We start from the raw sequence: 72,089 nt of genomic DNA on the forward strand, positions 1-72,089 counted from the left end.
TCGTGTCTACGAGGAGCCGCCGCCAAGGGGATTTAAGGAGGAACCGGCCCATTGTTAAGCCAGAGAGTCGCCACCGGCCGCCCCGTCGGTCTGGTGCGCTCTTACTGCTTTGACCAGCTATCACCAGCTAAGGGCAGCTATTACCAGCTATTACCTGCTATTCCTGCTATATCTGTACATATTTGTACATATTGCATAAAGCTTTCGTCTCCTCTTCGCCTGCTTCAAGACTCCGTCTCTCGTCCCCGGACCCCGAGTCGCAATAGTGGATGGCAGCTATGGGATTGACGAACCAGTATCTCAACAGCGGATGGCAAGCTGCGAGATACGAGGACCGAGGACGCCTGCTATACCGCTCGATGGCAGCTACCAGACCGACCGGCGTCAACCACTTTGGCCGGGTGAGTGCCCGATGTTTGCTTCTCAAGTCGCCAGACCTCTCTAGCACTGACAGATGTTAGGAGAGTATTTTGTTTGTCGGTAGGCTATGATTTGAGTGTTTTTTTTGTAGACTATGATTTATGCATCTACCCTTTTTAAACAGTGGATTTTAATTTGAACTAAGGGTAAATTTAGTGGGCAAGCAACACGAGGAACGAGATAGCGATGGAGGAATTCCAAGTTCAGGACCTCATTCAAATTTGCGAGGAGTTGGGCATTTCCGCCGGCTCCAAAAAGGCAAGGAAAGCGATTCTCGACGTGATGCGAACGGAAGACGTGACGATCGAGGAAGCTGAAGAGGCTTGGGAGATGATTGTGGAGCGAAGGCTAGAGGCAAAGGAACGCGAGAGACGTGAGAGGCGCGAGCTAGAAGCGAAAGAGCACGTAAGTCCCGAGGAAAAGGCAAGGCGAGAGAGCCGTCGACAGAATCAAACATGGATATGGCGCACAGCACGATATCATCTCCACACCTTCAGGGCGGGCGAGAATATGGTTAAATTTCTTGCTGATTTTGAAAAGGTTTGCCAGAAAGAGGGTGTCAACCGGCACCTCTGGTCCGAGCGGTTGATCCTGTTGCTTCCTCGTAGACTCTCGTGTGTTCTGGTACGCCTGCTTGATAAGGAGAAGCGGGACTACGGTGAGGCAAAGATGGCTTTGTTGAGGCATTTTGATGCTGTAAGTCAGGCCGACTGTGAAGGCCAAGATGGTAGCGACGATGCCGAGCTTGTCGAGGATAGACCAGCTATTGAGATAGCTATAAACTCAGAATGCGCAGGAAAAGCTGTGGTACCATTGGTGCACACGCTAAGTGATGAGCGCGAACACACTGTTGTTTCGCCGTCTAGAGAGGCCGCTTTGCAAACAGTGGCCGACAGTGGCCCCTTTGATCTCGATAGCAGCGATAAAATCCGGTCAGTTGAGGAGAGACCTCAGGGCGAGCCGGCTAGCGCAGATGGCGTCGGATGCAGTCATGTTCTGTCAAAGGCACAGACATCTAGTGACGGCCACGAGCCTAGCTTGGTTTTGCCGCCCGGAGCGATATCGCTGCGACGAGAGGGCAGCGTACCTACGAGTACGCGTGCCGAGACCGCGAGCCCTGTGAGCCTTGCCGAGGGCAAACGACGAAGGCGCAAGCCGAGAAAGTTGGACTTGGGCTGCGATATAAGCCGGGTCAAGCGCGCCAACCGCCAACACGTTGGCAAAAAGCGCAGTAGGGTGAACCCGAGGCTTAGGCCGCTGCTGCGATCTATAATAGGCGTGACGCGCGTCTGTAAAGGCAGGATTTCTCGGAAATTCAGACGCCGCCAATGCCGCCGGTTCACAGCGATGTCAAGCAGTTGTAAGCAGAGGAGCGAAGCGAAGCATTTGGTATGCTTCATAGTCTGCTTCAATTGCCGCTCCCTTCCTGGGACGACTGCCCAGCGGTCAAAGGGACAGCGTGCAAGCGGGTCCGTGAATGCGTCGCTGTCGCAGTATTTGGAGGCCGCGGGTCGAGAGTCGCAGGTTCTTCGGGCATATCAGCTTGGTTGTGGTGTCGCGAGTGGACAACGAGTAGAGCCGAGAATGGGCGACACGCTCGAGCGCGTCTGAAAGGGTGTGTTTGCGAACACCACGCAATTAAAGCCAAGGCATTTTGAAAGCACATTCTGTTATTTGTCTTTTAGTATTCATTTTCTGTGGGTTTTTTGCGATAAGGTTGAGTCGCGTTTGACCGTATGAAAAGGTTGCGATGCCAAGGAGAGCCCATTTTATGCTCTGGTCCTTTCTTTTCGCGAGACACCTACATTTTTTAGTTTGTTAATCGTTTTTTTTACTGAGACCTGATTGCTGAACGCTCAAGTAGAGAAAGCGTCAGTGTTTTCAAGTTTTGTTGTTTTTACGTTTACCTAGGCTAGACAAAGCCTAAATGCTTAATTTAGATTATGACTTGTTTTTGTATTGTACGCGTTAGTTGTGTCAGTGTATAATTTTGATTCACCTTTGCTTTCGTGTCAGTAGTGTGAGTTTAAGTATTTGTTTGTTTTTTTGTTAGCACCGCTTCTGTGCTTTATAAATGTGGTGCTCGTTTTGCCGAGCGCATTTTGACAGCACTAATTGGAGGGCTATTTCTTCATGCGGTGACAGTTGTCGGATTTCAATAAGCACTTTTGCGAAGTGGCGCCCAAGCGCACAGATTAGCGGCGCTCAGCCTTTGCGTCACAGCTTTCGGGGCAAAATTAAGTCATCTTCGGCAACCTTGATATTTGCCAACCTGCTTGCATTACAGTTAAGCAGTTATGAATCGCTTACAAAGCAATTCTGATTTGATTATAACCCTCACGCATGGACAATTAAAGAGAGAGAAAAAAAAGGGGGGGGGGGTCCGTATTTCGAATTTCACTCTCCAATACGTGTCTCGTGTTGTTCGGGATTTTTTTGTTGTTGTTTTGTTTTGTTTTGTTTAGCGTAGCCAGATCTCGGAAAATGCTTTGTTCAATGATTTTGGTCTGGCGGTTTGAAGAGCATTCGGAGGGTGCTTGCTTTGGCCGGAGTGCTTTGGCGTTGTTGATTCTCGGTCGTTCCAGTGGACATTATCAGGACCGAGCAACAGAAAAGACCACCGGCGGGAAAAGTGGCAGAGCCGATACTTCCAAACCATCCTAGACGTCGCTCAACCGGCGCATCCAATCTTCCGAGCTGCGTCGGACAGCTCGACCTCTGGATGCATTGTCTGGCGGCGGGGGTGCTCTTGTGCCATAGAACCTGCCATCATCGTCACCCGTCCCTCTGGGTCCTGTCGACGAGTCACCAAGGGGACGCGACGACACAATACGACAGGGGTGCGTCAGCAGCCGCCCCGTCCGGGCCCTCTCGACGAGTCGCCAGGGGGAGGCGACGACACAATACGGCGCGGGCGACGTCAGCAACCGTCCCGTCTGGCTCCTGTCTACGAGGAGCCGCCGCCAAGGGGATTTAAGAAGGAACCGGCCCATTGTTAAGCCAGAGAGTCGCCACCGGCCACCCCGTCGGTCTGGTGCGCTCTTACTGCTTTGACCAGCTATCACCAGCTAAGGGCAGCTATTACCAGCTATTACCTGCTATTCCTGCTATATCTGTACATATTTGTACATATTCTATAAAGCTTTCGTCTCCTCTTCGCCTGCATCAAGACTTTGTCTCTCGTCCCCGGACCCCGAGTCGCAATAGCGGTCGGGGTGGTTCGGGATGATTTTCTCCACCACGGACGCCGACATCCACTCCGACGAATTATTTTCTGCGACACGGGGACCTTCACGCTGTCGCGTTAATAAGGGTTTCGCTTATTTTTTCACATGGTTACAGAAGTGGTTTGAGTAACTATCGTGCTATCTCTAGGATATAAAGGTTGGCATGAGGGCAAAGAAAGAGAGAGAAAAAGAGAACAGAAAAGGCATGCCAATTACAGGCGTTGACATAGGCCTCCCTATTGAAAAATTTGTACGCGAATTGTGCGAGAAATGTGCGAGATGTATGCATATCGCACAGATTTGACGAGAAGTGTGCGATGTGCTACGCACTTTCAACGAGATATCGTAGAAAATGTGCGAGATCTGTACGCATGAGCTGCGTAGACTTCACGAAGTGTGCGAGATCTATGCGAGGTGCTACGCGAATGCATGTGCGAGATGTACGCATGTGCGAGATGTGTGCGATGTGTTGCGCCAACCTAACGAGATTCTGTACGAGGTGTGTGAGATAGCGTGTGATGTGTACGCACTGTAGTCATATGAGCAACGAGATCTTGGCCGATGACTACGAATTGCATACAAAGTGCATGCACCTAAGTCGTAGTGTATACAAAAGCTCGTGAATGACAGCAAGATTTTATGATGAATCGTTTGTAGCACATGCAAGGACATAATCAATGTGCTGTATGACGACGTCGAACCATTGTACCACATATAGCAGCATAAACTGCAGAATGAATAAGAGCGCCAGTGTTGAATTTCTGCAATTTCATATAATGGACACACACATCTCCATCAAAGCTCATGTCAGTCCTAATGATGCAATGATTTTCACTTGGGGACATATTCTGGGATAATCAATTATGGCAATACTATTGCCTTCGTGTGACGCATTGCTCAACCAGCCAATAAGCGCGCACAGACAGTGATATAGCCAAAAGCTGTTGTCTGAGAGTACGTCCCTTGTTCAGAGTGGATCACCCGAAGCTTTAATGCAATATAGGGTTGAGTACCTTCACAGTTTCGGAAAAAAAATGCTATAGGTTTGTTTTTATGCAGAATAAAAGAAGCTGGCAATGTGATTATAGCTCGCTGAAAACACATCCAACACGGACGAGTTGGCAAATGATTTTATTGCATGCAGTTTGATCAGTAACAGAAGATGCATGCGCTTTGTCATAGCGTAATCATATTGCTTGTGTCAGAGCTGTCAGTCAGAGGTAGCAATGCAGAAATTTCAAGCTGCACATTTTCCAAAGAGCTAAGTGTGCCCCCCCACAAGACGAGTAATTCACGAAGAAAGTTGGGTTAGTTGGTGTTGATGCAGTTGCTGTGACTAGTGCGAACACCGAAAAAGAAGGTGGGACAGGACAGAGCCCTCTCTCGTATCCCACTTTTTTCCGTTAGTCTTGTTCGCGTTAGTAATTATGTCACAGCCCCCACAAGACTATCAAATCTGCTAGTCACTTTTTATTGCCCATATTTTTAGAGGTTGTTAGTGCCTGTTTATGCCAAACTGTAGCAGGCAGGCATAAACTGGCCATGCATGCCCACATGTAAAAAATAAAAAGAACCACAAGCTCAGTGTAAATAAATTGGTGAATAAATAGCCAAAATAGCAGCCAAAATCTATCGCACTTTGACAGAAAAAAATAACGAAATTACATAACCATGAACCACTAATGCTGTCATACGATCAGCACATTTTGCCCAATTGCTGCTTGAAAAATTATTTGCACTAAGTCTTTCACAACTTGTGCACTGTATGCTGAGAGAGCTTGACGTAGTAAAAAAACCTCGTATTTGCCGCGCAACAGCGGCAAATACGAGTTTAGCGTGGCAACGGAGCATTATCTGTGTATATACTACACAAAACTGAATTTGAAATTAACGGAGAAATAACTAAGTAGTTCGTGCTGTGATGGTTCAGAGCAAGGCAACGCTTTGCGATTCGTTAAAAGCTGACCTCGAAACGACCAAAATGTCAATGTCCCTACATTCAAGCAGGGTCGTTAAATGACGAACATGCAGCATATCCTGGCGTTCGCGCACGCCGGAAACAAAAAAAAAACACTTTTGCAAATCGCTGACACAATAACGACGCATATCAGACGCGCGCGCGCACGCACGCACGCGCACACGCACGCACACACACACACACAGAACACAAGCAGTGTCCGAAAGCACTCGCGACAGACAGTGCGGACGTTCTCGCGCGTTGGCAAATCGAGCCGGCGTGGCAGCAGCGTCCGATGCACAGACGGCACTCTTCATGAACTATACACATCCGCAAAACGGCACACAAGCCAGAACAAAGTGCGTCGACGACGCCACTCGACACCAAATGCGTCGTCGATAACGCCGCATTAAAACACGGACACCTTGTTGAATTCACAAACATTCACAAACCAAACCACGATATGCTGCGATTTAACGGCCCTGACTGGTTGATACGGCTGCGCAGGTTGCTGTCCTCGATGTTGAAAGAAACGTTGTTGAAACACGCCGCATCACTCGCATAACATGTGAATACCAGCCGCCACCATCCATGCGATCACAATTACCATGGAGCACCGTGCCGATACAGTGGTGCCGAGGAGCCAGAGACCAACGTTGCCTGAGACGACAAAACGGTAGACGACGATGTAAACAATATGGCCGCCATGACGTGTATCCGGCTCTTGCAAAGCTTCCGGTGCCTCTATCTTGACGAAATGACATCATTTTCCCGTGTTCGGCTGTCAAAATGTTACCAGTCTAGAAACGTTGGGCTGTCGGTATGTGAGCGCAGCATGAATATTTTTCTTGCGGACGGTCGATGTGGTAGTTTAATCATATTTACGCTTTGCCGAGAGAAAATGTGCTCTTTTTTGTGCGCATCAGCGATCGCTAAGCCCCTGGGCCTGTGCAACGCTGCTAGCTAGCTGTATCTTTCGTGCGGTGCGGCGTTGTTGGTCATCGTAGTTCGGTCCATTCGTGCTCTTTGTTCCCGGCTCATTAGCAGCCTCTGGTACTCTCGCCGATCTCGCAGCGGTTCACAGTGCACGGAAGAATGTGTTGGAAATTGTACTATTACGTTCATCCGCAATTTAACAGTGTTTATGCCGGAAGGACAGTTCGTGCAGTCGATGCCGCCGGACCTGACACGAAGGAGCGTTTGCCGAGTATGTCTCGAAAGGTAAGTCCGGCGCTTGGCGCATTTTTATAAAGTTCGTGTAGTGTGCCTTGTTAGGCGGAGCACAAGATGATTAGTACAGCGACAAAAATTATAAAAGTGATTTCCTAATGTTTGTTATTAATGCCGTAGTACACATTTAGCAAAACGTTTTATGAAAATTACCCTCAAACAAGTATAGGATGTTGCCAAGAGCTTCATATATTGTTTCTTTGCTTGCTGTTATGAAATACACTAGCGCCGAGTATCGTTTAGTCTGAACGGGCACAAAAATTGATGCCGCGAATGTCACTGCTTCTGTACGTAATTTCTCAGCAAGAAATGGTATATGTGGTGAAGTACGTTGACGTGTTGTCTTCACAGCTATGTTGCGCGAGACGGCACCGGATTGCTCTGTCTGACTCATGAGCACATTTTAGCTTGTATGCAAATTTTTCTGCTTATATATTGTCAAGACAACCTGTGTTTCTTGTGTTGAGTGTTCTGTATGTCTTCGTCCATTTGACAGGTTAAATAACTGCCCGTGATGTCAGAATGAGATATTTGCACAACCATGTAGCTGGCTGAGGTCTTTTCACAATTTAACGCGGTGTTGTTAAATCACAAGTTTGCTGTTTCAGCAGTGATTGCAATAAACTGAATATTTCTTATTGTTTAGGGATGTCACGATTTCGTGAGACGGAGGCATCTCTGCACCACATGGGAGCCTGTGGCAAAATGCAGTCTGAGCAGCCCGACAAGGAATCTGATCTGCTTGCTTTGACAAGGTGTGTACAAAACAGTCACTCCCACTTATGAGTTCTAGGTTCTGTTGGTATAATACCCCAGTCACACGGGCACTTTCAAAGTCCTTTGAATGAAAGATTCTTTACTTCAAGGGAAGACGCGCGCTGTCACATGGGCGCTTGTCACAGGGAGCTTTGAGTCAAGGGAGTCCGCGTTTGTCCTTTGAAATCTCAAAGGAATACTTTTGAGCCTAGAGGGCGTCCGACAGAGGAAAACAAAATTCTGTATAAATACTAAAGTTAAATTTTTACCTGTTAAAAACAAGTTTAACTATATAGAAGTTTATAAGCACAAAACTTTTGTGACACCCGCAGTATCAATGATGAATGTGCCGGTACAACAGCGCCGGCACGGCCTGTCAGAATCGGCAACACCGACGCAAAATGGGTCTTGGAGGGTTTACGGTAGCGCGATTAAAAGCCAGAAGAAAAGAAGACACACACGGCACTAACTTCCAACAGTGTTTGTTATCGAAGTCCAGTTCGTACTTTTCATCGCGCTACTGTTAACCCTCCAAGATGCGTTACCAACAAGCACACATTGCAACCCTCGTGAGCAAAATGGGTGCCATGTGCGATTTGGTTATCGGCTGCTACGCATCGAAGTGTCCTCGTGCTTTTTTTTTCTCGTCACTTTTGCGTTTTAGAATACGTTGCGGTTTCTGTCAAAAGCTTCAGCGGAGACCACCTGGCGACCGTGTAGCACTGATACATATCCCTTGAACTAATGTTCATTTGAAAGCTCTATGCTGCTTAACTTCAAAGGACCTTCGGCATGTCCGTGTGACTGGGGTATAATTCGTACGTGCCATCGGTCCTGAATCTTTTGGTGAGATTTACGAATTTGGACTCGTTCTACAATTTTACTATTGTTGCATTGAGTTATCAGAATGAAATTCTATTGGGAATATGTTGTAAGAATCTTGAGGTATGAGATTGCAAAACTGCATCTAAAACAATAAATTGTGAAGGCACTTGTGCTGCTTTATTAGCAATGCAAAGTCCCTAACGAGTATACCGGAGGGGCCCTTCCTACCAAGCCCGATTCAGATCAAAATTAGCTACTGCAATTGGCTTCCTCGCGCAGCTTGCACAAAAGAGCCAATCACAAGTGAGAAATTCGATCCGGATTGGGCTTGATCGCAATGAAAAGTGCACTGTATGACAACCGTATTAGACGAGCTTATTGAGATAAGTTCGTAAAGCCGGCTAAATCGGCAACAGCAAAAGCACTGAAAAAAGCACACTGGTCTAAAAACAATGTTGTCAGTTTCTGCTGTTCCAAGTTAATGGTTAATAATGTGTCTCTATTGAACAATGTAGGTGCTGAGAGAAAACTTTAAGAAAATACATGCTGACTTTCCAAGACAGCATTGTGTCTAGGATTTTTGCAAAACATAAAGTTCACAGGCTGGCAGGTTTGGCATAACGTACAACACTTTTGCTTTAGATGCCATATTCATAACTTCCAGTGTCGACATAATATTCGAGTACTACTTGAACTGTATATTTTAAAATATCGCCTACCTTCAGTTTAATCAATATACCTAAGTAGCCTCCTCTGAGTCAAGTATAATTGGGGGCTTGAGTAGATATGCATGATATGCTACTTACTGACTGTATAGTGACGTATTTTTTTAGGAACTGTGTTTTGAGGCACACATATCCTTTTATGTCTTGTTATGAGTTGCCCGACGAAAGCAGAAGGGCATTGCAAGTTATTGCATATATTACTGCACTTAATTCCTTACATACATGCCTGCGCAGATTCTGTGTTCCTAGATTTATTTCTCTAAGTAGTCAAAAATCATGTATTACACTTTTTTTTCTCTTTTTTTTGGGGGGGGGGGTGCGGCTGTTCATTGATTCCCATTCCTAAAGGGATGTTGAAAGAAAAAAACCACGAAAGGTGGCTTGAAAGTCTTTGAATTTTCTGTTTAACCTCTTATTATTTATTCTTCTAAAGCACTACCAGCATGAACACGTTTCTGTTCACTTTTATAAGCTAGCTGCCAGATAAGAAACCACAGTGTGAAAGAGTATTTAATTCTTTTTTTTACTTGTTTTATTGTATGTTCTTTATTTGGCTCACAATGTTCTACCTACCACCTTATGCAGTACTCCAGCTGGAGCCTATGAGGTATGTTTATAAATGAATAAGTAAATTCCTGAAGCTTGCAACAAACCATGAAGCATGACATTTAAATGTAGTCAGTTTATAATACATCCCTAGAGCAGCATAGCATCAAGCTTGAAGCTGATCTCTGATGTCCCATACATTGCAGGTTTGATAATGTGGTATCACAAACTGCTGGTTACGCATGTCAGTCAGCCTGGTGCAGTGGTCGCAGGTGAGAGTGTAACCGAAAGCTGGGTATGCTTTGCCCTTCCGCATTTGACATGGGAGGGAGCTTGAACTCTGCTATTGCTTCTCTTATAGTTGGGACCATCTCTCTCACTTTCCCCTTATTATTCTGTCAACTTGCTAATATGCACTTCTACAAGCTTAGTTATGATGTTGACTGCTGAACTTGGATGTTGTGCGTTTCAATAGTTAGTGGGACCCTCAAAACCATGCTGTACTTTGTGTGCATTTCAAATGGTCAATTTGAAATATGCGATTGTCTGACATTCCCAGGGAAACAAGGTTTTTGTTCTGAATAAGGCATAGGCTGCTTCCCGAAAGAGTACCAGAAACAATACTTTCTCACCTAACAAAAGTTTTTAGGCACGCCGTGCTGAGGCCATGCTGACCTACAATAATTAGATCATAATGTGCTATATCGACCGTTACATGTTATTAAAAGTGGCAGACAAAAGTCATAATGCACTTGAATTTCACTGTTAAAATGTGTGTGGCTACCTAACATTTAGCCTTAGCCCCTTTGGCGCAGACACCATTAGTGCAAAAGGGGCGTATGTCATTACCAAGCTTTTGGGATAAGTACAGACTGAATAAGCACTTGTCAAGATTTTGAGTAGTACTATAACCTGAGACCCGCCCAAAGTGTGATTTTATTTTTATTTTTTCATTTAGACCATGGAGTCGCACTTCTCTTAAGCCTGTGCAGATACGTTACGCTAGGCGAGCCCCATTCATTTCTCCCTTTACAGTGAATCCTGTTTTTCAGTTTCATGTTGCATGACATACAAAGGCACATTAAGCAAGGCCAAAAATAAGTGGTTTGATTGTGTACAAAATGACTCCGGACACATTTTTTTTGTTTGGAGACAGTTTAGACGCATCATGTATTCTATCTTTTTGTGTTAGTTTTGTGATGAGAGGTTATTTATTGCAAAAAGAAAATGAAGGTTAAAGTGGCATTTCCTGCCAAATTTTGTGGCGAAACATCGTACGTTGGAGGTCATCATGCATTCCAGAGTATTTTCGTATATTTTGGCGGTTGCGGTTCAGTACACTTGCTCCAAAATTGCTAAGTTCAGTTCTTGCCTCTTTTAGAATGCAATATTGTCAATTTTTGCCAAAAACAAATGAACTAGGCCTTAGCAGACAGCCAGCAGGTGTGGGAACTTTATTGTAGTTTCACCACCTGTATATCGTTCTTGTGTATTTTCTAGCTTATCAAGCCTCTACTTTTGGATAACTGCAGTCTTTCTGGGTTTGCGGAAGAGAAATTCAATAATGCATCTCAAATAATTATTTTTCCCTTAAGTGTCCCTTTAAAGTTTTGTCTGATTGATGTGGCATGAGACAACACTGCCCGAAAGTTATCTTGCATGTCAGCAGTTGTGTTGCCATGTAATCACCAGTATTGTCTTTGAGGTGCTCAGAGATGTCACTGCACTTACTCTTCATTACCCAAGTCCCTAAGAAGCCATAAAGAGGATCTGTTTCAAATGTCCTGCAATAAGTTATATCATACTGTATTCACTGGGGCTATGTTAAATGCTTGCAGTAGAAAAGCACGGTCTTCTCCAAAACATGCATAGTGTGTTGGGAATTTGTCAACGATTCTTTTTACCTCAACAGTCATGGAAATATTGATTTACCGTGTTCACTGGCAAATTTATATCAAGCCTGATCTCTGTAGCTGACTAGGCTTTTTTATTACACAAAAATTAAGCTGGTTTTCAATAATACCGCCTTTTCACAGTACTGAAGCACCAGTTTGCAAAAATAATAGAATAAGTCTAACTCTATTTTTTGTAAAAGCAAGCTGTTGTCTTACACAGCAACTTCAGTGAGTTTTTTAAGCGCGGCAGGCTTAGGATGTTGGTTGAAAATTAAGTTGCTTAAAGACGTGTTGCATCAGAGAGCATGTTTTCTTTTATCTATTGTAGCATTATCTGGGCTCTTGTGTTCCTTTCCATGCTATTCACAGTGCACACTTTCTAAGGAGAAAAGGGACAGGCAGATGGTGGCATTCACAGCTCACACATTCCAAGGCACTAAGGGACACACAGAGTGTGAAAGAGGACAGTTATTTTTCACTGTCTGCCTGTCGCTTATTCTTTTGGCATGTGTGTGCCATGAACACCATCAAAATGAACTGTTACCAACTTGCCCAAGCTTCAGCTCTTGCGCTTGGTGTTTTTGTCTACAAAATGCCATATGGCAGTAGTAGTGTTGCTGATATTTGCGTGTATGAAAAGGGAATGCTTACTTGATTGCAGAACAATTTGATTGGTTCTACACATGGTACTGAACTTACCAATGTCATTTTAAAGGTGGGATTAGGTAGGAAGCTATTGTGGTACTATATAAAGTGCCCTTGTGCAGATGCTTAAAGCTTGTCTTCTGTTGACAAAAATTGGGCTCAAGCCGTAGGAGGATAGTTGTCAAAGTGTAATGAAAGCCTCCTGGTAGACATGCTGAGTTATGCTGCTGGGGACACTTATTGGTTAGCCCTATTGGGTAATGCTGCTAGGCTTATGGGTGCTTTAACATTGCAGTGCCTGCAGAATGCATGTCATGCTATGGTATCATAATTGGCCCACCAAGTGACCACCTTTGCTTACACTATGTGGCTGTCTGGCCTACTTTACTTAACCTGACTGCCACCTATACACAAGGAGGAGGAGGGAGGCAAAAAAAGGGATCTTCAATTAATTTTCTTGCGTAGATGGCTCATGCATCATATTTTTCTTATAGTGCAGGAGTTGTTACTCAAAGTGAAGCTTGCTGCATGGAGAATATCTACATTTTTTCATATGTATACCGAACAAGGATTGATTTGTTCACGGTGTCACTTTTTATATTATACTCACGTGACACTAAGCCCACTTGTATTAATGCAGGTATGGCTGGGCCTGCAGAGAAAGTGTAAGCAGACTGTGCTGTGTTGCTGATCAGTGCTGATCTCCACGCCTGAGTTGGTCCCACAACATCCAGGCACCAGCGTGCTTTGCTTCATCATTGACAAGGTAATATGATATGGAGAGCTTGCACCTGGATATCAGTTTTGAGCTTGAGTTTTGAGAAATATGTTGAGATAGAAGACACAAGGGTTGACCTTGGTGATAGACACACATGTTTTTTTTAAGTGCTCTTTTTGAAATATTCTTTGTGGACCTATTTTCAGCAAATGTTTACATTCCTTAATTGCAAACTGCCATGGAGCTGGTTTATGCCTTAAACTAGCACTCTTTCACCAAGAAAAAGCCTTATTTAGCATAAAATTCATAGGAAAGGCAAGGAGGTGACAGGACAGAACACTACTAACACCATCCAATTTTACTGCTTGCACAGCAATATAAAGCGAGAGTTGAAAGGACGAGGTTTGGGTTTGTGTTCGTTGGTTCTATGGGTTTTGGAGCCCCACACAGCTTCTTTGCTAGGCAGACAAGCTTGTGGGATGTGCTTCTGAAATTTGTACAGCACACTGACAGTGCAGGTGCGGGCCTCATCTTCGGAAGGAAGTGCACTGACGGCACCATTCACGGCGCAGATGACTCTCATAGAGTCAGGCAGGGCACCAGTGTTGATGTTTGTTCCCTTGCCCAAAACAGCATGTTTAGGTTCAGTGTAGTTGTAAGAAGACAAGTATTACTTTCATGGTTTGAGTGGCCGCATTTTTCTTAGAGCACTGAATTTCTTTTCTTGCAACTGCCTGCCCTGGTGTTTCCTTAGCGTCGGCATGAAGTTGGCATGGAGTTATGCATCCGGGAACTCGTGAACAATGACCCTGTAGTTGACACTTTGCGAAGAATACATCGGCTTCCAAGCCCTTCATTTTCTGTTGGCATACTTTTACTTGTACTGTTAGCAGTTTCTTCTCGGCTTGCTGAATTATCCTGAGGCCCCACACTGACACTACTGATGTCTTCACTTGAAGACTTTTCAGGATAAGACTCCTGGCTTTGCAAGTGTGGTTTAAAAAAAGGTGGCACTTACAGGAGGCTATTCAAGACCTGAGTGAAATGAACCGGCAAGTCTTGGTTACATCTTGTGTGTAGTCCTGTTGGAGTTAAACGTTTTACGAAAAATTGTATCGACACTAACACGATGATAAGCACTTGGTCATTCACCACAACTTCATAGTCGTTACCTGGCTAAATGAATTTTCGTCGAACCCTTGATAATACCTTCTACAAAACTTATGTACAAAACATTGTTACCAAGACTTACTGGTTCGTCTCACTCGCGTCCAGAATAGAAATCTGTAAGTGCCACCTTTCCTGCAAAGAACCTTATCCTGAAAAGTCTACACTTGAAAGCATCGGTAGTGTCAGCGTGGGGCCTGGAGATAATTCGGCCAGCTGGGAAGAAATTACTGGCAGCACGAGTTCAAGAGTGCTGACAGAAAATCAAGAGCGTGTGAACTAGAGCAGACCATTATTCCGGTCTTCTGGGACATACAGCTGAATGTCAACTTCACAGCGAGACTAACGGACCACCTGTGCGGGCAGTCACAAGAAAGCTTGATGTATTATAACCAAAACAGCCTGTTCAAACCAGGAAGTTATCTTGAGCTTGTCTTCCTACAAGCCCACTAAACCTGAAACTGCCATTCTGCACAAAAGACAACTTCAACACTGGCACTTCACCCAACACTGACGAAGGTAAGCTGCATCGTGTAACGTGCCAGCAGTAAGCTTTCTGAAGCAGGAGAAGGGCCCACGAGCTTACCTTCCATGGTGTAATTCAGGAACCTGTCTCGGCTCCAGAAAGGGAGCTTTTTTGGCTTGGCTTGGGTCAATGACCATAAAATTATCATTACCAAAGAGAACGCATTAACAGTTGCAGACTCAGGGTAATGTCTTTACTTGCTTGATTTTGTGGACAAAAACTGATGAAAGGGTGCCCAATGTGACTAGTTATCCTGTCCAGGAGTCCGTGATTTCAAGAAGTTTGACAATCATTTCATTGGCTAACAATCGCAAAGCATACTTGTGCTGTCATTTGAAACAAAACCATGCACTTTAAGGAACGGTGACAATTTCTTTAGGTGTGGGGAGCACCTGCACTGCATATATAATTTTGGTTAAAAATAAAGGCGGAATGAGCCATATAAAATTAATGACAATAATTTTGGCATAAGTAGATTTTTGCTCAAACCATCTAAAAGTTTCTTGTTTTAGAAAGTATTAAATTTTGTTAAACGTAGCTGCTGTCAGATGATTCTATATAAGCATTTGGCCTTATGCAATACTATTTGCTTTAAATAAAATTTTTGGGTTTTATTTGTCAAAACCTCAATATGATTGCTGAACAACATATTGTAGGGCAAAGGCACAAATACACAGATGATATACGAAAACATGTCACAGGTGCTGCTAATAACTTAATTCGAAACACAACAGGATACTGTATATATACACTTCCAAACGCACAGGCGCACTAGCCACTTCAGGAAGACAACAGAGGGCGATTATCCGTGCTAACACAATCATTTCGAAGATCTAAAGAAAACAAGTTCCGCGTTGTACAAAACAACAGAGGTCTGACTTACACAAGCACTACTTTTTTATGTAAAACGCTTTGAGTAGCTCACATGCAATTTTATCTTTACTTCTGCCTGGGATCTTCACATCATAAAATGTCGCACGACAAGGGCAGGCTTTTTTTACTGATAGATGCGCATTCAAGTCTGTCGTCATGTTTTTAGCATGCTCCCTCATTCAATCATTGATGCAGCAGCCAGTTTGTCATACATAGGACTTTCCACAAGGCAGTGGGATTTCATAAACCACACCGGGACCACATTGCCCGTAAGGTGTTACATGTTGTACTTAGCAGCTTACCTTAGATCTGCCCATTATGCGGGGACACGTTCGCGCCAGCCTATTGGGAACACAGAACAATAGAGGCACTCCATGCCTGTTCGCCACTTTCTTTAAATTGTGGCTCAACTTATGCACATACGGTACAACTTGCGGTCTTGGGCCACTCGGCTCACCAGCTCTGGCCTCATTCACCAGTGTGCCCGCTTTTGTAGTGTTCTCTTTTCCCAATATGCTGGCCCAACCGTGTCCCCGCATAATGGGCAGATCTAAGGTAGGCTGCCAAGTACAACACGTCACACCTTACTGGCGATGTGCTACCAAAGGGGTTTATGAAATCCCACTGTCTTGTGGAAAGTCCTATGTAGGACAAACTGGCCGCTGCATCAATGATCGAATCATAGAGCATGCTAACAACACGACGAAAGACTTGAATGCGCATCTTTCAGCACACTGTAAAGCCTGTCCTTGTCGTGCGAGATTTCATGATGGGAAGATCCTGGGCAGAACTAAAGATAAAACAGCACGTGAGCTGTTGGAGGCATTTTACATAAAAGAAAAAAAGTTGTGCTTGTGAAAGTTGACCTATATTGTTTTCATGATGTGGAACTTGCTTTCTTTAGATCTTCAAAATGATCGTGTTAGCCCTGATAATCGCCCTCTGTGCTCTGCCCGAAGTGGCTGGTGCGCCTGCACGTTGTGACGAGTACATATACTGTATCTCGCTGTGCTTCAAATAAAGTTGTTAGTAGCGCCTGTGACGTGTGTCTGTGTATCTTCTGTGTATTTGTGCCTTTGCGCTATGTTGTTCAGCAAACAGCAACTTGCCTAACACCAAGTCCTTCTGCACAATATGATTATGGGGGACACTGTAGTGGGGAACTCTGGATTAACTTTGAACACCGGGGGTATGTGCCCAATGCTTATGGGGGTGTTGTTGCACTTTGCTGCCATCAAAATGTGGCCGTTGTGCATGGGATTTTATCATGCGCCATTCGGCTTAGCAGTGCAATGCCAAAGCCACTACGCCACCACGATTTTTAGTTTTGCTGGCAGAATAGCAGTTTCCAAGTAATTTAATTAGCTCGACCTGTTGATGCTGCTCTCTAAAAGTAGATTTTATGCATGTTACTTATGTTGATTCAGTACTAGTAATTATTATTACTCAAATAATGCCTTTTTTACTGTAATAACACTTGTTTCAGTGATCTGCTAATGTAACAGGTTATTCTACGACACTATAATGCAAGTTTCCTTAGGAGTCATAAGCATTGCAGGAAACCACTTATTTTCAATAAATTTTGTTCAGTATCGCATGTTCTGAATGCTAAAGCATTCTTACCTGTGTGAATGTCAGCTAAACTGCTTTTGCCTATGTGTTATCTTATTGCATGTGTGAAAAAAACTGTTGGCTTTTGTTTACTTTTTCAGGTGCACGGCAAGCTCTCACTCAAGCAACACATTCCAGTGGTCTTCTGTCAACAGACTGGGTGTATTGAAGTACCATTACAAGGTCCAATAAACAACGCTTGCGAGATGTGTGACGTGCTCTTGCTTAAAATCGGAGGACTTCACTATTAATGTAAGCTTGAATAGGTGTGCTGAAGAACCTGTGTAACATGTACTTGTTTATTAACAAGTACAAACCATTACCTCACCTGACATTTTTTTTCACCTCAACATAACTCTTTACTGTAGATTTCTGAACAAACCATTACAGCAACACAACACTGCAGTAAGGTCAGCACAAGTGTTCATGCATGAACACTTGTATTTACAAGAATTGTATTTGCATTATTATACTAAATATGAATATGAGGTGCGTATCTTTTTCAGGGTGCATACTCTCGCAGGTCGTACAAGCTCGTCATCTTGTACGCACTCAGCTCGTAGAAACGAACTCGTTCATAATGTACGAGAATCTCGTTCAGTGACAAGAACGCGATCTCGTACACATGTGTGCGAGAAATGTACGCGATGGTTGCTGCGTAGACTGTACGAGGTTCTCGTAGACTCAACGAGTTCTCGCAGACTGAACGAGTTTCTCGCACAGTCTACGGAGCAATAATCGCGTACACTATTTCTCGTACATTCTCGTTCACATTTTTTTCAATAGGGCTGTCGATCTCAAGAAGCACAGTAGCGCTTGCACGGCTAAAGAGCGGCACGTATGTACCCATTGGCATATACTCGGTGACCCAAGTTGGTCCGTTCGTTGGTTTCCAACCCTGTCACCTGAGCACAGCAGCCCGATGCGATAACCATTCGACCAGGGACTTCCAAGTCACCCGGGTAGGCGAGAAAAGGGTTATATACAAACATACGTACATACATATGTAGACCCGGGCCCAGCCCGAGCCCGACCCGGGCCCGGGCCGCGCTTGGGTATTTTGACGTGGGCCCGGGTCGGGCTCGGACTCTCTGGTGGTGTGCATGTAACGTACAGCGAGTTATCCTCGCGTGTCTCGACTCTGAAAAACCTGTTGCCCCGTCGCAGCTGGATACTAGCAGTGCTACTCCTGTGTACTTCCCTTTTCTTCTTCCGTCGTATTTTGCCCCGTTTGAACAGAATGTAAAAGTCGAAAAAGACCGAAGTCGCCTCAAACCAAAGGATGCCCTTGTATTTCTTGCCTCAATGAATGTAAATAATGCTTTCAGCGCGGTGCAAGCGCGTTCGCGACTTGCTGGTTCTTCAAAGGCGAAGGGGTTAAGCGATGACTGGTAAGATAAGATAATTCGTCACGCAGCTGAAGTATGTCCCTTCGTCCATCCATGATTGCACGCATGTTCTCAACCGGCCGCCTAGCAGCAGCGCATTACGCTTCACCATGGAGGAACGAGAAGCTTTCTTTCTCCATTTACTCCATCCATGCACTGCGCCCACGACCGGTCGTGCCTGCGCTTCGGCACAGTGTACTAGAATACGTTTGAGTGGTGCGAGTGGCTGGGGCGGCGCATGCTTTGCAGTGAGGCGCCCGACCTGGAAAAATACTGTGGGGGCGCTGCGATAGAAGTGGATTAGGCCGTATCAAGGTCGCGCCATTGGAAACTACTGGCGATACTGCTGTGCAGGGTCATTCCTACTACTTAGCGCGCTGGTATTTGCGTTGAGACCACTCAAATGGCGTTCATAATTGCATACGACATGTATTTATGCCTTAAGAGCAAAATCCTTTCATCCCGCCGCGATTGTTCAGTCATTCCACTTCCAGCCACTGAAGTGAACGGTCGTGTTATTCATGGGCTCCAACGGAGCGGCTCTGTTGGCAATGACTCGCCGCGGAAACAGGTTTTTTGCAACGGAAGAACAGGAAAAGTTCTACGAGCGGATTCTGCCAAGCTTGCCAACAGGACAATTCGTCGAAAACACCGTGTTTCTGCACGCCGCCATTCGGGCCCGCCCCTACCGAGTGGAAGATTTCCGCGATGCGTTGGCGAGTCTAACGTTGCTCCCCGAAGTTGTTGCCTTGGGGGCGTATCGGATGAACCACGTGTGGGCTGTTACTTTCAAGAACGAGCAGGCTGTCAAAAAAGTAATCGACGTGGGTGAGCTGAAGATCAAAGACTGCAGGTGTGTCGTTATTGACCCCGCCAACCAAGACGTGCGAATGAAATTCCATTGGCTTCTTGATAACGTACCGGGCGAAGACGTCAGGCCTGCTTTTACAGCGTACGGACAAGTAACGGACCTCAGCAGGGAGCGTTGGCGGGTGCATAGCGTGACTGATAAAGGTTCGACAACGCGTCTTGTAACCCTAAGGCTGAAGGCGGGACTCAAGCGGGACGAATTGCCTCATCAAGTGAGTGTAGCCGGCGAGCAGGCGCTAGTCGTTGTGGCCGGGAGACCGCCGCTGTACCTTCGCTGCCGTGGCAAGGTCCATATTCGGCGAAAATGTCGAGTTCCACAGTGCAATGTCTGCCGCAAGTTCGGCCATGACGTGAAGGAGTGCACGTTGACAAATGCGAACGTCACCAGCGTTGATTCCGGTGAAGATCGAGCTGAGCATCTAATGGATGAGGCTGACGCAGAAGACGCAACTAACGCCGCAGGTGACCCACTTGTGGCAGCGCCAGGGTCTTCCGTGGTTTAGTAAACAGGACGATGAAGGGAAAGTCGTCTCCGCCACCCAGGTAGCGGCGCAAGAAAAAAAACGAGCGACAAGGCAACCACTTCGGGGGAGGTACACCATACGCCCGACGAAGATGCGACACTTGGGTTCGAGCCAGAGGAGAGCATAGCAGATGCCGATAGCGCCTCTAGCACCCAGGCAGGCAAGCGACCGCGGGATGCTAACTATGGTGAAAAAACCATAGATGGTAAAGTTTGTGGGGAAGAGCCACCTTCAAAATCATCGGGGACTCGGAGGCCCTCTTTCAAGCCGCGGCTATCCATAGTGGACGACCCGCGCTCGGCGGCCGAGCCGCCCTAGAAGTGCAATGATTCACGTGTGCGGTCATGGTGACATTATGGGAACGGAGAATGGAAAAGCGTGATTGAAATCCATGGTCGATAGAGATTGGGAGCGTGCGACTGGAACCTCTAACGAGAATTGTATGTGATGGGTCGCTCTTGTTGTGTACACTTGACTCGCTCGCGGTTTTCGTGCCATGCGGTTCATCGGCTCCTTTTAACAAAAAGTAAAAAATGGCTGACAAACTACAGAACCCTATACGCGTTGGAACACTTAACGTGAGAGGATTAGCATCCAGAAGGTGGCATTGTCAGCTGAGTCGCCTGCTTCTTGAAAGCGATATTGATATTGCTGCTATACAAGAGACCAAAATTGAGACAGAAGAGCAGACGGACCACATGGTTTCAGTTTTCCGCCCTCGTTACAATGTCTGCGTGTCCCACGCCGTGGGTAGGTCCGGTGGATGCCTACTTATTTTGAGGAAGTCTGTAGGCATACAAGAAGAAAGTGCACTATCGAGATGGAAAGAAACGCGAACAGTGCAACTCGTGGCCGAAGCATAATTGAATGTATAGTGCGCGCCGTCCAGTCATCACCGTTGACAGGCGCGCATGTCCGGTTTGATTGCGCTTTGCGATGATGCACCCCCTATATTGCGATATATTTGTTTCTATTCTAATTCTCTTTTATTTGAAAACGAGAGAAGGGGACGGCGCAGTATTGGTGACAGCGAAACTTTACTAAGAGAAACAAAAATATCGGAATATAGGGGGTGCAGCATCGCACAGCGCATTCAAACCGGACATGCGCCTGTCAATGGTGATGACTGGACGGCGCGCACTATATCTTCAATTATGCTTCGGGCACGCGATCCGGTGTTCGCGTTTCTTTCAATAGCGATAGTACATGTTGATGACACGGGGAGGCTGATCGTCAGCGATTTTTATTTTGTAACGCAAGCTCGCGAGTGATTTGTGCTTATGGTCCCAATATTGAGAAAGATCGGAAAATATTTTTGAAAGTGTTGGTACGTTTCTTTGCTGTGACAAAATAATTATCTTCCTTGGGGATTCTAATTGCGTATGTGTTCCTGAAGATAGGGCGAGACAGCAGCCTTTACGTGATTACAGTGCTAAGGTTTTAAACTACACTATTTCATAAACACGAATTAGAAGATAACGACTTGTCTAATTTCATGACAAGACGCAACCGAGAGGTGGCATGAGCAAAAGAAGCAAGAAAAAGAACTGCAAAGACAGTTATACTTATTGTGTCAAGACTGTGTACAGCCTGGTTTCCACAGCAAAGATATTAAAGCTATGAAAGGAAAGTTAGAGCGCTTAGACGCAGAGAATTATTGAGGTGCTATAATAAGGGCACGCGCTGAAACAGTCGGGTGTGGTGAAATGCCCACCAAGCGTGCGCTGGCCGACGAAAAAAGATATGCTACGGAAAATGAAATTAAGGCGATAAGGTATCAAAACGTTGTAACTAGCGACAAGGCAGACATTGAACGAGCATTCGTTGAGCATTTCCGCGAGGTGATAGGATGCACTAAACGAATTGCAAAAGGATTTGAAAATCACTTTTTAGCACTCATGGCTAAAGTAGATGATGACAGAAAAGCAACATTAGTAGCACCGATCTCTCTAGAAGAAATAGAACACGCAATAGATGAGATAAGTCTTGGGAACTCATCTGGACCTGATGGATTAAGCGCGACATTTCAAAAGTTAAGGTCAAGTTTTCAAAAGTCAAGTTGCAAAAATTTTGTACCACGTTTTTGCCGAAGCAAAGAACGAAAAACATTTGCCTGTATCCTTTTGTCGGTCGTATGTTGTATTAATTCCAAAGACAAACGACATAACGAAGCAGTTGTCAGTTGCATCATACAGACCAATTAACTTAGCAAACGTCGCTTATAAAATCTTCATGAAAATATTGGCAAAGCGACTGGAAAGTGTTTTTAAAGATTGCTTGGACCACATCAAACCTTTGGCAGAAGAGGTCGAACTATAACGACAAACATTCATGTTGCTAGAAGTGTCCTAGAGTGTTGCGATGTTTTTGACAAGAAAGTAGCAATGCTGCAAATATATTTAGAAAATGCGTTTCATCGTGTCACACATGATGTTATTTTTCGTATTCTTAAATATGTGAACGTTGGCTCTGTTATTTTTGAAGGCATCAAAATGGCTTATACGGTTTCTTCTACCAGGGTAGTCATCAACAAACACCTCACCGAAAGCATTATTGTAAGTTCTGGGATCATACAAGGATGTCCGGCAAGTAGCCTATTATTTTCCATTTATTTAGAGAGTTTATGCCAGAAGATACTTAACAATGAAAATGTGCATGGTTTTCGATTCATGCATGCGGAAGTTAAAGTGCTTGCGTACGCCGATGCGAAGACAAGCGAAGCGTTGCGGAAGCACTTCATGACGTAACTTCCTTCTGTGAGTGCAAAGGTAGCAGCGTTAACTTGAGCACAAGTTTAGGTTACTGGCACGGAAATTGGGAAACTTCATCATCTGTGTATGAAAAGGTGCAGTGGACGCTAACCCCTGGCCAGTACCTCGGCGTGCCACTCCATAATTACCGAGAAAATGAAGAATACTGGAAGGGTGAAACAAAAAAACTGCGTGCTAAGACCACAAAATGGGGTGGGACAATTTTTCTATATTTACACGTGCAACTGTCTGTAACCTCTTCCTTGTTGCGAAAGTGTGGTATGTGCTTCAAGCTTTGTCAATGTCACGTCTTTCTGTTCAAAAGCTGGACCGAGTGCTCGCTGTTTGTGTTGGGGGCTCGGGATGGGAAAGAACAAGTTGCACGAACTTCTTCCGCTCAGTGCGAAGTGGGGGGCTCGGGCTTGCGCATTTGTTCTTGTGGCAGATGGTGGCAAGATTCAACTATCTACGAGATCAGAGCGGTTCTTTTCTTCGAGAAATGTTGCAAATTTGGCTACAAAGTCACATGCCCGATTTTATCGTTTCATCGTACGCAGGGGGACAAGTTAGACTTTGGGGCTACATACGTGAAGTTGTTGCAGCATTTAATATATTGATAGTACGCTTTTCATTGGACTAGGTACATGATGCCACAAGAAAACGATTGTACAAAGATCTTGTCGACACAATGTTACCTGTACCATTGTACTGCTCTGTGTATGACCTTGGACCAGGAAATGATGTCTTAAAGAGAGTGAAACGCATGCCGTTACGACCATCTGTAAAAACGTTCTCCTTCAAACTGCATAGTAGCACACGCTCTAAGAAACCTTGGTTACACGCAAAGGATATATATGTAGCAGGGTCAGTAAATTGTTACATCTGCAGAAAACCAGAGACAATTGTGCACATGTTCCTGGACTGCAGTGATGCAGTTTTTCTCTGGGACATCCTTCAAAGGACCTTGCAGAAAGACCTGCCAGTTACACCCCATGGCATCCGCTTTTTGCCTGTCGTAAACGTAGGGGGTGTGCCCTACGATATGTTCATGGCATTGGTTCTCCATAGTATGTACAGGACGCGGATGGACGTGATGAACGAGGATGTAAATACGAGACCAGCGCGGGAATATTTCATTGAGAGTATTCAATATCTCCGAGACGTGTATCAAGTTCAAACCGAGAAACCTGATCGCTATTTCTTCCTAGACAAACTTGTTGCTAGGAAATGTTTTTCGCCCCATTGTGCTGGCAGGCAGTCTGTCAGCATTTTTAGTATCCGTGTAGCGATTGTTCTTGCTTTTGTATTTGTCCAAACCAGGCAATAAAGAAAAAAAGCCGTGGTTGCTCAGTGGCTATGGTGTTGGGATACTGAGCACGAGGTCGCGCGATGCAATCCCGGCCACGGCGGCCGCATTTCGATGGGGGCGAAATGCGAAGAACAACGGTCTACTTAGATTTAGGTGTAAGGTAAACAACCCCAGGTGGTGCAAATTTCCAGAGTCCCCACTACGGCGTGCCTCATAATCAGATCGTGGTTTTGGCACGTAAAACCCCACAACTTAATTTAATTTAAATTCCTCTTATTCCCTTCTTTATTTCATTTTTTTTTACTGCCGTTCGGTGATCTTTTTCGGTCTCGGGCCGGGTCCAGGCCCCCGGTTTCGAGTCGGGCTCGGCCGCGCTCGGGCCTAACGTAAAGGGCTGGTGGTCCGGGCCCGACGGGTAACGTAGATTATTTCCGGGCCCGGGCCGGGCCCGAGTCTCGTGATAAAACTTTTGATTCGGGCTCGGGTGGGCAGCCGAACGTAAAAACAGGCCCGGGCTGAAAAAATCGGCCCGTGCAGTGCTACAGTTCCATGTACACGCAGCGTTATATAGACTCTCCCCGCATAGCAGACACAATATGCCGAGTTTCTTGCATTGCCGCACCTGCGTTTCGATGTTTATAACCTTATCTCAGTATCCTGTTTCGTCAAGCAAGCTGTCTGGGTGTAGTGGGTGGGGCTCCTTATTTGTGAGTGCGAGGACGTGAGTTCGAATCCTACTCTGGAGCGATTTTTCCCTTTTTTTATGCCACCTCAATAGTGTTGTACAGAGAAGCTGGTCGCGTCCGACAATCGAAAAAAACTCATTTGCCGTGTGATGTACGGGCGAGGGCGAGGGACGCGCGCTTTCACGGGGAGCGAACGCATGGCGGAGAGCAAACGCGACTTCCCAGTGGAAGGGGAGCGGTGGGCGAGGATGGCATCGAGGCACCCTAGACTGTGCGTGTGCGTGCCCACTCTCCCACTGTGGCACATGCGCGCAGCCCTGCCGGCCTGTGCCGCACACTCTCTCTGGGCTCTCGGTCGCCTCTCCCCTTTCAGTGTCGACAACGGCGTTTAGCCGTTTCGTCACCTAGGCAGCGTTTTCACAGATGTTGTGTGCGGTCACACAAACAACGCGCACAACTATTTTGTCGGTGGCGGCGGCGTTTTGCCCGTGTTCACACAGAACGCGCGCGGCGTTGGTGCCATGTTTATGAAGGACGTGCCTGACTTTGCCGTACACCCTATGGCGGTGTAACGTAGTGAACAAACAGCCATGGTCCCTTTGGTCACTAAATAAATGAAAACCACCGGATCATATATATTTATTATTCTTTAATAGTTCGAATAACCCATTACACAATCACATCTTAATAGTCATAATTGGAAATAATAATTCCCACCATGGTACAGCTTCACTGGTTTCCATCTCCAACCCAGTGGAAGTGTTGAAAGTTTTTTTTCCTTATCAGCATATAAATGGCCAATTTTATTAAATCCATCCTTGCGGAGCATCGGAAAAAATGATCGTTACTCCCTTGAAGAGCATCGGAAAAGAGCAACTGCTAGTCTTTGATGGAGTAACCGCATGGGGAGTAACAGTCCATCCCCTCGCAGTTACCTCCGAAAAGGACGTATGGTTGTGGCAGGTAAGTTACTCCCCAAAAAGACTAACGTCGATATCCGATTTTGGTACATTTTTTTCTTAGAGTGTGGGGGCCTTTACGCAGTATTTGGGTCCGCTGTGCACTCTGAGGTGCTTGCTGATGGCATCTGCTGCTGTGGTAACAGCGATCACAGAGGGATATCGTAACTACACTGCAGCCATCGCAATTTGGCAGGTGAGGGTTCTTGTGTGCAGTTATGAAATTACACTTCGGACGGAGAGAGAGAGAGAGAGAGAGACAAAACTTTATTTTGATGGGGCACGGAGAAGTGTCGATCTCCGACGCTTCTACATGCCCCATCAAAAGAAAGTTTTGTCTCTATTTTGATGGGTCACGGAGGAAGGTGTTGCAGCAGTTTCCTGGGCAGTGCTTCTGAGGAAGAAATGCCATCGCACTGGGCCTAGAAAAGCGAGCAATTCTCGACGGTGACCGTGTTTGCGACCCTGCGGCTCCGATACATAACCGATGACAGAGAAGCCATTTCAAACGACAGATGCGATACGTTGTCGTTAGAAAACACAACGCACTCCTCAGCATCGTCGTCCACCACGGCCCATCGACGCCTTGCAAGCAACGACAGTAACGTGCCGATAATTATTTGCTGTGCGCAACGTCGCCACATTGCGGGTAATGAAGTTGTGTTGTGGGGCCATCACAGCCCGAGATCTCTGCATAAGCCAGCGGTAGTCGCCCCTTCATTTTTTACAGTGGTGCTCAGTATATCACCGATGACAGTGCATAGCGCTTGTTTTATTTCGGTGGTGAAGATTGTTGATGGCCTCTCAGCTCAGCACCGCGTCGCTGTTACCGAAAAATAAGTTGGGCCTGGCCGAACCGTGGTGAGTTCTCGTACAAGAGTTACTTGCATCGCGCGGGGCGTGACCTACGGTTTTGATTGATAGGCGAACTAGTGCCGAACTCGCACATCGCGTAAGTCCCCTCGAGTTGAACTCGGGACCATGGCGGCGGCAGCAGCAGTCTGTGTCATCGCATCCAGCGGCACCAAGCGCTAACATGACCGTCTGGACCCGTTCACCTACATGACCGACTAGCGAGTTTCAGCGTCTTTTTCGCCGTTCCAAAACGTGAGTGCGCTAGCTGTGTGACGAGTTAGGCGAAGGCCCTTGTCTGCGGAAACAGCGTGGGGGGCAAATTATGCTTTCCGAGTACAGATGGTTGCGACTGGGCTGCGGAGGAAGAGTTCGTGCGATCGCTTAGGCTTTCTCCGGCTTCCAGCGCTGTGCGTTATTGCGACTCGGGGTCGACGACGAGAGATGGAGTATTAAAGCTGACGAAGAGGAGACGAAAACTTTATACAATATATATACAAATATAGCAGGTAATAGCAGGTAATAGCTGATAATAGGAGTAAGAGCGCACCAGACCGACACGGCGGCTGGTGGTGACTCTCTCCTCACTAAGGGCCGGTTCTGCCTTAAATCCCCTTTTTGGCTCCTCATCGGCAGGAATGAGGCGGGGCGGGTGCTGACGTCACCCGTGTCGTATTCGTCTTTCGTCAAAGAGAAGGCCTGTTCAGCGTGAAGTCACCCGCGTCACATTCTTGTTTCGTCGCCGTGACTGGTCGTGGTGCTCAGAAGAACGCAGGGGGGGTGATTGGTTGTCACCTCGATGATAGGCACCCCGTCTGGCACAATAGCACCCGCGCCGCCAGACAATGCACCCAGACTTTGAGCTGTCCGACGCAGCTGGGCAGATTAGATGCGCAGGTTGAGCGACATCGTCAATGGCTTGGAGGTACAGGCTTTGCCGCTTTTCCTCCCGGTGGTCTTTCTTGCTCCTGGGCACGGAGAATTTTCACTGGAATGACCGATAATCAACAACGCCAAACCACTCCGGCCAAAGCAAGCACCCTGTGAATACTCTCCAAGCCTCCAGACCAAAATCGCTGACCAAAGCATTTTGTGAGATCTGGCTACGCTAAACAAAACAAAACAACACCAACAACAAATGTTCCCGAACAACACGAGACACGCATCCGAGAGAAAAAATTGAGATATGGACCCTTTTACTTCTAATTGTCAATGCGCTAGTGTTGATCAAATCAGAATTGCCTCGCAAGCGATTCTCAACTGTAATGTGGACAGGTTATCAAAGCTCAAGGTTGCCGAAGATGGCTTAATTTTTCCCCCGAAAGCCATACACGCAAACGAGGAGCGCTTCTTACCTGTGCGCTCGGGCGCCACTTTTCAAAAGTACGGAACGACATCCGACAACTGTAATTGTATACATAAATAGCCCTCCGCTTAATGCTGTCTAAATGCATTCGGCTAAACGAGTACCACATTTTTAAAGCACAGAAGCGGTCCCAACAAAATAAGAAACAAATACTTAAAATTCACGCGAACGACATAAGAACAAAGGTGAATCAACATTGTACACTGACACTTACAACTAACGCGTAAAGTAAAAAAAAAAAAACAAGTCAGAATCGAAATTAAGCATTTAGGCTCTTCCTATTAGAGCACTGCACGGGCCGATTTTTTCAGCCCGGGCCCGGCTGACCGCCCGCGCCCGTCCAAAAATTTTATGACGAGACCCGGGCGCGGCCCGGGCCCGGAAATAATCTACTTTACCCGCCCGGCCCGGCCCGCCACCCCTTTACCTTAGGCCAGAGCCCGGCCCGAGCCCGGCTTGAAACCGGCCCGAACCCAGCCCGAGACCGAAAAAGATCACCGAGCGGCATTAAAAAAGTAAAATAAAGAAGAGAGTGAAAGGAATTTATTCTCAAGGCATAAATACATGTCATATGCAATTATGAACACCATTTGAGCGGTCGGAAAGCAAATACCACCGCGCAAAATAGTACGAATGACCCTGCCGAGGAGTACCGCCAGAAGTTTCCAACGCACGACCTTGATACGGTCCAATCCACTTCTATCGCAGCGCCGCCACAGTATTTTTCCGCGTCGGACGCCTCACTGCCAGTGTTGCCAGTTTTGGCTATATATAGCCAAATTGGACTACAGAAAAACATGTTTGACGCCGACTTGGACGAGTTCGCTATGTGGATTTATTTGGGCTACTGAAAATCTGCGATTTGGCTTTGTTTGGGCTATAAGTGGTGCCCTAATCCATGCACCATAGGTGGTTCTGATCGCGTAGAAGGAAATCTCGAAAGCTATGTTTTAGCTGGCTGAACCAACCGGCGTGCCTGTGCGTGTGTGCGTGCGCGAAATCCCCCCCCCCCCCTTCTTCGCTGTTGTCTGAGCCGGTGGCTTTGATATTTGACGCGCTCAAACATACACCCCGGTTCATCGTCGGACACCCAATCCCCGGGAATCGGGATAAGCCTGGGAGTAGATGGTTTTCCATACTACACTGTACTTACATGGCTATGCGAAAAAAGTACGAACAATAAAATAGGGTCGGGCGATCGTGGCGCCGACATGAAAGAAGGGAAGCACGGTAGAAGACACGCTTTAGTGCGTTTGTGGCCATGACTTCTGGGTGAAGTATCGCGCCGGGCACAGCTTTCGACCGGCTCCACGTTCCTCACGCTAAGCTTTACTACCATTTTCCTTTCCCTGCGAGATTAAGTTTTGTTCGTGCTTACATTCGAGATTCATTTCGATAGGTTGGACTTAAGATCGCATGCTCCTCGGAGAGGAGAATCGAACCATGGGGAAGTGGGCCAAGTATGCTAGAAAGTATAAAAAAGAATGGGAGCAAGACCCGGATTCAAAGGTGGGTCCTGGTGCTTTTACTTATAGATGGTTTGCGCGTAACGTCACATATGCACATACTCGTAGTGCTAATATCGCAACATGTTTGCCACGATGAGATCATTGCATCACATCACGTGAGCATCAACCATCGTGTTAGCTTAGCAGGTGAGGTGTCGCCCTGTAGGGTCGAGAGTGCGGGTTTGATTCCAGGCCACGGCGGCGACATTTCGATCGAAGCGTAATGCAGGAATACCGGTGTACTTAGATTTATGTGCACGTTAAAGAAGCCCAGATGGTCAGAATTAATCCGGAGTCCCCACTGCGCCATGCCTCCTAATCAGGTAGTGGTTTTGGCACGTAAAACCCCAGCAATTATTATAGTTAGCACATAAACATACTTTGCTTTTTGACAGTAACCGGTTTTCACAGGATTACCACAGTTTTTAATTTGTCGTTTACTTTTGCTCTTTGTGCGCCGTCTCGGCTTTCACCATTTCGAGCGAGTTACGTTCGGGAAGTGTTCGTCGCCGAAAACGACCGCGCGCTTCTTACACTGGTGTGCTGTTTTGCGCAGTAATCTTTTAAAGCTTTGCTGACATTGATTCAGACAGTGAGTGGCATCAATTATCTGTCACTTTATTTTAACGCATGTTCTTGGCGTGCTAGAGACCTAGGATGGCAGCCAGGTTGATGTAAATGGACGCTATATAAAGTGTGTCCCAGCTTACCCCGGCCAAGCTAACTACAAAAAAAAAGACAAAAAAACGAGGACGTGCGCGTCCTGCAGGACCTAAATAAAGTTTTTCCAGTCCAGTTCAAAACAAGATAGGACGATCAGACTAATAACGCCAGATATCATAGCGCCAAAGACTGGTTTTGGCTCATAAAAAAAAGAACAGTGGGCGCGTCACCGTTGCAGACTGCAGAACTTTGTTTATGTCGTAGGCAGAGGTCACGTGAGAGGTCGATGATGCTGAACGTTATTTCGCGTACGCTACAGCTAAAAATTGAAGTTCGTAGTTAATATTACTGTAAATAACTAAAAAATAACTTAGTACTATCTGTCATAAAATAAAAGAACTGCGATTTCGCAGCGATTTGTTGGAAGTGTTCTGTGTGCAAGCATGATGGCGCTGTTGTTGATGTCAAAGGTCGACCGTCACGGCAACACGGACATTTTGTTATGGTGGGTTGTGCAAAAAAAGCACTGCCGTAGTCGAATAAGATAATCTATACACAAAAAATGCAAATAAACATGGCTATATTTGGCTACGAAATTTCTTGCTCTTTTTTATAGTTTGGCTACATTTGGGCTACAGTTCCTGTAGCTTTGGGCTACGCCGCCTAGTTCACTGCAAAACATGCGTCGCCCCAGCCGTTCGTCCCACTCAACCGTATTCTAGAACACTCTAGCCGAAGCGCAGCCACGACCAGTCGTGAGCGCAGGACGTGGATGGAGTAAATGGAGAAAAAAGAAAGCTTCTCGTTCCTCCATGGGGCAGCGTAATGCGCTGCTGCTAGGCGGCCGGTTGAGAACATGCGTGCAATCATGGATGGACGCAGTGCCGTATTTCAGCCACGTGACGAATTATCTTATCTTACCAGTCATCGTTTTACCAATTCGCCTTTGAAGAATCAGCAAGTCGCGAACGCGCTTGCACCGCGCTGAAAACATTATTTACATTCATTGAGGCAAGAAATACAATGGCATCCTTTGGTTTGAGGCGACTTCGGTCTTTCTCGACTTTTACATTCTGTTCAAACGGGGCAAAATACGACGGAAGAAAAAAAGGGAAGTACACAGGGAGTAGCACTGCTAGCATCCAGCTGCGACGGGGCAACAGGTTTTTCAGAGTCGAGACGCGCGAGGATAACTCGCTGTACGTTACATGCACACCACCAGAGAGTCCGAGCCCGGCCAGGACCCGCGTCAAAATGCCCGAGCGCGGCCCGGGCCCGGGTCGGGCTCGGGCCGGGCCCGGGTCTACATATGTATGTACGTATGTTTGCATGTAACCCTTTTCTCGCCTACCCGGGTGACTTGGTAGCCCGTGGTCGAATGGTTATCGCATCGGGCTGCTTTGCTCAGGTAACAGGGTTGGAAACCAACGAACGGACCAACTTGGGTCAGCGAGTATATGCCAATGTGTGCAAACGTGTCGCTCTTTCGCCGTGCAAGCGCTACTGCGCTTCTTGAGGTCGACAGGCCTCAGTATTTTGCTGAGTATTTTGACAGTATTTTGCCCGCCTCAAAATACCCGAGCCTGGCCCGGGCCTGGGTCAAAAAGCACATACTGTGCCCGAGCCCGGCCCGAGCCCGTGAGAAAACTACCCTACCCGGCACGACCCGGCCCACGGGCCGGGCCGGGCCCGGGCTTTCGGGTAAGCCCGAACCCGTGCAATGAAAACACTGACGCTTTCTCTACTCGAGCGTTCAGAAATCAGGTCTCAGTAAAAAAAATGATCTACAAGCTTAAAGGTGGTCGGTGTCTCACGAACAGAAAGGACCAGAGCATAAAACAATACGCTCTTCTTGACATCTCAACCTTTTCATACGCTCAACACGCGACTCAACGTTATCGGAAAACACCTACAAAACTTAATACTATAGAACAAATAACAGAATGTGCTTTCAAAAAACCTTGGTTTTATTCGCTTGCTGTTCACAAACACACCCTTTCAGACGTGCTCAAGCGGGTCGCCCATTCTCGGGTCTAGGCGTTGTCCGCTCGGGAGACTGCAACAAAGCTAATTTGCCCGAAGTACTTGTAGTAGCCGCGACTTTCAAACTGCTGCCTCCAAACACTCGGGGAGCTGCGCATCCACAGACCCGCGTGCGCGCTGTCTCTTTGTCCGCTAGGCCGTCACCGTTTTTTTCCTCCAGGAAGGAAGGGGCCGTTGCAGCAGGCTTTCAAGCGCACCCGGCGCTTTACTACGTTCCTCCACGTTTTCATAACGTGTTGGCGGTTAGCGCGCTTGACCTGGTTCGTATTGCCACCCGAGTCCGACATTCTCGGCTTGCGCCTTCGTCGTTTTCACTCGGCCGGTGTCTCGGCACACATACTCGCAAGTACGTTGCATTCTCTTCGCAATAATAGCGCTCCGAGCGCCAAAACCAAGCTAGGCTCTTGGTCGTCACTAGATGGCTGTGCCTCTGACAGAACATGACTGCACCTTACGCCATCTGAGCTAGTCGGCTCGCCCTGAGGTCTCTCCTCAACTGACCGGATTTTATCGCTAATATCGAGATCTAAAGGGCCACTGTCGGCCACTGTTTCCAAAGCGGCCTCTCCAGACGCCGAAACAACATCGCGTTCGCGCTCGTCCCATAACGTGTGCACCAACGGCACCACAGCATTTCCTTAGCATCTTGATATGGTAGCCATTTAAATAGGCGGCCTGCCCTTGACAAGCGTGGTATTGTCGCTATCATCTTGACCTTCGCAGTCGGCCTTACTTGCAGCATCAAAATGCCTCAACAGAGTCATCTTTGCCTCATCGTAGTGTCTATCCTCCTTTTCAAGCAGGCGCTCCAAAACACACGCGAGATTACAAGGTGGCAACAAAATCAACCTCCCGGATCAGATGTCCCGCTTGACGCCCTCTTCTTCGCACACCTTTTCAAAGTCAGCAAGAAAAGTAACGATATTCTAGCCTGACTTGAACATGTGGAGACGGTGTCGTGCTGTGTCATATGTTCATGCCTGAATTTTTCGACGGCGCTCTCGCCTTGCCTTTTCCAGAGGCCTTTCGTGCTCCTTTCCTTCTAGCTCGCGCCTCTCACGTCTCTTGCGTTCCTTTGCCTGCAGCTTTCGCTCAACAATCATCTCCCAAGCCTCTTCAGCTTCCTCGATCATCCGGTCCTCTGCTCGCATCACGTCGTGAATGACATTCCGTGCTTTCTCGGAGCCGGCGGAAATGCCAAAATCGTCGCAAATTTGAAGAATGTGCTGAACTTGGAATTCCTCCATCGCGATCTCGTTCCTCGTGTTGTTTGCCCACTAAATTTACCCTTACTTCAGCCTAGAATACGCAATTTAAATAAGGTAAGTTATTAAATCATAGCCTATAAAAAAAATTTGCAGTTTCGCCCGAAAGGCGAAGCATCGATTGCGAAAGCAAATTAGTAGACAGCTATACGAAGTAAGGATAGTAACTTTATCGGTCATATAAAGTCGTAAATTTGCGCTTACTAACTAAATAAACAAGCAAAGTGTCACGCGCGCACAGGCAATCATGAACACATCTCGCTCGATGACCGCGGGAGATCTGGAGTGAGAAATTGCGACAGCGCCAGCGAGCAAACTCGCGGGCTCTCGCTTCAACACGAACAACGTCGAAAGCGCAGCGCATACGAAGCTACCGGCACTCGGCGAATCCGCTTTGGCGCATCGCAGATCGCTTTGAAAATGAGGCCGCCGCGGGCTCACACTTCAGCCGCGTCGCATATCGCTTTCAAGATAGCTCCGTGAGAAGCAGCCGCCGAAACAGAAACGACCCTCTCGTCTCCTTCGTCTCCTCCCCGTGCCTCACGCGTGAACAAAGACCGTGCGCTTCCGGCCACCTTCCTCTCTCGCGTGTGCGAGATTAAGCGGCGGTTCCCGGCTCAACCTCGCAAGCTTTCACTCGCACACACAACGCACGGCGCGCTGCGACGATTTTATCACCGTTTTCCTTTACACGGAACATGACGGCGACGAAGATGGCGACGGCAGAAATGCGCTTGGAGTGTCCATATAATTGCTATCGCAATAAAAACACAACACCCTCCTAACATCTGCCTGTGCTAGAGAGGTGTGCCGACATGAAAAGCAAATATCGAGCAGTCACCTAGGCAAAGTGATTAGCGCCGGTCGGTCTGGTAGCTGCCATCGAGCGGTGTAGCAGGCGTTTTCGGGCCTCGTATCTCGCAGCTGGCCATCCGCTGTTGAGATACTGGTTCGCCAATCACCTAGCTGCCATCCACTATTGCGACTCGGGGTCGAGGACGAGAGACGGTCTCTTGGAGCAGAAGAAGCGGAGACGAAAGCTTTATACAATGTGTACATATATAGCAGGCAATAGCTGGTAATAGCAGTAAGAGCGCACCAGATCGATGGGGCAGCTGTTGGCGACTCTCCTCACAAAATTCCGGCTCTGCCTTAAATCGCTTTTTGGCTTCTTATCGGCAGGAACGAGGCGGGGCGGGTGCTGACGTCACCGTGTCGCATTCGTATTTCGTCGCAGAGAAGGCCTGTTCAGCTCGAAGTCATTCACGGCTAATTCTTGATTCCACGGGCAGACCACCCGGCACGTCATATCGTTACCCGCGTCGCATGCTTGTTTCGTCGCGGTGATTAGTCGTGATGCTCAGAAGAACGCAAGGGGGGGAGGCGCTCGTCACCACGATGATAGGCACCCGGCCTGGCACAATAGCGTCCACCACGCCCCAGTGCCAGGTCAGGTCCGGCGGTGTCATCGGAGTACTGGGGCACCTACAAGGACCTGGGCTTCAAATCGGACCAACCAACCTGTGAAAGTGAAGTGGTCATATAGTGGTCGCGATATACGGCGCCTATAGAACGCCGCGTGTATACGAGTGGCAGGACGCACGTCATCGGCATGTACGCAGGTTTTACGCGGTCGATCGCTACAACGCCCGTGCGGGCGTTTACTGTCACAGTGAAGGTGTTGTCGGTACGCCGAAGCACCTTGAAAGGGCCTTCCTTCGTACGGTGCCGTAAGAGATGGCCGGATGTCTTCGCGTCGCGCAAAGACGTGAATTGACGAAGCAAGGTCTCTGCTTACGAAGACATCGTAGTTGGACGGTTGTCTTGCGGGCGTTGGTCGCAGACGTTGACACAGGTGCCGAAGCCGCTCGATGTAGTCTGGCGGTGACAGGTCGGGGGCAGGAGCCGGGGCGAAGAATTCACCGGGGAGGCGAAAGGAGGTGCCATACGCCATTTCAGCTGCAATAAACCCGAGGTCTTCTTTAATCGCCGAGCGTATTCCGAGCATCACGAGGAGAAGCTCGTCAACCCATGAAGTTGGGGCGTTGCGAGCGATGAGTGCAGCCTTCAACTGTCGGTGCAGCCGTTCGACCATTCCTTTTGCGGAGGGGTGGTATGCCGTTGTGTGGACGTGCCGTACGCCGAGGATACGTGTGAGTGTTCTGAATATTTCGGACTCAAACTGACGGCCACGGTCCGTAGTAACAATGCTGGGGCAGCCAAAGCGAGAGATCCATCCGGCAACAAAATATGAGGCTACGGTGGATGCCGTGATGTCGTGAAGCGGGAACGCCTCTGGCCAGCGTGTATAGCGATCCACACTAGTGAGTATGTAGCGCTTTCCGCGCGATGACGGGAGTGGAACGACGATGTCAATGTGCACATGGTCTAAGCGACAGTCTGGCGAGCGGAAGGTTTGAAGGGGAGATTTAGTGTGTCGTGTTGTCTTCGCACGTTGGCACTGCAAGCACTCACGAGCCCAGCGGCGGACGTCTTTGTTGACGCCGGGCCACACAAAACGAGACGTGATGAGGCGTTGAGTGGCGCGGATGCCAGGGTGGCTTGCTTCGTGCAGCTTAGTGAAGATTTGACGACGATATGCGGATGGCACAAAAGGGCGCGTGCGGCCAGAAGACACATCACACACAATTGTACCAGAGGAGAAGGGCAGTGGCACATCAGACAGCGACAAAGAACTAGTTCACTGTCACTACGCTGTGCCTCTGCAAGTGCCTCGAAATCCACAGCATCAGATGTTAGGACACTTACGCGGGAAAGGGCGTCGGCAGCAGCGTTGACGGGGCGGGGCCTTCGATGTACCTTAGGTCTGCGGTGAACTCTGAAATGAAACTTAGATGCCGAATTTGCCGGGATGTATAAGCACTGTGGTTTCCACGGAAAGCGAATGTTAGTGGCTTATTGTCGGTCAGCACGTGGAATTCGCTACCTTCCAGTTGGTGGCGAAAATGGCGAATTCCGAGGTAGACGGCGAGAAGTTCACGGTCGAACGTGCTGTAGCGAGTTTCGGCAGGCTTTAGTTTCTGGGAGAAGAAGGCTAACGGGCACCACGACTTTTGCTGGAACTGCTGAAGGACGGCACCAATGGCGTTGGAGGAAGCATCGGTGATCAGCCGCATTGGTGCGTTGGGTAAGGGAAGCACGAGCATTGTTGCGCTGGCCAGAGCATTCTTGGTTTCCTCAAATGCTGCGTCAGCTGCACTTGTCCACTCGAGAGGGGTTGACGGTGCTTTAGTTGAATTGAGCATGTCGGTCAGCGGTAGGAAAATACGAGCCACATTAGGTATAAAGCGACGGTGAAAGTTCAGCAGTCCTAGGAACTCGCGCAGCTTTCGAACCGAAGTTGGACGAGGAAAATCGCGCACCGCTTGAACTTTTCCGTCTAGGGGCTGGACTCCTTCAGGTGTGACGAGGTGGCCAAGAAATTCGATGCTGTTGAAGCCAAAAACACACTTTGCTGTGTTAATGGTCAAGCTGTGTTCCTGGAGTCGTGTAAAAGGCAATCACAGATGATCGGCATGCTGTTCAGGTGAACAGCTAGCCACAAGTAAGTCATCGAGGTAGGCGACGACGAAGTGTAGGCCGCGGGTCACCTCATTGATGAATCTTTTGAACGTCTGGGCGGCGTTCCTCAACCCGAAAGGCATGCGGATGTACTCAAAGAGGCCAAAAGGTGTCGCAATGGCAGTCTTTGGTATGTCAGATGGCTCAGCAGGAATGTGGTGGAGTCGATCCAAGTCAATTTTGCTGATGACCAAGTCGATCTTGCTGAATATGGTCGTACCAGCTAGTGTGGCGGCGAAGTCGTGAATATGGGGTAGTGGATACCGAACAGGGAGAGTGCACGCGTTCAGGGCACGATAGTCACCACAGGGGCGCCAGTCACCTGGGTCACGCTTCGGAACCATGTGCAGGGCGGATGACCAGCTGCTTGACGATGGGCGAATGATGGCAAGTTACAGCATATGTTCAAATTCCCTGCGTGCTGTGGCAAGGCGGTCACCCGCGAGGCATCGTGGTTTGCTGAACACGAGAGGTCCGGTTGTGACGATGTGGTGCGTGACTATGTGTCGCACAGGCAGTTCTAAGTTGTTGGGCTTTGTAAGCTCAGAAAAATCGCACAGAATTGAGCCAAACGAGCGTGCTTGTAAGTTCGGAGCCCTTTGCACAGGGGTCAACACAAGTGCGAGGATTGCCTGCAGAGACAAACTGGTCGTACAGTCCACAAGGCGACGTGAGCGGATGTCCACGTTCAGGCCGAAGTTGTTAAGAAAGTCCGCTCCAAGTATAGCGAAGCGCACATCAGCGACGATGAATATCCATCTAAATGTGCGGCGCAGTCCTAAGTCGATGGTGAGCAAACGCTGTCCAAATGTGGCGATTGTGGAACTATTTACAGCTTGTAACGACGAAGTTTTTTCAGAACGTTGTCGATCTTGACGTGAGGCAGGGATAACGCTCATCTCAGCGCCAGTGTCGACCAGAAAACGACGTCCCGTTATTCTGTCTGATACGTATAGCAGGCGGCTGCGTTTCGCTGTGGGGTCAAGCGAGTCACTCGCCGCCATTAGCGACTCGCGTTCTTGTTTTCCTGCCAGCCACAAGGCTCTCGACACTTCCTAGCGTTGGCGCCGAAACGGACATGATACCAGCAGTAGCCGTCACCATTGATTCTAGTGCGGGAACGAGAACGGGAACGTGAGTTGCCGTGAGAGCGACCACGGGTCGAAGTCCGCATCGCTACGATGGAGGCAGCGAGCTGCTCTATTTTTTCTTCCAGGCGTTTGATGCGAGAATGCCGCGTTTGGGTATCCGGTGTCACGGCAGTCGCTGCCGCAACCGTGGGGCCAGCGCGGGAGTATTCTGCAACGCGATCTGCGAGCTCGGCTAGCTTCTCCAACGGCATGTCGCCTGCAGCAGCCAGGACAGGAAGAAGGTTTCGAAGTAGAGGACTCTCGAAGATGAAACTCACGAAGTAGAGGACTCTCGGAATCTTGCATGCTGTCGCCGAGTAGCTTGCGCATTCGGTGCAACAGCTGAGATGGTCGTCGGTCTCCCAGCTACTCCGTGTTGAGAAGTTGCTGCAAGCGGCTACGCTCCGAAGCCGTTTTGCGCGTCAGAACAATGGTCTTGAAATGGTCGTATGGTAGCGTTGCGTGTGGAAGGCTCAGCACGTCGTCGAATTTGTCCGCAACTTCAGATGGTAGTGTAGAGACGACATGAAGGTACTTCGCGCGCTGTGCAGTGATGCGGCCCAATCGAAGAGCGCTTCCACTTGAGTAAATCATACTGCCGGATTCTTCGGCCAAAATGGCGGGAGACGCACCTGGACGTTTGAGATTGCTTCTATGTCGATGGCGAGGGAATGGTTCTCGTTGCTCATCGTTGACTGCGGTTGCTGTTGAGTACCGTCGTTCGCCGACGTGGGACTTGTGTTCGTAGCCATCACGTACGTACGTCCGGGTCACCAAGCTATAGTGGTGGCGAAGTACGACGCCTATAGAACGCCGCATGTATACGAGTGGCAGGACGCACGTCAGCACACAACGAACGCAGAGATGCAATCAGTGTTTATTTTGCGTGTCTTGCGCAACGCTGTGTTGGCGCTGCAATCGGGAGCGCGCTTATGGCGCACCCGTACAGTCGCATTATACTGGAAGACTCGGAGCGGACGCCGGGCTGCCTTCCGGTCCAACAAGTGCCCAAAGTAGTTTCCGCAATTACACGGTACCGCTGCACTGCACGGTAAGAGATGCGAAGGAAATTACTTCACCAACACGGACCCCGAACGTCCACCTGTCCAGGCGGCAAGTGATTTGGCTGACGTACTGCGTGATCAAAAGCGTAGACGTGTGGCTGTTGAAGGAGCTGACCGGCGGCTGGTTTCCTCTATCGGAGCACGATATCGCCGACTGGACGAACTACGCCCGTGAGGTCGCGTGGTACGAGCTGTGGCGCGACCTCCACTCGGTGGCCCCGGCAAGACAGTGCAAATTGACGTGCGCCTTCTTCGCGGCAAGCGAAAGTACAGTCGAGGCCGCCTGTTGTCATGACAACGTTCCGGCGAGCCCCCAAAATTACGGCGGTGTTAAATATCCTGGACCATGGGTCTTTGGCATGGTCTCCGAGATCACAAGGGAGCTGAGACTTTGCAAGGTCGATTGACGAGACGCGGTGACGCTAGACTCCATTATTGCAGCCAATGTTCAACCGGGGACCATTATTCACAATGACGAATGGGTCGTATACAACTGTATCCCTCTCGAACCTGTGGTAGATGTGGGGAGAAGCTCACCGTCCTCCACGTCCTCCTGGAGTGTCGCGAAGCCGAGAGAGAGAGGAAGAGACATTTTCCTCTCGCATAGCGCCATTGTGTTTCTCTCCATCCCGCTATGCCCTATTGAAAAAAATGTGAACGAGAATGTACGAGAAATAGTGTACGCGATTATTGCTCCGTAGACTGTGCGAGAAACTCGTTCAGTCTGCGAGAACTCGTTGAGTCTACGAGAACCTCGTACAGTCTACGCAGCAATCATCGCGTACATTTCTCGCACACGTGTACGAGATCGCGTTCTTGTCACTGAACGATATTCTCTTACATTATGAACGAGTTCGTTTCTACGAGCTGAGTGCGTACAAGATGACGAGCTTGTACAACCTGCGAGAGTATGCACCCTGAAAAAGATACGCACCTCATATTCATATTTAGTATAATAATGCAAATACAATTCTTGTAAATACAAGTGTTCATGCACGCACACTTGCGCTGACCTTACTGCAGTTTTGTGTCGCTGTAATGGTTTGTTCAGAAATCTACAGTAAAGAGTTATGTTGAGGTGAAAAAAAATGTCAGGTGAGGTAATGGTTTGTACTTGTTAATAAACAAGTACACGTTACACAGGTTCTTCAGCACACCTATTCAAGCTTACATTAATAGTGACGTCCTCCGATTTTAAGCAAGAGCACGTCACACATCTCGCAAGCGTTGTTTATTGGACCTTGTAATGGTACTTCAATAGACCCAGTCTGTTGACAGAAGACCACTGGAATGTGTTGCTTGAGTGAGAGCTTGCCGCGCACCTGAAAAAGTAAACAAAAGCCAACAGTTTTTTTTCACACATGCAATAAGATAACACATAGGCAAAAGCAGTTTAGCTGACATTCACACAGGTAAGAATGCTTTAGCATTCAGAACATGCGATACTGAACAAAATTTATTAAAAATAAGTGGTTTCCTGCAATGCTTATGACTCCTAAGGAAATGTGCATTATAGTGTCGTAGAATAACCTGTTACATTAGCAGATCACTGAAACAAGTGTTATCACAGTAAAAAACGGCATTATTTGAGTAATAAAATTAGTAGTACTGAAGCAACATAACATGCATAAAATCTACTTTTAGAGAGCAGCATCAACAGGTCGAGCTAATTAAATTACTTGGAAACTGCTATTCTGCCAGCAAAACTAAAAATCGTGGTGGCGTAGTGGCTTTGGCATTGCACTGCTAAGCCGAATGGCGCAGGATAAAATACCATGCACAACGGCCACATTTTGATGGCAGCAAAGTGCAACAACACCCCCATAAGGTGCATTGGGCACATACCGCCGGTGTTCAAAGTTAATCCAGAGTTCCCCACTACAGTGTCCCCCATAATCATATTGTGCAGAAGGACTTGGTGTTAGGCAAGTTGCTGTTTGCTGAACGACATAGCGCAAAGGCACAAATACACAGAAGATACACAGACACACGTCACAGGCGCTACTAACAACATTATTTGAAGCACAGCGAGATACAGTATATGTACTCCTCACAACGCGCAGGCGCACCAGCTACTTCGGGCAGAGCACAGAGGGCGATTATCAGGGCTAACACGATCATTTTGAAGATCTAAAGAAAGCAAGTTCCACATCATGAAAACAATATAGGTCAACTTTCACAAGCACTACTTTTTTTCTTTTATGTAAAATGCTTCCAACAGCTCACGTGCTGTTTTATCTTTAGTTCTGCCCAGGATCTTCCCATCATGAAATCTCGCACGACAAGGACAGGCTTTACATTGTGCTGAAAGACGCGCATTCAAGTATTTCGTCGTGTTGTTAGCATGCTCCATGATTCGATCATTGATGCAGCAGCCAGTTTGTCCTACATAGGACTTTCCACAAGACAGTGGGATTTCATAAACCCCTCTGGTAGCACATCGCCAGTAAGGTGTGACGTGTTGTACTTGGCAGCCTACCTTAGATCTGCCAATTATGCGGGGACACAGTTGGGCCAGCATATTGGGAAAAGAGAACACTACGAAAGCGGGCACACTGGTGAATGAGGCCAGAGCTGGTGAGCCGAGTGGCCCAAGAACGCAAGTTGTACCGTATGTGCATAAGTTGAGCCACAATTCAAAGAAAGTGGCGAACAGGCATGGAGTGCCTCTATTGTTCTCTGTTCTCAATAGGCTGGCCCGAACGTGTTCCCGCATAATGGGCAGATCTAAGGTAAGCTGCCAAGTACAACATGTAACACCTTACGGGCAATGTGGTCCCGGTGTGGTTTATGAAATCCCACTGCCTTGTGGAAAGTCCTATGTAGGACAAACTGGCTGCTGCATCAATGATTGAATGAGGGAGCATGCTAAAAACATGACGACAGACTTGAATGCACATCTATCAGCAAAAAAAAAGCCTGCCCTTGTCGTGCGAGATATTATGATGTGAAGATCCCAGGCAGAAGTAAAGATAAAATTGCATGTAAGCTACTCAAAGCGTTTTACATAAAAAAGTAGTGCTTGTGTAAGTCAGACCTCTGTTGTTTTGTACGACGTGGAACTTGCTTTCTTTAGATCTTCAAAATGATTGTGTTAGCACGAATAATCGCCCTCTGTTGTCTTCCCGAAGTGGCTAGTGCGCCTGTGCATTCGGAAGAGTATATATACAGTATCCTGTTGTGTTTCGAATTAAGTTATTAGCAGCACCTGTGACACGTTTTCGTATATCATCTGTGTATTTGTGCCTTTGCCCTTCGTTCAGCAATTTGACAAATAAAACCCACAAATTTTATTTAAAGCAAATAGTACTGCATAAGGCCAAATGCTTATATAGAATCATCTGACAGCAGCTACGTTTAACGAAATTTAAGACTTTCTAAAACAAGAAACTTTCAGATGGTTTGAGCAAAAATCTACTTATGCCAAAATTATTGTCATTAATTTTATATGGCCCATTCCGCCTTACTTTCTTTTTAACCAAAATTATATATGCAGTGCAGGTGCTCCCCACACCTAAAGAAATTGTCACCGTTCCTTAAAGTGCGTGGTTTTGTTTCAAATGACAACACAAGTATGCTTTGCGATTGTTAGCCAATGAAATGATTGTCAAACTCCTTGAAATCACGGACTCCTGGACAGAATAACTGGTCACATTAGGCACCCTTTCATCAGTTTTTGTCCACAAAATCAAGCAAGTAAAACATTACCCTGAGTCTGCAACTGTTAATGTGTTCTGTTTGGTAATGATAATTTTATGGTCATTGACCCAAGCCAAGCCAAAAAAGCTCCCTTTCTGGAGCCGAGACAGGTTCCTGAATTACACCATGGAAGGTAAGCTCGTGGGCCCTTCTCCTGCTTCAGAAAGAGCTTACTGCGGGAACGTTACACGATGCAGCTTACTTTCGTCAGTGTTGGGTGAAGTGCCAGTGTTGAAGTTGTCTTTTGCGCAGAATGGCAGTTTCAGGTTTAGTGGGCTTGTAGGAAGACAAGCTCAAGATAACTTCCTGGTTTGAACAGGCTGTTTTGGTTATAATACATCAAGCTTTCTTGTGACTGCCCGCACAGGTGGTCCGTTAGTCTCGCTGTGAAGTTGACATTCAGCTGTATGTCCCAGAAGACCCGAATAATGGTCTGCTCTAGTTCACACGCTCTTGATTTTCTGTCAGCACTCTTGAACTCGTGCTGCCAGTAATTTCTTCCCAGCTGGCCGAATTATCTCGAGGCCCCACGCTGACACTACCGATGCTTTCAAGTGTAGAGTTTTCAGGATAAGGTTCTTTGCAGGAAGGTGGCACTTACAGATTTCTATTCTGGACGCGAGTGAGACGAACCAGTAAGTCTTGGTAACAATGTTTTGAACATAAGTTCTGTAGAAGGTATTATCAAGGGTTCGACGAAAATTCATTTAGCCAGGTAACGACTATGAAGTTGTGGTGAATGATCAAGTGCTTATCATCGTGTTAGTGACGACACAATTTTTCGTAAAACGTTTAACTCCAACAGGACTACACACAAGATGTAACCAAGACTTGCCGGTTCATTTCACTCAGGTCTTGAATAGCCACCTGTAAGTGCCACCTTTTTTTAAACCACACTTGCAAAGCCAGGAGTCTTATCCTGAAAAGTCTTCAATTGAAGACATCAGTAGTGTCAGTGTGGGGCCTCAGGATAATTCAGCAAGCCTAGAAGAAATTGCTAACAGTTCAAGTAAAAGTATGCCAACAGAAAATGAAGGGCTTGGAAGCCGATGTATTCTTCGCAAAGTGTCAACTACAGGGTCATTGTTCACGAGTTCCCGGATGCGTAACTCCATGCCAACTTCATGCCGACGCTAAGGAAACACCAGGGCAGGCAGTTGCAAGAAAAGAAATTCAGTGCTCTAAGAAAAATGCGGCCACTCAAACCATGAAAGTAATGTTTACCTTGTCTTCTTACAACTACACTGAACCTAAACATGCTGTTTTGGGCAAGGGAACAAACATCAACACTGGTGCTTTGCCTGACTCTATGAGAGTCATCTGCGCCATGAATGGTGCCGTCAGTGCACTTCCTTCCGAAGATGAGGCCCGCAACCTGCACTGTCAGTGTGCTGTACAAATTTCAGAAGCACATCCCACAAGCTTGTCTGCCTAGCAAAGAAGCTGTGTGGGGCTCCAAAACCCATAGAACCAACGAACACAAACCCAAACCTCGTCCCTTCAACTCTCGCTTTATATTGCTGTGCAAGCACTAAAATTGGATGGTGTTAGTAGTGTTCTGTCCTGTCACCTCCTTGCCTTTCCTATGAATTTTATGCTAAATAAGGCTTTTTCTTGGTGAAAGAGTGCTAGTTTAAGGCATAAACCAGCTCCATGGCAGTTTGCAATTAAGGAATGTAAACATTTGCTGAAAATAGGTCCATGAAGAATATTTCAAAAAGAGCACTTTAAAAAAACACACACGTGTATCTATCACCAAGGCCAACCCTTGTGTCTTCTATCTCAACATATTTCTCAAAAGTCAAGCTCAAAACTGATATCCAGGTGCAAGCTCTCCATATCATATTACCCTGTCAATGATGAAGCAAAGCACGCTGGTGCCTGGATGTTGTGGGACCAACTCAGGCGTGGAGATCAGCACTGATCAGCAACACAGCACAGTCTGCTTACACTTTCTCTGCAGGCCCAGCCATACCTGCATTAATACAAGTGGGCTTAGTGTCACGTGAGTATAATATAAAAAGTGACACCGTGAACAAATCAATCCTTGTTCGGTATACATATGAAAAAATGTAGATATTCTCCATATAGCAAGCTTCACTTTGAGTAACAAATCCTGCACTATAAGAAAAATATGATGCATGAGCCATCTATGCAAGAAAATTAATTGAAGATCCCTTTTTTTTGCCTCCCTCCTCCTCCTTGTGTATAGGTGGCAGTCAGGTTAAGTAAAGTAGGCCAGAAAGCCACATAGTGTAAGCAAAGGTGGTCACTTGGTGGGCCAATTCTGATACCATAGCACGACATGCATTCTGCAGGCACTGCAATGTTAAAGCACCCATAAGCCTAGCAGCATTACCCAATAGGGCTAACCAATAAGTGTCCCCAGCAGCATAACTCAGCATGTCTACCAGGAGGCTTTCATTACACTTTGACAACTATCCTCCTACGGCTTGAGCCCAATTTTTGTCAACAGAAGACAAGCTTCTGCATCTGCACAAGGGCACTTTAAACAGTACCACAATAGCTTCCTACCTAATCCCACCTTTAAAATGACATTGGTAAGTTCAGTACCATGTGTAGAACCAATCAAATTGTTCTGCAATCAAGTAAGCATCCCCTTTTCATACACGCAAATATCAGCAACACTACTACTGCCATATGGACATTTTGTAGACAAAAACACCAAGCGCAAGAGCTGAAGCTTGGGCAAGTTGGTAACAGTTCATTTTGATGGTGTTCATGGCACACACATGCCAAAAGAATAAGCGACAGGCCGACAGTGAAAAATAACTGTCCTCTTTCACACTCTGTGTGTCCCTTATCTCCTTAGAAAGTGTGCACTGTGAATAGCATGGAAAGGAACATAAGAGATCAGATAATGCTACAATAGATAAAAGAAAACATGCTCTCTGATGCAACACGTCTTTAAGCAACTTAATTTTCAACCAACATCCTAAGCCTGCCGCGCTTAAAAAACTCACTGAAGTTGCTGTGTAAGACAACAGCTTGCTTTTACAAAAAATAGAGTTAAACTTATTCTATTATTTTTGCAAACTGGTGCTTCAGTACTGTGAAAAGGAGGTATTATTGAAAACCCGCTTAATTTTTGTGTAATAAAACACCTAGTCAGCTACAGAGATCAGGCTTGATATAAATCTGCCAGTGAACACGGTAAATCAATATTTCCATGACTGTTGAGGTAAAAAGAATCGTTGACAAATTCCCAACACACTATGCATGTTTTGGAGAAGACAGTGCTTTTCTATAGCAAGCATTTAACAGAGCCCCAGTGAATACAGTCTTATATAACTTATTGCAGGACATTTCAACAGATCCTCTTTATGGCTTCTTAGGGACTTGGGTAATGAAGAGTAAGTGCAGTGACATCTCTGAGCACCTCAAAGACAATACTGGTGATTACATGGCAACACAACTGCTGACATGCAAGATAACTTTCGGGCAGTGTTGTCTCATGCCACATCAATCAGACAAAACTTTAAAGGGACACTTAAGGGAAAAATAATTATTTGAGATGCATTATTGAATTACTTTTCCGCAAACCCAGAAAGACTGCAGTTATCCAAAAGTAGAGGCTTGATAAGCTAGAAAATACACAAGAACGATGTACAGGTGGTGAAACCACAATAAAGTTCCCACACCTGCTGGCTGTCTGCTAAGGCCTAGTTAATTTGTTTTTGGCAAAAATTGACTATATTGCATTCTAAAAGAGGCAAGAACTGAACTTAGCAATATTGGAGCAAGTGTACTGAACCGCAACAGCCAAAATATACGAAAATACTCTGGAATGCATGATGTCCTCCAACGTACGATGTTTCGCCACAAAATTTGGCAGGAAATGCCACTTTAACCTTCATTTTCTTTTTGCAATAAATAACCTCTCATCACAAAACTAACACAAAAAGAAAGAATACATGATGCGTCTAAACTGTCTCCAAACAAAAAAATGTGTCCGGAGTCATTTTGTACACATTCAAACCACTTATTTTTGGCCTTGCTTAAAGTGCCTTTGTGTGTCATGCAACATGAAACTGAAAAACAGGATTCACTGTAAAGGGAGAAATAAATGGGGCTCGCCTAGCGTGACGTATCTGCACAGGCTTAAGAGAAGTGTGACTCCATGGTCTAAATGAAAAAATAAAAATAAAATCACACTTTGGGCGGGTCTCAGGTTATAGTACTACTCAAAATCTTGACAAGTGCTTATTCAGTCTGTACTTATCCCAAAAGCTTGGTAATGACATACGCCCCTTTTGCACTAATGGTGTCTGCGCCAAAGGGGCTAAGGCTAAATGTTAGGTAGCCACACACATTTTAACAGTGAAATTCAAGTGCATTATGACTTTTGTCTGCCACTTTTAATAACATGTAACGGTCGATATAGCACATTGTGATCTAATTATTGTAGGTCAGCATGGCCTGAGCACGGCGTGCCTAAACACTTTTGTTAGGTGAGAAAGTATTGTTTCTGGTACTCTTTCGGGAAGCAGCCTATGCCTTATTCAGAACAAAAACCTTGTTTCCCTGAGAATGTCAGACAATCGCATATTTCAAATTGACCATTTGAAATGCACACAAAGTACAGCATGGTTTTGGGGGTCCCACTAACTATTGAAACGCACATCATCCAAGTTCAGCAGTCAACATCATAACTAAGCTTGTAGAAGTGCATATTAGCAAGTTGACAATAATAAGGAGAATGGTGAGAGAGATGGTCCCAACTATAAGAGAAGCAATAGCAGAGTTCAAGCTCCCTCCCATGTCAAATGCGGAAGGGCAAAGCATACCCAGCTTTCGGTTACACTCTCACCTGCGACCACTGCACCAGGCTGACTGACATGCGTAACCAGCAGTTTGTGATACCACATTATCAAACCTGCAATTTATGGGACATCAGAGATCAGCTTCAAGCTTGATGCTATGCTGCTCTAGGGATGTATTATGAACTGACTACATTTAAATGTTATGCTTCATGGTTTGTTGCAAGCTTCAGGAATTTACTTATTCATTTATAAACATACCTCATAGGCTCCAGCTGGAGTACTGCATAAGGTGGTAGGTAGAACATTGTGAGCCAAATAAAGAACATACAATAAAACAAGTAAAAAAAGAAATAAATACTCTTTCACACTGTGGTTTCTTATCTGGCAGCTAGCTTATAAAAGTGAACAGAAACGTGTTCATGCTGGTAGTGCTTTAGAAGAATAAATAATAAGAGGTTAAACAGAAAATTCAAACACTTTCAAGCCACCTTTCGTGGTTTTTTCTTTCAACGTCCCTTTAGGAATGGGAATCAATGAACAGCCCCCCCCCCCAAAAAAAAAGAGAAAAAAAAGTGTAATACATGATTTTTGACTACTTAGAGAAATAAATCTAGGAACACAGAATCTGTGCAGGCATGTATGTAAGGAATTAAGTGCAGTAATATATGCAATAACTTGCAATGCCCTTCTGCTTTCGTCGGGCAACTCATAACAAGACATAAAAGGATATGTGTGCCTCAAAACACAGTTCCTAAAAAAATACGTCACCATACAGTCAGTAAGTAGCATATCATGCATATCTACTCAAGCCCTCAATTATACTTGACTCAGAGGAGGCTACTTAGGTACATTGATTAAACTGAAGGTAGGCGATATTTTAAAATATACAGTTCAAGTAGTACTCGAATATTATGTCAAAACTGGAAGTTATGAATATGGCATCTAAAGCAAAAGTGTTGTACGTTATGCCAAACCTGCCAGCCTGTGAACTTTATGTTTTGCAAAAATCCTACACACAATGCTGTGTTGGAAAGACAGCATGTATTTTCTTAAAGTTTTCTCTCAGTGCCTACATTGTTCAATAGAGACACATTATTAACCATTAACTTGGAACAGCAGAAACTGACAACATTGTTTTTAGACCAGTGTGCTTTTTTCAGTGCTTTTGCTGTTGCCGATTTAGCCGGCTTTACGAACTTATCTCAATAAGCTCGTCTAATACGGGTGTCATACAGTGCACTTTTCATTGCGATCAAGCCCAATCCGGATCGAATTTCTCACTTGTGATTAGCTCTTTTGTGCAAGCTGCGCGAGGAAGCCAATTGCAGTAGCTAATTTTGATCTGAATCGGGCTTGGTAGGAAGTGCCCCTCTGGTATACTCGTTAGGGATTTTGCATTGCTAATAAAGCAGCACAAGTGCCATCACAATTTATTGTTTTAGATGCAATTTTGTAATCTCATACCACCCCATTTTTCAAGATTCTTACAACATATTCCCAATAGAATTTCATTCTCATAACTCAATGCAACAATAGTAAAATTGTAGAACGAGTCCAAATTCGTAAATCTCACCAAAAGATTCAGGACCGATGGCACGTACGAATTATACCAACAGAACCTAGAACTCATAAGTGGCAGTGACTGTTTTGTACACACCTTGTCAAAGCAAGCAGATCAGATTCCTTGTCGGGCTGCTCAGACTGCATTTTGCCACAGGCTCCCATGTGGTGCAGAGATTGCATCCGTCTCACGAAATCGTGACATCCCTAAACAATAAGAAATGTTCAGTTTATTGCAATTACTGCTGAAACTGCAAACTTGTGATTTAACAACACCGCGTTAAATTGTGAAAAGACCTCAGCCAGCTACATGGTTGTGCAAATATCTCATTCTGACATCACGGGCAGTTATTTAACCTGTCAAATGGACGAAGACATACAGAACACTCAACACAAGAAACACAGGTTGTCTTGACAATATATAAGCAGAAAAATTTGCATACAAGCTAAAATGTGCTCATGAGTCAGACAGAGCAATCCGGTGCCGTCTCGCGCAGATGTTAGCTGTGAAGACAACACGTCAACGTACTTCACCACATATACCATTTCTTGCTGAGAAATTACGTACAGAAGCAGTGACATTCGCGGCATCAATTTTTGTGCCCGTTCAGACTAAACGATACTCGGCGCTAGTGTATTTCATAACAGAAAGCAAAGAAACAATATATGAAGCTCTTGGCAACATCCTATACTTGTCTGAGGGTAATTTTCATAAAACGTTTTGCTAAATGTGTACTACGGCATTAATAACAAACATTAGGAAATCACTTTTATAATTTTGTCGCTGTACTAATCATCTTGTGCTCCGCCTAACAAGGCACACTACACGAACTATAAAAATGCGCCAAGCGCCGGACTTACCTTTCGAGACATACTCGGCAAACGCTCCTTCGTGTCAGGTCCGGCGGCATCGACTGCACGAACTGTCCTTCCGGCATAAACACTGTTAAATTGCGGATGAACGTAATAGTACAATTTCCAACACATTCTTCCGTGCACTGTGAACCGCTGCGAGATCGGCGAGAGTACCAGAGGCTGCTAATGAGCCGGGAACAAAGAGCACGAATGGACCGAACTACGATAACCAACAACGCCGCACCGCACGAGAGATACAGCTAGCTAGCAGCGTTGCACAGGCCCAGGGGCTTAGCGATCGCTGATGCGCACAAAAAAGAGCACATTTTCTCTCGGCAAAGCGTAAATATGATTAAACTACCACATCGACCGTCCGCAAGGAAAATATTCATGCTGCGCTCACATACCGACAGCCCAACGTTTCTAGACTGGTAACATTTTGACAGCCGAACACGGGAAAATGATGTCATTTCGTCAAGATAGAGGCACCGGAAGCTTTGCAAGAGCCGGATAAACGTCATGGCGGCCATATTGTTTACATCGTCGTCTACCGTTTTGTCGTCTCAGGCAACGTTGGTCTCTGGCTCCTCGGCACCACTGTATCGGCACGGTGCTCCATGGTAATCGTGATCGCATCGATGGTGGCGGCTGGTATTCACATGTTATGCGAGTGATGCGGCGTGTTTCAACAACGTTTCTTTCAACATCGAGGACAGCAACCTGCGGAGCAGCCGTATCAACCGGTCAGGGCCGTTAAATCGCAGCATATCGTGGTTTGGTTTGTGAATTCTACGAGGTGTTGGTGTTTTATGCGGCGGTATCGACCACGCATTTGGTGTCGAGTGGCGTCGTCGACGCACTTTGTTCTGGCTTGTGTGCCGTTTTGCGGATGTGTATAGTTCATGAAGAGTGCCGTCTGTGCATCGGACGCTGCTGCCACGCCGGCTCGATTTGCCAACGCGCGAGAACGTCCGCACTGTCTGTCGCGAGTGCTTTCGGACACTGCTTGTGTTCTGTGTGTGTGTGTGTGTGTGTGTGTGTGTGCGCGCGCGTGCGTGTGCGCGTGCGTGCGTGCGTGCGCGTGTCTGATATGCGTCGTTATTGTGTCAGCGATTTGCAAAAGTGTTTTTTAGTTTGTTTCCGGCGTGCGCGAACGCCAGGATATGCTGCATGTTCGTCATTTAACGACCCTGCTTGAATGTAGGGACATTGACATTTTGGTCGTTTCGAGGTCAGCTTTTAACGAATCGCAAAGCGTTGCCTTGCTCTGAACCATCACTGCACGAACTACTTAGTTATTTCTCCGTTAATTTCAAATTCAGTTTTGTGTAGTATATACACAGATAATGCTCCGTTGCCACGCTAAACTCGTATTTGCCGCTGTTGCGCGGCAAATACGAGGTTTTTTTACTACGTCAAGCTCTCTCAGCATACAGTGCACAAGTTGTGAAAGACTTAGTGCAAATAATTTTTCAAGCAGCAATTGGGCAAAATGTGCTGATCGTATGACAGCATTAGTGATTGATGGTTATGTAATTTCGTTATTTTTTTCTGTCAAAGTGCGATAGATTTTGGCTGCTATTTTGGCTATTTATTCACCAATTTATTTACACTGAGTTTGTGGTTCTTTTTATTTTTTACATGTGGGCATGCATGGCCAGTTTATGCCTGCCTGCTACAGTTTGGCATAAACAGGCACTAACAACCTCTTAAAATATGGGCAATAAAAAGTGACTAGCAGATTTGATAGTCTTGTGGGGGCTGTGACATAATTACTAACGCGAACAAGACTAACGAAAAAAGGTGGGATACGAGAGAGGGCTCTGTCCTGTCCCACCTTTTTTTCCGTTGTTCGCACTAGTCACAGCAACTGCATCAACACCAACTAACCCAACTTTCTTCGTGAATTACTCGTCTTATGGGGGGGGGGGGGGCACACTTAGCTGTTTGGAAAATGTGCAGCTTGAAATTTCTGCATTGCTACCTCTGACTGACAGCTCTGACGCAAGCAATATGATCAGGCTGTGACTAAGCGCGTGCATCTTCTGTTACTGATCAAACTGCATGCAATAAAATCATTTGCCAACTTGTCCGTGTTGGATGTGTTTTCAGTGAGCTATAATCGCATTGCCAGCTTCTTTTATTCTGCATAAAAACAAACCTATAGCATTTTTTTCCGAAACTGTGAAGGTACTCAACCCTATATTGCATTAAAAGCTTCGGGTGATCCACTCTGAACAAGGGACGTACTCTCAGACAACAGCTTTTGGCTATATCACTGTCAGTGCGCGCTTATTGGCTGGTTGAGCAATGCGTCACACGAAGGCACAGGAGTATTGTCGTAAGTGATTATCCGAGAATATGTCCCCAAGTGAAAATCATTGCATCATTAGGACTGACATGAGCTTTGATGGAGATGTGTGTGTCCATTATATAAAATTGCAGAAATTCAACACTGGCGCTCTTATTCATTCTGCAGTTTATGCTGCTATATGTGGCACAATGGTTCGACGTCGTCATACAGCACATTGATTATGTCCTTGCATGTGCTACAAACGATTCATCATAAAATCTTGCTGTCATTCACGAGCTTTTGTATACACTACGACTTAGGTGGATGCACTTTGTATGCAATTCGTAGTCATCGGCCAAGATCTCGTTGCTCATATGACTACAGTGCGTACACATCACACGCTATCTCGCACACCTCGTACAGAATCTCGTTAGGCTGGCGCAGCACATCGCACACATCTCGCACATGCGTACACCTCGCACATGCATTCGCGTAGCACCTCGCATAGATCTCGCACACTTCGTGAAGTCTACGCAGCTCATGCGTACAGATCTCGCACATTTTCTACGATATCTCGTTGAATGTGCGTAGCACATCGCACACTTCTCGTCAAATCTGTGCGATATGCATACATCTCGCACATTTCTCGCACAATTCGCGTACAAATTTTTCAATAGGGTGTTTCTGGGTCATCATCATAATCAGCCTATATTTTATGTCCACTGTAGGACGAAGGCCTCTTCCTGCGATCTCCAATTGTCGGAGTCATGAGGGAGGTAGTGGCCGAATACTGCACCAGGGAGGCCAATTCCTGTTCTGGTGAGGGAGTGACTTTGATGAAGCTTAGTGGGCCTTCCTAGTTTGGTTGCACCTGAACTAGTATAGCCCCACTAGCTCTCGGCAATATATTTTTTTCTTCCCGGTGTCAGGCACCACTCCATGCCTGAAAATGTAGTGGACTGGAGCAGGATTCGAACTTACGACCTTCAGATTTGAAGCCGGGTATTCTACCTCTGCACCACGCCACCACTTGTTTCTGGGTAAAGAACCGCTTTTCATTACCAAAGCAGTCCTCGCTTTTTAGAATGATGTTGGCTTGCATGTTATCAGCCCAAGAAATACGTAGCGCATCCTCTTTCCAGAGGATGCCACTGTGATAGTAGCTCAGTATAGCACATGCCTCCAGGCCCTTACATTTCAAGGGCTCTGTTAAGGCATTAGTGTTCTTGAAAATTTTAGCCTCTGACATATTTTGGTATATCATCAATCTTTCACAATGCATCCCTCGTATCCATAGCACACTTGATTAGTCAGTGCCATATTCTTTGTACCTATAGATATTACGCACAATACAGCCACTATTTTAGGCCTCTTTACAGCCATGCCACATCTGTTTTATCAACACCTTATAATTCACCATTCATGTACCACTGACAAGTCATTATCATCGCCTTGGCGCTCTTTGGCCACATCTGGCCTTTGCGCCAATCAACTCCAACAATCATCACCATCACAACTGTATCCCATATTTAGTTGATGCTAACGGGGCGAGCCTCAATGTGCATTGGTAGACAGTCAAGCACAGCATGAACTTTGTGTACCCCATTACGAGCGTTGACACGCAAAAAATAGAAATTTACTGCCAAAAATGAAGCGCCACCTCGTCAGCGGTGGGTACAGGGTAACTGCACCACTGCTGGAGTCTCACCTAACATGAATGTGGTGGAAGTCAATTAACGGCCACGTGCGCTGCAAACACCCTTTCTTGCGTTTGTTAGAGGCCACGGATCGCTCAGCGCTACCCAGTATGAAGACGCTTTCCTGCGGTTGTCAGTAGCTATCGCTTGGCGCTAGCCAGTATAAATGTACATCACAATGTAAAGGAAAATAAAGCGTAGTTTCCCGACCTTTTGCTTTCCGCCATTCCAGCGTACTTACACGGTAAGCGTGCGGCAAACCACTTCTGCTCTTGCCGACGCTCGCTTCCTCTCGCAGCCTTAATTTAGCTCGAGCAACGAGCGATTTGTTGAAAGCCCAGTGTGAAAACCAGGCTCACACCAATCTGTGCTCGGAAATGCGAGCGCAAGTACGTAGCGAGCCGCACCAATTCAATCCAGATGAATTAGAAGGAGGGGGAGCCTTCCCTAGTGGTATAACGCGAAACATATATTACAAAGTAGTCTAACACCCATTCAGGGTACATCTTGCAAACAGTAAAATGCATATAAACAACGTTAAAGTGACTAATGATATTGTAATAAATGCATTAATTTTATAACTTGCTTGTGCCTGCAATGAACTCGGTGGAATGACAAACAAGTGAAAGCAGGCACGACCACGCACCGACGGTTTGATCACGTGAGCCCCAGTTTGTCGACCGCCCATAAGGCAACGCCCAAAGGATGATAGCCACATAGAGTGCCGACGGACAAACTTTGGCGTGCCATTAGAGTTCTTTCATTTTGGGGCGTCGCCAGAGCTCGTGAAGATCCCGAGTTTCACCCAACTCGGTGCATCCTGCAAAGCACCCCCGGGCGTCCGGGGTGCGACTTGAGCATGCTTCCCCTAGGCCATGGCGGCTCCACAATTCTTGTCGATTAAAGGTGTGCCTAGTGCGTGCCTCGTTAGACACGTGCCGACGCTTTCAATATGTAGGTGGTGGGGCCGCGTCATGAGTAAAGATTGAGTGTGAAAGAAAATGTAATAATGCCATATGGAACGCCGCTGAGTGGCCCTCGCGCGCAACCGAGTGCGTTGAGACGCTTGGCATGTTTTCATTTGGCCTTACCGAGGCGCATTTAGAACGCAGGTGAGAATTTACGAGAGGGAACGCGCAGAAAAAGGAACACATTTCACGAAAGGGACTCACGAAAGGGACTCACGAAAGGGACTGTCTGAGCCAATTTTTTTCGCTTTTGAAGTTTTCCATGATAATCTCGCTGACGACCCCCTAGCGTCACAAATGCATTGCTGAACGCGCGCAACATTGACGCTAAAGCTATCCTAAACGCACTATAGCATGTGCTAACAAAAATGAGCCGTTTCACAACAGCTGGAAGCGGTCGCGTTAGAAAGGTTAAGTTAACGTTATGCGTTTATATTTTAGGAGCGACGAAACTGCATCGAGTCGACGTCAGGCCAAACGGACATTTGTGGTTGTGTCCATTCGCTGTTCTCTTGTAGTACGTACGTACGCCAAATCCTGCTGATGATGATCATGCCTTATTATTGGCCCAAATCCACTGCGCGGCACAGGCCATGAACCGTCTGCCCTGCGAACGAAAATGCTTGATAGCATGTCGGGGTTCGCGCGAACACAGCGCGCCTCTCGTACGCCGTCGGCGCGCGAGAAAGATTCGATCGTTGGCTGCCCTTTTCTTTTAGGGGCGAAGCTCCTTAGGGTGTGGGTCGTTCCCTCCTCTGTAGTAGTAGTAGTAGTATGTAGCCACCTCTAGTTTATAAATTGCTCAACAGATGGCGTTGTGTGTCCGTACGTGAAAGAGACGCCGCATGTAGTTTTATGAAGTGTTCACTAGAAGTCCGTAGCTCTGGTTGGCATGGAGACCGCTATGTATGTATGTATACGCATATATGCAATATATGTATATCTATAGTATAACCAGAAGCGGACTTGCGCTTCCGTTTCCACTTCCGGTTCCGCTTCCGGTTCCGGAAGCCAGCTTCCTGCTTCCGGAGAACGCTTCCGGCGTTTTTCTCTCTCGTCCGTAGCTAGGGGCGCTGCGGTGTACAAGGGCGTTCGTTCCCACGCGCGCTCTCTTGTGCGTAGCTGTGGTTTACCCGAATGATCCCCCGGCGCTTCGCCCACTCACCATCATTCACTTCGTGGATATGCTTTGATTCTTTCGTTTTTTTCTATGTTTTTGCTTGTTCGTGCGCTTACTCCTCGTGTTTTTCATAGACCGAGGTAAAGACACCATCAAATCATGTCTCTGAGCGCTGGCATAAAGGGAAGGTCCATGATCCTATTCCCGTCAACTTAATGGGAACGCTCGCAGCCTTCGCTATGCAATCCCATGCCAGAGCGACCTTCCAAACAACCACTGGCTGTTTTGGATGGGATCTCTTTCAGGCATTTTTGTCATGCAGCCGAGTGGTACTCGGAGTGAAAAGACCAAGTCTTTCACCTGAGTGCCTTTCTCCGGCCTTTTTTTGCGTGCGATGGAGCGCTTGAAGCTCACTACTTCACCTCCGCCGCGGGTCATCCCGGCATTGTACTCTCGCCGGGATAGAAGCGCCTCGTAACGAATTCCAAAAATAGACCTCCACAGTCGGCAGCTTGTGTCACGTGTGTCAGCTACTAGCGCCATGAGGCTGTGCCGGATTCTACTCCGTGCGCAGTGAGAAACGTTTTTTTTTTCTTTCCTCCCTCTTCCGATGGCAGTAGCAGGTTACTCTGGTGAGAACCGGGTGGTTTATGGAAATTTATAATCTTCCCTTGGGGGCTTGACAGCTGCTTGAAGCTCTAGTTCTGCTGTGGTCACTGACTTATTTTGAAGCTTGAAATTAGATTTGCTGCAGTCATCCATTCTGTTACACCGACGACGGCAGCATTCGCCATCGTCAGGCCGTATTCTCATTCTCAGCTTCACTCCCGTGAGTGAATATTAACAAAACTTGCCCCACTCCCACGGCTAGAACTAGAACTCTAAATAAGTTTCCTGCAATAAGGTGCACTCGCTAACCATTGCGCCGTCGCGCAATGTCTCTGGGAGCAATGGTGTCCGCGCAGGTATTTTTTAGGGCGCAACCGGCCATTCTGTAACGGACAAGGACGACATTGCGTGCATGGTGAAGAGGTCATTTAAAAAAGACAAAATGGCGGTGTCAGCTTTGAGAACCGGCTGGTACCGCAGTGAGTGAGATTAGAGCCGTAGAAATCGCTGAAGCTTGGTGTTTTTTTTTTCAAGCAAGTCCCATTTTCATACTCAAATACACGTAAAACAATCAATTGCTCTCATGAGAAAAAGACTGGACCAATTTGAACGATTTTCTTTAGGTTCAGAGACAAAGCTATATTCTAGCACCAGCAGGGATTACAATTCTTATTACGGCCCAGATGATAATTCAGGTCAAACCAATCTCACGATGAATGCCGACTTATGTGCGATTACCATCAAAGCAACGTATAGCGACAACGCGTATACTGCCGCCGTGGAAATGTGTCGTGCATAAGACGTGTACTCCAGCCAGGCTCCTCTGGACACGCTAACCTGTGGACACGCTGCGCCAAAATGGAGCACCGCGGCGAAATCGGCGTATGTCTAAATTTTTGTAAATCTAAAGTTTTAAGCCTACTGGTGACACTGACACAACTATCAGCCACATCTCTGATAGAGCGATTTTGCCGTTTGCCTTCAACTTGACTGAAGCTTAAGAAATATTTAATGTAATAATGTTTAATGAAAAAATTGGAGGATGCTTAAGCTTCACCTTTAAGAGCGGAACGCGCTAGCGTTATCGGGACCCGTTCGCATCGCATTTTTCTTTGAGTCGGTTTCACTGTAACACAGAAAGTGGGAAAGCCAGCTTACAAAGACCAAGCTTACATCGATCCCCTAAAGTCGGCTTCACTTTTAAACAGAAATGCAATGCTGAGAAGACGTCTTCTCAGGGGCGATATGTCACCTTATATTAAAATGTGAATGCCCTAGTACCTTTTTCATTATTTTATTATTTGATTGCTATTGCCGCGACGCGCGTGTGTCCAAAATGCATTAGACAGGCCAAGACCTAATTTGACCTGCCGATGATGCGAGCGCCATCTGGATAAGATTTTCGCATGTAGCATTACCGAGCGCGCCGCTGTTGGTATGGTAGAAATGCTGGTAAAAGGGGTTGTGCTTCAGTTTCCTCGTAGCAGAATTATGTTTTCTCGTACATTCAAATAACAGTCTGGCGTCGCCATGTCTGCAGGTTGTGGTTAAGGAGTACTTCACCATTCTTCTGACGGAGTTGACTGTGAGAAATTTAATTTTTGTTCAATGACACCTTGCACCATGCGGACGGCCTGCGCGGTCGGCGTGGTTCGGGATGATTTTCTCCTGCACTAACATTATAGAGAAAGCAATTCAACAAGAGCGAACACTCCCATAGAGCCCAGCGGCCGGCATCAATCACTTCCGTTTTCGGTTTTGGGCGCGCGCATTTTGAGCGCTAGCTAGCATGCCAACTGCGCCCTTTTCTTTTTTTTTTCGTTTTTGCCCGACCGCGCACGGTCTTCGTGCTGACTCGGTTTATTATTTGGTAAAAATATCTGCGAACGTTCTTGTCAAGTCCCATCGAATCTGTGCCACATGCAGTTTCACAAGGTACACACAAGACCCCTAGTGAAATGAGGAAATATTTATTTTGCACTATATAAAAGCTCATTCTGCTCTTTTTGTGCGTTCATCCAACGTTGTGACCCCAGGCAAGCAGCAGTTCCCGTATGAAGCTCCACGGAATGGCATCAGCTCAAAAAAAAAAAGTAAATCACAAGCATGTTACAAGCATGTGTCATTTGGTATTTAAATATAGGCATACTTTGTGTAGAGGCGAAACGTGCGAAAGCGGTGAATGGGCGGCGTTACAAACAAACAAGAAATTCGCTTTTACATACATGGCGTAGAAAATACCCGACTCATCCCAAACAATACCATAAAATATGAAAACATCTGATTTGCAAGCATTCCACCATTTCCGGGCTTTATTTCCTGCAATTTAGCAGCACAAATACATGGGCGACTTCGTGTGTCCAAACCTTGGCCTGGGGCGACGTGATGGTACGCTACATGCACAGGGACGGACGCAGCAGAGGCTCCCAGCCGGACCATGCTAGACGTTCGCAGAATGCCTTCTACTCGCACTTAAGACAAATGCGTCACCCGCCGCGGTTGCTCAGTGGCTATGGTGTTGGGCTGCTGAGCACGAGGTCGCGGGATCGAATCCCGGCCACGTGTACTTAGATTTAGGTGCACGTTAAAGAACCCCAGGTGGTCCAAATTTCCGGAGTCCCCCACTACGGCGTGCCTCATAATCAGAACTGGTTTTGGCACGTAAAACCCCATAATTTAATTTAATTTTAAGACAAATGCGTCGGTGCAAAGCCTGTTTTCGGTTCTTTAGAAGATGGAATTTTTGAATTACAAGTTCCTGATATGTTCCTCGGCGTTATCTTTTGCTCGTTCTGCCGGCGCCAGCAACACTCCCATGTTATCACTCTTGGCAATCGCCCATCGCATTTTCGACAGGCGTGACTATCAAAAAAGGTATATGTTTTTGCGGGGCCACCAAAAATGTCACAAACTTGTCCCTCTAAGATTCATTACACGCAAACTAACTTTTTCAACACGGCCGAGCTGCTTATCGCTAACTACGGCAGAGCGCGCTGCGCGGCCAATGTGCCTCAACAGAACCGAAATAAGTTACAATAATCCCCTAGGAAGTGTCGGAAACATGTCCCAGCACGATTCTTTAACTAAAATAACTGCGCCAGGATGGCCGAGATGTTTTTCGCTAACTGCGTCTTTGTAGTCTCAGTCGCGTGCCGTAAGCCTAATTGCGTCGTAGACTGTGAAACAAAATTTCTCACCTTGCCGTAATCCAATAGTGCAGTGGTGTCTTGTCCCACTGCAGAAGGAACACAAGAATACGCCGGGAGCCCAAGAAACCTGGCTACATTTCAAAACAAAGGGACAGACGGGTCGCCGCGGGCGAGCGCAGCCGGCCTCGCTCGCTTCGGGGGAGTGTCTGAGGGATGACGCTTGCATTTGGCGCGTCATTGGCCTCTCGCTAGGTAAGGCAAGAAAATAAGTCGCAAAGTTTAAGTTCATTTATACGCAAAACGTTTTAGTTCTCGCGGCAAAGAATTTAAAAAAATAAATCAATGTCTGTTAACTTAAATTACACTTTCTTTTTTTTCGATGCTCGCGGCAGCTAACGTTCGGCATCAATACTATAGCGTGACGTATGTTGACGTGTTTCCTGTTGCCAGTTTTTGCCTAGTGTCCTCTCTTGCTGAATTTCTTTCTCTATGCTAACACCTTGCGCCACGTTGAGGGCCTGCGCTGTCGGGGTGGTTCGGGATGATTTTCTCCACCACGGACGCCGACATCAACTCCGACGAATGATTTTCTGCGACACGGGGACCTTCACGCTGTCGCGTTAATAAAGGGTTTCGGTTATTTTTTAACATGGTTACAGAAGTGGTTTGAGTAACTATCGTGCTATCTCTGCCCTTCCTGTAAATGCAAAGGCGTTGGAAAGAAGTGGTCTTGAAAAGAATTAGTCTTTCCGTTAGCACAAACTGTTAACAGAGTTTTAGCTTGGGTTTACTAAAGGGAAACGCACTGAATAGCTCTGCTATTGCAAAAAAACAAGTATAGTTATTCTAGGTAATACTATAAAGAAACTAATACTGGGAATAATCGTGGATTTGAAAAAGAAAAGCATTTGACCAGCTGAATCATGCGATAATAATGTACAAGCGTCAAAAAAATGGTGTCCATAGGATTTCTGTGTCTTTTTGTGTTTCTATATTTAGGCTGCCGAATACACGCGGTTTTCATTGATGCCTACATGTCCCTTATGTGTTCAATTCAATTTGGCGTTCTTCAAGGCAGCCTTCTAGGGCCATTTCTTTTATTGTGATAACAATTATATGGACACTCCAAGCGCATTTTCGCAGTCACCTTTGCCGTCGTAGTGATATTCCGTATAAATTCCAACTGCGATAAAATCGTCACCGCGCGACGTTCGTTGTGTGTGCGAGTGAAAGCGTGCGAGGGTGAGCCGGCACAGGCAATGCAGTGATCTGCGATGCGCTAAAGTGCATTCGCCGAGTGCCGGTAGCTTCGTATGCACTGCGCTTTCGACGTTTAGGTCGCGTTGAAGGGAGAGCCAGGCCGAAGGTCAATTAGTTCGCTACCGCTGGCGCGCTTTCTAACTCCAGCATTTTTACGAGCTCCCGCGGTCATCGAGGGACATGTGTTCATGTTGCCTGTGCGCGCGTGACACCGTGCTTGTTTCTTTAGTTAGTAAGCGATTATTTACAAATATATACGGCCGATAAAACTACTATTCTTATTTCTTACAACTGTCTACTAATTTCCTATCGCAATCGATGCTTCGCGTTTCGGGCGAAACTGAGCCCTTTTTTTAAATGTATACGCGAACGATATTCCGAGCATAGCCAATAAATTAACATAGGCGTTGTACTTATGCTGCTTTGCATGTGCTAGAGTCTTGTTCTGGAGCAAATGGAGTGCTAGTACAACGAAAAAGAATAAATGACTAATTTCCCCCCTCGGGACATAGATCATGGTTATCATACACTGGTGCTAAATGTTTCACTTAGTGTAGTTGTAACTATCAATATTTTGGTGTAATCTTTGATGAGTACACGAGGTGTACCAACCACATCGGGGATAATGTATCAAAGCTGTCAGTTTCTTCTCACAATATCGCTATAAATTTCAACCTGAGCTTAAACTCATCATCTACCATGCGATATCCTATTGTCATCTCAGTTACTGTCATCTGGTATGGGCAAGCACATCTAAAACCAATATTATTAAGCTTCTAGTTCTGCAAGAAAGCGCTGTAAGACGTATAGTTGAAGTCAGTTACAAACCTCATGCATATAACGTTTTTCTTACATGCAATAATTCCCACGTGGACATACGGAGAACACATTCTCCGCGTGGATTATACAGAATATTACATTCGCTCAGATTTTCTTTGCCACTTTCTCTGAAAACCTTAAGGTTCTCACTAAAACGACAAGCACGCATCAATGTATAACAAGAGACAAACTGATAAATACAGTTAGCTCCGCCTGTAAGAACAAACTACGTTGAAGAGAGCCTACAATACGAATTGTCTACCACGTTAAATAGGTATGGTGCCTTCCATGATGTCTTTATCTGTCTTCCGCTTCCATTAAGCTAAATTCTATTAAGAGTATCAAATAATACTGGATTATACTACATTATTTTTTTCCAATTTTTCTTGTGTTCAATGTTGTTGTAGATGTACTAATGTCCAATATTTTATCTTACATCTTTTGTCCTTTTGAAATGTTATTTGCGAATTCCTGAGGATGATGACTAATTTTCTGTGTTGTGGTGCAAGTGCTGGGTATGGTCAAAGAGCCCCAAGCAAGTATTAATGAGTTGGCAATGTAGCGATGAATTACGAGACGTGGACGTCACGTGGCTGAATAGGAGACTTCAGTCACTGTATAATGCGCAAAGAAGAAGTAGTTTCTTGATTTAAAATGTAGAGAGGTCGGCCGGAATATGGAGCATCTGGCCTGCTACTCTACGTAAGGGAAGGGGAAGAGGGGAAGAAAGAGGGTCACAATGGGGGATGATAATGGGAGGGACTAGGTGAAAGGACAGATTGCATAAGTGTTATCACAAGCGTGAGTCCTGGCCCGTGCGCCTAAGAATATATGCGCAAAGAATATATGTACAGTAAAAGCTCGATGATACGAATCTCACGGGGTCACGAAATATATTCGTATTAGCCGAAATTCGTATCATCGAAACACAATCAAAACTACTGTCGAATCTCGATAATTCGAACTCGAAGGGGCCCGAAAATTTGTTCGAATTAAAAGGACGTATTTTTGAAGTATTCGTGCACCATAGCACGATGCACGAACGGTGCGAGTCGTGAAATATCGCGGCGCGCAAGCGCATAGCAAGCGCGGGCCACGAAACTGCCCACGCCGGCTAACGGTCGCTTCCCGATAACGACAGAAAACGAAGCTTCATGGAGCGAGCGGGCGGCGCCGGCACACGGGTGAGCGCGGATACCATCGAAGTTGAGGGAGGAGGGCAGCAGGGAAGCGGATTTGGCCGCGTCAACTCCGCCACTTCGGTGGCTCCCCTCGCCCTCCCTCTCAACGCCCTCGTAGCTCTCTCACCTTCGACTCCATGCGCACATCTCCGTGCGCCCCCGCCGCCGTGCTGGCGCCAGCTTATTTTAGCCGCCCCCTGAAGTTTCGTTTTCTGCCGTTATCGGGAAGCGAGCGTTTGCGGGCGTGGCAGTTTCGTTGGCCCGACTGTGCCTCCGCCGCTGCTTCCCTCTGCGCTGCTGCCGCAGCGTGCAAGGTCAGCATGTGACTAGAAAATAGAGAAGGGTTCACTGCCATTTTATCCGCGTGGCTGAGACGTCGGCACTAGTGTGTGCTAGAATACGGTTGTCTAGAACACTCTAGTCGGCACGTACACGCTTGTTCCGATGCGATGCAGAAACGGCGACCTTGTAATTTGAGAGAGAAGGAAATTTCCGCCGCGGGTTCCTTCCCCCCCCCCCCCCCGCCGTTCCTTCGCGCGCGGCATCGAGGGGTCTCTCCTGAGCTTTTGCTCTATGGCGGTGTCGGAGCAATGCCGGTCGGAGGCGCCGCCGCGTGATTTGGCGCGCTGCTAAGAGCATTGTCGGTGCGCGGTATGTTCGACATAAGCGTGTTGACGCCGTGTTCGAATTCGCTTGCTTCGCGTTGACGTTGAACGAAAGCACGTTTTTCATGATAGTCTCGCTGTGCAACAATTGTGCTCAGTGTTGACGTTGCGAGGCCTAGCTCCTTAACGAACTCCGTCGGCTTCCTCTTGGGATCCTCATCGACCTTTCGAAGAATGTCTAATTTCTCTTTAAAGGAGAGTGCTTTCCGCTTGCGAGACATGGCTCGCTGCGACTAGGCAAAATGGCGCAAACACGAAGAACGCGGCCCGAAGCGCAGCAGCCACTCCATCTGACGGCTCGCAGAAAAGGAGGAAAAGTACAAAAGCACCAAAAGCGCCACCGCCTCAAACTCTTCGCGCCCAGTCGCGGAGTCCGCGCTGTCCGGCGCCGCGCCTCCGCACCAAAAGAGAAGGAGAGAAAGCGCGTGACTGCGCGCTGTTCTCTTTCGCGGCCGTCGGTGGGGCGGCGTTTATTCGTATCAACCGACGCAGGCTGAAAATCGATTCGTAACAACCGTTCTCTAGCACGTTGCAAAGTAATGGGGCTCGGCCGGGACCACAGAAAAATTCGTATCATCCGGAAATTCGTATTAGCCGTGATCGTATCATCGAGCTTTTACTGTAATAAGATTTTGGGAATCATTATTGAAGTGTACTATGAATACGAATAAAGAAACATTATGGAAAGATGATATGACATATTAAAATCTTTCAATGGTAAAAATTTGTGGGAAGCACGAGTCCCTTAACAGAGCCTTTGAAACACAATGGCCTGGAGGCATGTGCTACACAGAACATTACTATCTCAGCAGCATCCTCTGGCAAGACGTTGTTCTACGACTTTCTCCGGCTAATAACATGCAAGAAAGTATTAAAGAATCATACAACTGCTTTGTGTGAAAAAACGGTTCTGAGCAAAGATACATTACCGGAAGGAAAGGGATACCCTGGTGGTATGCTAGAGGAAAATGTTTATTTCTCTCAGCTTCTCGACACTCCAGGAGGATGAGGAGGACGGTCGGCTTCTCACAACGTCTACCACAGGTTGGACGTTCTTTACCAGTCTGCCCAAAAACTATGGGTGCCATACGTGTGTACTATCCTGAGTCGACAGAGTAGGACATTAGTTCGTCGTGTTTTCGACGTGGAGTGCCACAAACCAAACTGTGGCTTAATCATGTGAAGCTTATTTCTCATTTCAGTGTCACACAAGCGTTGCCAGTGGCTTCGCAGTTTCTTTCCTAAGAAAGGCTTTGGATCTGTGACAGGGACAGCCGTGGCAGGAATAATAGCTTGCGATGGAATTGTGGCAGTTTCTTCTGCTTGCATATTACCCTCGATGCCTTATTGGCCAGGTACCCATCATATAATGTCATGCGCGTGTTATATATATAACCATATCATAAACCAACAAACAATGACACCAAGGACACTGTAGGGGAAATTACTTGTACTTACTAATTGAATTAAAGAACTGATAGATTCATGGATATGAAAATGGATGAAAAAAGTCACAGTTTCGCCCTACGGGCGAAGCAATGATTGCGATAGGAACACAGCAATGTCATACGAAGTAAGGTGAGCGGCTTTGGTAGCAATATGAATTGTAGTAAACATGAGCTGATTAAGTAAGCAGGTGTGCTGCGGCGTAAGTAGACCGACATGAAGAGAGACTCAATGACCACGAGAAGGCGCGTGTGAAACGGTGGTGTTGATGAGAAGCGCTTCCCGTGGGCAGCGCGTGCGAAGGGACACACCTGTAGCGCTGCACTGCCGATCCGGGCAGCATTGCATGCGTAACGTGCGTTGGAAAATGTGACCCGATTATTACCAACTGAATGAACAAGCATGGTGTCAGCGCGCACAAGCAAACATGAATAGACCACACTGAATGACTGCAGACAACGACCGTGAAAACGCCGGCAGCAGGCGCATACGCCGTACTGGGCCGAGGTACGTGCGGTCTATCACTTCAATGGAAACTGAGCGGCGAATGCACAGCGCATACAAAGGGCAGAGCCGTGTGGAGATAAAAGACGGTGCGGGCGAGCGACGAGTGCGGTTGTTGGTAGAGTAGCAGTACCCCCCCCCCCGCTCCCACCGGCGCTGCGTTCCCGCTTCCTTGCTTGTGCGTGCAAGATTGAGTGGGAAGTTCCCCTTGCACCCGGTTGCAAGATAGGCCTTTGGTGCCGGAGCGCAGCGTCGTCCCGCCTCCCTGCCTCCCTCCCATACCCGCGCGGCATTCGCTCTCCGTGATAGCGCGCGTCCCCCGCACGCCTCCGCTCGGGCATACGGCGCGCGGCGAAGATTTTATCTATACGGAACCTCACGGCGACGGCAGAAATCTGGTTGAAGTGTCCATATAATTGCTATCGCAATAAAAACAACTGTGTGCAGGTGGGGAACGATGCCACGTCTTCGCATTACGCGTGCGATGCTCTTGCTATTGAGCTACCGCGGAGCCGTTTTCCCATCCACTTTCTGGGGTATTTATGTTTTACAACTAGAACTAACCCTGGCAGTGTTCCAGCGCCACCACTCACAAAGCATGGCGGCGGATGTAGAATATCCTTTCTGCCGCAGGCGTCACGAGCACGTGATCTTTTTGGGTGATGACAACTGGTCAATTAACCCACATATGGTGCCTGAAGGCATCAATGTTGCCGGATTCGAGCCCTCGTTATGTAATGAACGAGAAGAAAGGGAACCGAGGGTCTCGAATATTATTAATCATATCATAAGAAGAGAACAAACAATGGCACGTAAATACATAAATACATAATAAACAATATAAATAAACAACATAATAACCCAGAAAAGTGGATGTGAAAATGGCTCCGCGGTAGCTCAATGGTAAGAGCATCACTCGCGTAATGCGAAGACTTGGGATCGTTACCCACCTGCGGACAGTTGGTTTTTCATCCGTTTTTATTTCCATTAAATTATCATTGCTTTGATTCAATGAGTAAGTACAAGAAATTTCCCCTATGTTGTCTTTTGTGTAAATCTTTGTTGGCCCCTTGTGATATGATTATATATATATTGTGAGCACTAACTGTGCAGTTCATCAGTGTCTTCATGTGTATATACCCATCCTCATAATCATCATCAATTTGTCGGGTTGGTGTTGGTGGGCTGTCTCGCGCTGTGGGTCAATATAAGAACTCTGCCTTCGTCCCGGGCGTCGTCTCACAAGTGGTGGAGCGTGCGTTGATATCCCCGTCCTCTTGCTCTACCGGTAACTCCTGGAGCTCCGCTCTGGTCGACAGTTGTGCTTGTGCTCGCCAACACCAGTCATGGCACAAACCACCGCATCCACTGCTGCCACCTCAGCTCCGCTTGCTGGGCCTATTTGGTCCGTCACCGCACCGCAACGCGACCCTCAGGTTTTTTCTGGCCTTCCCGGCGAAGACGTGGAAGACTGGCTTGACCAGTACGACAGGGCGAGCGCTTGCAACCATTGGGACGAGTCAAACAAGCTCCGCAACGTTGCCTTCTACCTCAGGCAGGTCGCCCAAACTTGGTTTTTCAACCATGAGCGCGACTTCCCTGATTGGCCAGCGTTTACTGCGCAGCTGCGACAGATATTTGGCATATCTGCTGGGCGCTCCGAAGTAGCGAAAAAGAAGCTCGCTACCCACATCCAGGGAGCCGAGGAGTCCTATACCTCTTACATTGAAGACGTTCTGGCTCTCTGCCGTCGCGCTCAGAGTGACATGCCCGAAGGGGAACGTATCCGCCATATCCTGAAGGGCATCAACTCCGTTGCCTTTAACGCTCTTGTAGTCCAGAGCCCCACTTCGGTTACTGAGATCATCACGACATGCCAACGCCTTGCCACGATCTGCACCTTTCGTCTTCCACGCGCCTCTTGCGGCGCTCACCTTACCGACAACGACGAGTTGCGAGCGCTCATCCGCATCATTGTGCGAGAGGAGTTCACGGCGATGGCCCAGCCAACACCGCCATTGCGTCTCTGCGCGCTCCTCCGCCCAATTTGCGCGAGATCATCAAAGAATACCTGGCATCCATGCCAAGTGTCACACATGCCCGGTCCCCTGCGCATGTTTGTGCACCTACTTACGCCGAGATTGCTTCGCCGCCTGCGGTCCCAGTTCCATCTGCACCTGCCACCGTTGTCTGCGACCACCTGGCCTCGATGGCAGCGAAGGCCCCCATGCAACCATACGACTCTACCTGGCGCCCTTCACTCCCAGTGTGTTTCTACTGTGGCATACGTGGTCACATCTCTCGTTTCTGCCGCCGGCGCCAGCATGATGAACGACGTGGCTATTCCGCCTATGAGAGGGACTACGTGCCCAGATCGGACGCCTACGTTTCAGGACCCTATATATCCTCGTCACGTCGCTCACCTTCACCTCCGTTGTCCCAAAACATGTCCCGGTCTTCTCGCTCACCCCGTCGTCGTTCCCCGTCTCCGTTCCGCCGTACTTCATCGCCCCTGCGTCCTGCCTCCACTTCTTTCGACAACCATCCGGAAAACTAGACGCTGCAGTTTTTGGAGGAGAAACTGCTTGTTTGCGAACTGTCCCAATTCCTCCTGCTCGCCCTTCTAATTTACTCACTGTTTGTGTGGAAGGTGTTTCCGTCGACGCTCTTATTGACACTGGCGCCGCCATTTCTGTTCTTCATCGCGCATTATGCTGCCGTCTACGAAACGTGCAAACTCCGTATGTTGGTCCGGTCATATGTGGCGCCAATGACAGTCTGAGTTGCCCTAGCGGACAGTGTACTGCTCGTGTCCTCATCGACGGAATTCGCCATCATATACAGTTTGCTGTGCTTCCGTCGTGCGCTCATCCGATCATCTTAGGCTGGGATTTCTTGTCAGCTGCATCTGCTGTCATTTCGTGCGGAAACCACTTATACATATTGCGGACACCGAGCTCCGTGACGCTGCCGCTTCCTCGTCGCCCCATCTTGTCACAGCGGCAGATTTCGTTCTTCCACCTGGCCAAGCCCGCATTCTCACCATTAGATCTAGCGAAAATATCGACGGCGACGCAGTGGTTTCCCCTTCTCAGCGCTGCATTTTTCGGGGAATCGCCATCGCTTCTTGTCTAGTGCGTTTCTCACGCGGCTGCGCCAGTCTGACCGCCTACAACACGACGTCAGAGCCACTTCTGCTGCCGGAGGGGTCCACTGTTGCCATGTGTATCGACGCAGCACCAGTATGTGTCGTCACTGCTTCGCCTGTTTCCTCCTTCGCCGAGTGTACACCCACGGACGGTTCACCCAGTGCTCTCAGGGCCACTGTGAGTTCAGATTTGAGCCCAACTCAGACTGAAGCCTTGCTGACCATCTTAAGGGAACACCAACCTTGCTTTGGCGTGTGTTCGGATGGCTTGGGTAAAACAACCGTAGCCGCTCATCACATCGAAACCGACGGATCCCGCGTCATTCGTCGCCAACCTTACCGTGTATCGTCTGCTGAACGGAAAGTTATAAAAGACCAAGTCAACGACATGCTAGCACGGAACGTTATAAGGCCTTCAGCAATCCCTTGGTCGTCTCCTGTTGTCCTAGTTAACAAAAAGGACGGTTCGGTACGCTTTTGCGTCGATTATAGGGCACTAAACAAAATTACCCGTAAGGACGTCTATCCTATGCCCCGTATTGACGATGCTTTGGATAACTTACAAGGTGCTGAATACTTTTCGAGCCTCGACTTGCGTTCTGGATATTGGCAGATCCCGATGCATGAACCGGACAAAGAGAAGACGGCGTTTGTAACACCTGATGGCCTCTTCGAATTCAACGTAATGCCTTTTGGTTTGTGTAATGCGCCTGCCACATTTGAACGAATGATCGACACCGTACTACGCGGCCTCAAATGGAAAACCTGCCTATGTTACCTGGACGACATTATCATCTTTTTGTCCAGCTTCTCCCAGCACCTTGAACGTTTAGACGACGTTCTCACGTGTCTAGCCAAGGCCGGTCAGCAGCTCAATACTAAGAAGTGTCCAATTGCCAGCCGCAGCATTAAAGTATTAGGTCACGTGGTCAGCAAGCACGGCATTGAGCCAGATCCCGACAAGGTCGCTGCGGTACAGCATTTCCCAACGCCAACCACACCTAAAGACCTTCGCAGCTTTCTCGGATTAGCGTCGTATTTCCGCCGCTTTGTCCGTGGCTTCGCGACTATCGCAGCTCCTCTTCATAAACTCCTGACCACGACCATACCCTTTACCTGGACGGATGAATGTGAAGCCGCCTTTCAGACCCTCGAGCGATGCCTCACATTAGGACCAGTGCTTCGTCACTTTGATACCACAGCCTCTACTATCCTCCACACTGACGCAAGTGGGCATGGAATAGGCGCTGTCCTGCTGCAGCAGAACCACTCGTCTGAAGAGCAAGTCGTGGCCTACGCGAGTCGTACTCTTTCTCCTGCTGAGCGAAACTATACTATCACCGAACAAGAATGCCTCGCCATCGTATGGTCCATACAAAAGTTTCGCCCCTATTTATATGGCCGCCAATTCACAATAGTGACTGACCACCATGCTCTGTGTTGGTTGTCCTCCCTGAAGAATTTGTCCGGACGCCTCGGCCGTTGGGTTCTGCGTTTGCAGGAGTACGACTACACTGTCACATATCGGTCTGGCAGGCAACATCAAGATGCTGACACTTTGTCTCGTTGCCCGCTGTCGCCAAATGCCCCTGTCTCACCTTCCCTCCGTTCGGCACCGCTCAGCCAACCGACCACAACCATGGCCCCGGTACGGTTCGTGACCTCGGTCGACATTCTGTCCTCAGAAGACCTCGCCTGCCTCCAGCGTGGAGATACGTACTGCCGCACAATTATCGACCGGCTTACTGGCTTATCCCGTCCTCCCAACAGCCGCTTAAGACGACAACTGGCACGGTTTAAACTTCATGATGGCTCATTATTGCGGCAAGTTTACCACCCTACCGGTCACCGATGGGTCCCAGTCGTCCCTTGCTCACTTCGACTGCAAATTTTGCAAGCTTTTCACGACGACGCAACGGCTGGCCACTTAGGATTTCATAAAACCTACGACCGCATTAAGACTCGCTGTTTCTGGCCTGGCCTGTCTACTAGTGTTGCCAAGTACGTCAGTTCGTGTGCGTCCTGCCAACATCGAAAACGATCGACCTCTCTTCCCGCCGGCCCTTTACAACCATTGCCGTGCCCATCCATTCCCTTTGAATTCGTGGGCATCGACTTATACGGACCCCTTCCGCTTACACCTGCGGGTCACCGCTGGATTGTCACCGCCGTGGACCATCTCACCCGCTACGCTGAGACGGCAGCTCTTCCTTCTGGTGCGGCCTCTGAGGTCGCCGAGTTTGTCCTGCAAGCCATTATCTTGCGCCACGGTGCGCCTCGTGTTCTTCTAAGTGACCGTGGCAAGACATTTCTTTCCCATGTTCTTGCTGAAGTCCTGCAAGCCTCAAACACCATTCATAAGACCACCTCTGCGTACCATCCCCAGACCAATGGTCTTACCGAGCGTTTCCAACGAACTCTATCCGACATGATCTCCATGTATGTGAAACCTGACCACACAAACTGGGACACTATACTTCCTTTCGTCACGTTTGCATATAATACTGCCGTTCAACGCACAACAAACTACAGCCCCTTTTTCCTCGTGTACGGCCCTGCACCATCTTTTGTTTTGGACACCACCTTTCTTTCTACGCCTTCTGTTCCATCCACATCTCTACCAGAGGAGTTCGCCGCCCGCGTCGCCCACTGCCGCGAAATTGCGCGCGGCCACACCGCGACCATTCAGGATAAGAGGAAAGTCCGTTGTGATGCGACCCGTCGTGTCATTTCGTTCCTCCCAAGCGACGAAGTGCTCCTGTGGACACCTGTTCGAGTGCCAGGGCTCTGTGAAAAATTTCTTCACAGCTAACGCGGCCCATATACCGTGCTTGAAAGAACATCTGCCGTTAACTATCGCGTAGCTCCTGTTACCTCGGTTACTGACCGCCGTTGCCGCAGCACTGAAATTGTTCACGTCTCTCGCCTGAAGCCGTATCTTCGGCGTTCCGACCGTTTCTGACTCGCTGCCTTACCGGCCGCTTTCGTGAGGGGCGGAAGTTAGTGTGAGCGCTAACTGTGCAGTTCATCAGCGTCTTCATGTGTATACACCCATCCTCATAATCATTAGTATTTTGTCGGGTTGGTGTTCGTGGGCTGTCTCGCGCTGTGGGTCAATATAAGAGCTCTGCCTTCGTCCCGGGCGTCGTCTCGCAATATATATATATATATATATATATATATATATATATATATATGTTTTAAATATTGTATCCATGTATATTTATAATATATATATATATATATATATAT

The 72,089-nt window shown here is 47.2% G+C and overlaps 2 long non-coding RNA genes across 3 annotated transcripts; one reads left to right on the top strand and one right to left on the bottom strand.

Moving 5' to 3' along the window:
- The first annotated feature begins 6,434 nt into the window (after nt 1–6,434).
- LOC125942625 (uncharacterized) lies at nt 6,435–17,908 on the top strand. The gene is made up of 4 exons (XR_007465268.1): nt 6,435–6,825; nt 7,481–7,589; nt 12,867–12,992; nt 17,223–17,908. It is a non-coding gene; the product is annotated as an uncharacterized LOC125942625 (long non-coding RNA).
- Nucleotides 17,909–40,237: 22,329 nt separating this feature from the next.
- LOC125942626 (uncharacterized) lies at nt 40,238–51,889 on the bottom strand. Of its 2 annotated transcripts, XR_007465270.1 has the most exons (4): nt 49,985–51,889; nt 49,221–49,330; nt 44,629–44,754; nt 40,238–40,402 (listed from the first exon to the last, which is right to left on the bottom strand). It is a non-coding gene; the product is annotated as an uncharacterized LOC125942626 (long non-coding RNA). The 2 variants fall into 2 exon arrangements; XR_007465269.1 differs by lacking the exon at nt 40,238–40,402 and having other exon boundaries at nt 44,106–44,754; nt 49,985–51,888.
- Nucleotides 51,890–72,089: the final 20,200 nt, after the last annotated feature.

The sequence above is a fragment of the Dermacentor silvarum genome, chromosome 1, assembly GCF_013339745.2.
Source record: "Dermacentor silvarum isolate Dsil-2018 chromosome 1, BIME_Dsil_1.4, whole genome shotgun sequence".
Taxonomy (NCBI): Eukaryota; Metazoa; Arthropoda; class Arachnida; order Ixodida; family Ixodidae; genus Dermacentor; species Dermacentor silvarum.